This window comes from Abramis brama (genome assembly GCF_963993115.1).
Source record: "Abramis brama genome assembly, chromosome: 10".
Classification (NCBI taxonomy): domain Eukaryota; kingdom Metazoa; phylum Chordata; class Actinopteri; order Cypriniformes; family Leuciscidae; genus Abramis; species Abramis brama.
The window spans coordinates 41331608-41403696 of NC_139972.1; the positions used below are offsets into that span (position 1 = coordinate 41331608).

At 47.3% G+C, this 72089-nt stretch overlaps 1 protein-coding gene across 2 annotated transcripts; it reads left to right on the plus strand.

Annotated features, from left to right (window-relative positions):
* Nucleotides 1-2106: 2106 nt before the first annotated feature.
* On the plus strand, nt 2107-53524 carry LOC311091078 (uncharacterized protein). Of its 2 annotated transcripts, XM_084126817.1 has the most exons (10): nt 2107-2292; nt 3655-3837; nt 25569-25760; nt 31612-31794; nt 35109-35291; nt 37353-37535; nt 39585-39755; nt 41873-42043; nt 46575-46702; nt 53328-53524. In XM_084126817.1, the coding sequence occupies exons 1-9, from the start codon at nt 2133-2135 to the stop codon at nt 46667-46669; spliced, it is 1521 nt and encodes a 506-aa protein (XP_083982943.1). In that variant the 5' UTR covers nt 2107-2132; the 3' UTR covers nt 46670-46702; nt 53328-53524. The 2 variants fall into 2 exon arrangements, with proteins under 2 accessions (XP_083982943.1, XP_083982944.1); XM_084126818.1 differs by lacking the exon at nt 25569-25760.
* Nucleotides 53525-72089: the final 18565 nt, after the last annotated feature.

Consider the following 72089-nt stretch of genomic DNA (forward strand, 5'->3'; position numbering starts at 1 on the left):
AGGTCATCTGATAGGGAAAAAAAAACATTGTGTAAGTGGTTGAAATATGCATTTAAATAGACCACCCTAAAATGAAAGTGGTTTTATATTCAAAAATGAACTATAAACTATTACTTACTCCATCTGAAACCATATTTTCTAGGTTTTTAATATGGAAATTATTGTCATTGCCCCACCCATACCGTACATTAGGGCTGGGCGGTATGACAGTATACCATAGCATGGTATATAATCTCTATCGTTAGAAATCAGAGTAATTATAAAAATGTCCTGCCTCTTCCAAGCTTTATAATGGCAGTGAATGGCCGCTCAATTAATTGATAGTTAACAGAAATACAGCAATTCATTGTTTGTTCATGTTAGTTCACAGTGCATACTAAAGTTAACAAGTACCATTTTTTTATTTGAATGTGTTAGTAAATGTTGAAATTAACATTAACACATATTAATATATGCTGTAGAAGTGCAGTTCATTATTAGTTCATGTTAACAAGGTATTTTAATCAGGTATTGTATCGAAAGTCATAATTTTGGTATTGTGACGACACTAATAGCCTAACGTTACAACTTTAATTTTAAAGAGGGAAAAGTCATGAGAAAAAGTCTTGGTTGAATATCATTTCAGAGTTAAATAAAAAGATACATACAATAATGCACACGCATTAATGTGTTTATTCTTGGCATTTATATATTATGATTAGTTGAATGATTGTGAACACAAATTAGGATTTAGGTTTTTTGATAAACAGTAACACCGACATTGGACCGCGTCGCCTTAATTCACAAATAGGCTACTGTATGACAAACTATACTATTTTATATGTGTACGACAGTGTGCTGTTGATTTATAAACAAAAACATCTTAATTTAAAACGGCAAACCAGCGAACTGCTATAGCCTAAGTTAACAGTTAAGTTACATTAAACTTTATTGTAAGTTATAGCAGTAAACTGAGGAAAATATTAGCTAGTTCAACCCCTTCCTCGATGAAACGAATAACTAAACGCATAATAACATGCAATATTGACACATGATGCTGCATATTTCAATTATATGACTTTAAAATGCCAAAACATCACTTACCTGAATGTACACAGTCGTGAGGGAAGCAGAGTAAATGGCGTCAGCTGCCCGCGTCGCAGTCAAACTCGCGCCGTAGTCTCTCTCCACCAATAGGAGGGAAGATGCAGAGCAACCTGAGGTGTGGAACGGCGGATGTTTGCCGCACTTGATTTCAGGAATCCTGTGTTTTTCCACGTATAAGCCAAATGTTTACCACAAATCGGTGTTTCTCACTGTGTGCCATAGCTCAACCACATATGGTCCTCATGTGTTCGTTGTTATCTGGGCCATATACCTCAAAATCAGTTGTGAACCAAGAGAGCATTTCCCGCAGATTTTAAAGTTATGGCAAAACAAATATGGCTACAATTTGGCCCATATCTGTTCAGCCATGTCACATCTCGGGCCATATGTGCCAGATAATACCCACATGTGGCCCAAATGTAATTGCTATCTGGGCGCCCTCTGCGCCAGTGGACGCGCGTCGTTATGAATGTAATGTTTCGACCTATTTTTTTTTTACAGTCTATGCTATGGTTTCGACTTTATTCTGGAAATATTTCGAATTTATTCTGGAAATATTTCGACTTTATTCTCGAAATATTTCGACTTTAATCTCGAAATATTTCGACTTTAATCTCAAAATGTTTCGACTTTAATCTCACAATATTTCGACTTTAATTCACAATATTTCGACTTTATTCTCAAAATATTTCGACTTTAATCTCGAAATACTAGATTTTTTTTACTATTTTTTTTTTTACGTTGCGTTTCAGTGCTTCCGTAATATAGCGCAATTGTGAGAAAAAAAGTCAGAATTGTGAGATAAAAAGTCGCAATTATTATTATTTATTTATTATTCAGTGGCGGAAACCAGCGGCTTCCAGGGAGAGTGACCACTGATCATCTTCTCTATCTGACTTTAGCGCCATGGCAACGCACTGACGTGACGTCATATGTAAACAAGCTATTGTGCAGGCCAGCAGCGATTATCAGACTAACGGAGGAAAGTGTTACAAACGCAGTCTACAGCTTTAAAAACAGCCAGAGATCAGTGTCGATTTGATATCATGTCTGCAAACTTCCCACTGGAGCTGGAGAGCATGTCCGAGGACGCTCGGCCGGACGGTGGCGCTGTTGTGTTCGAGTGGCACCGTGGCGCTTTGATTAGGAGAAAGCCGGAACGCAGCGCGCCTGTCCCGAGAGTCGCTTGGGAGGCCAAGACAAAAGGTAACTACTGAGTTAATATACACCACAACTGACACACAATTAATCCAGTGCGCTTTTTACTATCTGTTAACTACAGTTTTTGCAGTAAAACCATAGTAAGTTAACTAACACAGGGTTTCTCAAACTCGGTCCTGGGGGGCCACTGTCCTGCACAGTTCAGCTCCAACCCTGATCAAACACACCTAACGTTAGCTGTGAGTTTCTAGTGATCCAGAAGACATTGATTAGCTTGCTCAGGTGTGTTTGATCATGGTTGGACAGTGGCCCTCCAGGACCGAGTTTGAGAAACCCTGAACTAACATGAACCATGGTTTTACTACAGCAATTAACGTTATGGTTTATCTATGATTGTTGTAGTAAAACCGTAACTACAAATTTAACCATGGTTTCAAAATGTATGGTTAAGTTACTATAGTTATGAATACCTTAGATTCCTTTTACTTTGGGTTTTACTGCAATATAACTATAGTTGAACCATGGTTTGAACAGAAAATAACATGGATACAGTTTTACCATATTAAAACCATAGATCTAGTCTGTTTTCACAATACATATCATTTCAAAGCTAATCTGCCAGGAATAACTGTGACTCAAACTGTGACACAACAAAGAAATGTCCATATGGAAATAGCTCTAAGATAATACAAGTCAAGACTTTAAAGTCATGTTCAGTTAAATAGACAAAATGATGCTGTCCTTCAACATTTTTTAGATTAGTTAGTTATTACTACCATTTCAGCCTGATGTTTCTGGTGTTAGTCTTCATTTTTCCTTTTACTTCTGTTGGCTCCTCAAATATGCAGTAAAAAATAAAATAAAAAATTAAACACACAAAAAAAACCATATTAATGTAGTGAAGTCTGATATTTGAGAAACATCACTAACTTGGTCATTTAAAAAAACAAAACATTTTTACTGAACTGTACTGTAAATGCGTCTTATGGTGTGACATAACAAAAAACTAAGAACATTTTCAATAAATACGAGACACGCTTTGTTGTCATCCTTTCAAAACTGCTGAAAATCACACCATTTTAAGATGAGTGATGATTATATCTCCCTTATTGCAATACTCAACTGTTCTTTAAGATATTTTGAGATAAAAATCTTCAGGTCCTTCCGAGATGAAACTTCTTGTAGCTGATTTGCATAATATTTGATCAATTTGGTTATGCACCACGAGTCCGAGTCAATTTACTCTTCATGTTCAGTAAAGTGTGTTTTAGTATTATTTTAAGTGATGTATCATCATATGCAACTAGCCAATTACTCTAGTGTTCTTGGAACATGAACTAGTGAATCATTGAGCTGTAATCTGTGCTAATAAAACAGATGTTTCTAATCAATATTTGTTGTTTGCAGAAAAAAAGGCAAAAGGGACGAACATCTTCAGGAGAGGATTGAAGGCTGGGAAACGTTCCATCCAAACCCTCAAAACCAAAGTGTGTCCTCTTGTGGCTGAGCAGGAATCACAGGTTCATCCAGGCACATCCGGTGTAGAGCCGCCAGCCGGCACAGATGCGCTCGAGTCCGAGCCGACAGATGGTGAGTATACAGTTATTACTCTACTCCTGCAGTAAATATGCAGTAAAACAAGTAATAAAACTCGGTGAGTGTTTTAGTGCAATTTTCTCACCTCATGGGATCACAACACTAAGAGATAGTAAATCTTTTCCTGGATTTTTTTTGTGCGTTCCCGAGATTAGACCTTCCTTAACATAATGCCGAAAACCCGAAGTCTCTAGGTGGTCTGGTTGAGGAGTAGATAGAAGTGCAAGATTGGTGCGCACAGACGCACAGAACAGAAATCATGAGTTAACAAGCGCAATTTCCGGGGGAAAATTGCGCTAAAAAAATAAAAATTAAACACACATAAGTCTGATATTTGAGAAGCATGTAGTGTGTCTCAAGCTCATAACTGGAGTCACTAATCATTTAGATTTTGGTTACTGCTCTTAGTAGTATTGTAAATTAAGAAAGACATTTCCCATGCCCCGGAAATGTACATTTCTTAGAGTTAATAAACAATTGATCTTGAGTGTTCATGGGACAAATAGGTTCATTGATTGTAATATTAATTTACGACAGTAAATTAATTATATTAACTAATCCAAATATTCATAATCAATTATAACCAGTTATTATTGATTATTAATATTTCATATAGAGCTAATTTGCTACAAGCATCACTAACTTCGTCAATTCTTTCTGTTTTTTTAAAAGACATTTTTACTGAACTGTACTGTAAATGTGTCTTATGGTGTGACATAACAAAAAACTAAGAAAAATAATACTCCTAATAATATACAAATAGCATGAGAGAGATTTATCTTCATTGTTAGACACTTATTTTCATATATAGTGTTTATGTAGTGTAGGAACGGATTATGACATGGTTGTGCCCTGGGCATGGATGTGTCTAAAGGGTTCCTGTCATAGTTTTAACAAATATGCCTTGTATAATTTGTAAAACATTTTTTTAAATTAAAACATGATAACATTTTTATTATAATTGACCCTTCGCTAAGCCACGCCCGAAAACCGCCACAGGCCAATCGTGGCTTAGCAACCGTAACTAGGTGCGGGAGGTCTGGCAAGCTTTCGAGCGAGAGGGAAACATGCCGAAGCGTTGTGCGTATGGATTGTGCAAATCTGATACCCGGTATCCTAAAAGTTTGGACGGGGTGGTGGATTTTGTTCCCTTCCCGAAACCTAAAACCCAAGGGGAGAAATGCCGGGCGTCATCTTCATTTATATAGCGCTTTTAACAATGTAGATTGTTCCAAAGCAGCTTTACATTGATAACAGGAAATTTAAAGTAAAGTGTTTTGGCTTTATAGCAGCTCTAGAATAAAGTTATTGTCCAGCTCGTGGATCAAGCAGTGTGATTAAAGGCAAGACGGAGGCTCACTGACATAACTTAACGGTACTTAAAAATATATTTCAGCATTTTGTTAATCGACGGCCAAACTAGTAACGTTACCCCAATCCGATCGCGACTCTCCCGGTGTTAGTTCTAGTAAAAGTAAAAGGAGGGAACATCAGGGGGCTTGCCGGAGATCTCCAAGGGAAAGTTTGGTATGCAAACTTAATCAGTTCATAACAGTAGTCACTAATGTGACCCACGACGTGTGAGCAGTAACGTTAGCCTGGCGCACTACAAATATAAGCGGGAGAATGTTATCATTGCAAAGTGGTCAGGCTAATGTCTTGTGTTTATTCCACGATACTTATGGATAAGCTGTTTGATTTATAAATATTAGAATATTTTCACATTTCACATTTCACTGTGCATGAACAGCTGTTCCTCAATTTGTGTGTTTCCCATTTGAATGGTCAGCGTATGAGGCGCTGCTGCTTGCGCTGAGACCTAACGTTATAGACTTTAGCTTCAATTTTGATGAATTATTCTCTAATCGTTTGCATATTATGTCGTGGATATAGCCCTCGAATGCATACTGCAGTCTTGCTCTCTCAAATTTTCACCTGTCCGCTAAAAATGACTAATTATCTCCTTAGGAATGTCTGAAACCAGTGCATACATACTGTAATAGACGTGCCAGGCGCAAAAGCTTGACAGGTGTAGCAACAGTAACTAAGGAGGGCGGGGCTTAGCGAAGGGTCAATTATAACAAAATATATTAAAATATCTTCCACTTAAAACAATAATACAACATGTTAAAAATTATAACGAATAGGCCGTAACGTTTGCCAGCTCTGGGAGAGACTGCGACATCAAACATATACTATCATACTGTATAATACAAGGTTTAAAACATTTAAATAGACACATCAAGTTGTGTGAATGTGTGTGATTCAGTAGCTTATAGTTGATAGATTCAGGAAAGGTGCAGTATGTAGTATTTTCGAGTATTTTATTTGATAGGCTGTTATTGACAACGCTCTGATTTCTGAGACGCATAAGGTCGCGCGATTGATTTGCGATCACGCTGTGCTCATTTCAGTCACAGAGTTCACACTCGTTCACATCACACACTCATTATTGCGTAGTTTTTTAGAGGTTTATGTATGATTTTGTGCTCAATCCTGTCTCTGCTACCCTGCTACACTAGGAGTGTTTGCTGAATATCTTCCCTATTATTGGGTAAAACTGGTTTTGAAGCCATTATCTGCGCCTTTGGCGAGTTAGGTATTGGACTTTGGCACATAGTGGTTCTGACAGGTCTTGCCGCAGCTTGTCTGACCCCTGTGCTGCTTCCCAAACTTTTTTCCAGGAGACCCCTATTTTAACATTCAAAATCCTTAACACCAACACACTCACAGACACGCATTTCGTTTACTGACAGGGATTACAAAATCAGTAAAGTTTTTAATAGATGCAACAACGGCACAAACAATAAAATAATAGCATTAACAACAGCCAGGTGTTACTTACATAATGTTTTACTAGCTACTACATGTTCAATTGAAGTATGTTTTATAAAATGCTAAACCTAATATGCCAGCCTTTAAACCATTCTTAAGAAACAGGATGAGTCAAATTGATTATAAGATTTTTATCAGCTCAATTAATAATTCTAGAATGTAAGTGTAAATCCACTGTCTGTCAACCCAATCGAATAATTCTACAATACAAGATTCACTACCAGATTTGTTTAATAGATATTTTGCCTCTGTTGGAAAGAAACAATTTCTCAACAATTTGGTCCACCAGGGGGTGCTAATTATAAAACATTCTTGATGAATAATTATCCCAGTTCTTGCTACTTTAGACCTACCTGTAAAATGGAAGTTACTAACATTATTAATAAAATTAAATGCTCTTACACAGCTGGTGCTGATGGAATCTGTAGTATGATCCTCAAAGCCATAGTGAATGAAATAGCTGAGCCATTCGCCTATATAGTTAATTTATCATTACAGCATGGCATAGTTCCTAAACAAACTAAGGTGGCAAAGATAATACCAGTATACAAATCTGGGGACAAAAGTGATTTTCAAAACTATAGGCCCATATCAATTCTACCAACGTTGTCTAAAGTATTAGAAAGGGTGGTCTATTCACGACTTGTAGATTACTTAAATAAAAATAACATACTAGAATCTTCACAATATGGCTTTAGGAAGAATAGCAGCACAAGTATGGCCATTTTAGATCTTGTAGAGAAAATAAATGACGCTTTTGAAATAAAAGAAGCCGGTATTGGGGTCTTTCTCGACCTTTCAAAAGCATTCGACACGATTGATTTTCAAATTTTACTTGGAAAACTGTCGCACTACGGGGTCAGGGGTGTGGCTCTCCAGTGGTTCAGTGACTATGTTTATGGAAGACGGCAATATGTGACCTTAAATGGTATTGACTCCGGATTGGAAAATATAGTATTTGGGGTTCCCCAGGGATCTATTCTGGGGCCTCTTTTGTTCATTGTTTATATTAACGATTTTGTACATTGTTCCTGTGATGTTCATAAAATACTCTTTGCTGATGACACAAATCTGTCCCACAAATAATTGAATCATCTTGAAAAACTCTTAAATGACAGACCAACAGAAATAGATACCTGGTTTAAATGTAACAAACTATCGCTAAACATTAGTAAAACCTTTTATATTGTTTTTCGATCAAGTAGTCATAAGTACAGTGATTGTGACATTAACTTAAACATAGATGGTAGAGCTATTCAAATAACATTTCTTGGAAGACATATAGATAAATTCATAAACTTTTTAAACAGTGCTGAACACAAAGGAAGATATTTGGAAGAATGTTTGTAATCAACAGATCTCGGTCCCCATTGACTTCCATAGTAAGAAAAAAATATACTATGGTAGTCAATGGGGACCGAGATCTGTTTGGTCACAAACATTCTTCCAAATATCTTCCTTTGTGTTCAGCAGAACAAAGAAACTCATACAGGTTTGGAACAACTTGAGGGTGAGTAAATGATGACAGAATTTTCATTTTTGGGTGAACTATCCCTTTAACAAGTGCTAGGTTTAGTGCATGTTACAGTGGTCCACAATTATGGAATGAGCTGGATACTAATTTAAAACAATCTGCTTCATTATCTATATTTAAAAAGAAACTAAAGCAACAACTACTGGAGAGATATAAACCCGAGGGATTTGCGGCTGAGAGTTAAACCCCTTTCTCTTGGTACAAGGATCATTTCAAATTGAGGTACAAAGGTATCGTGACTGTCAATTTGTGTCTGCTTAAGGTAACTGTATTCTAAATACCCACAATTTAAAGAATGGTTGTCCTGGCATCTGAAGTTGGACCGCTCACATAATCCTTGCCAGGTGGGTGGGGTGGTGCTGGTGGTGGGATGGACCCCTATTTATAAGCTATTGCTTCTTGGGAGTCCATTTTTTCACAATAGATCAGTTGTTGGGTAGGTTACTTCGAACCGTGGTGTGTACTATAGTAGTAGTCCTTGGCTGCTGAAAAAGTATTATATTTTGTAACTTGTCACTTTTGTAATATGCTACTCCCAACATGTAGCAACAAATGCAATGTGTGAAATTGTGGAAATAAACTAAACTAAACTCAGTAGGTGGCGCTTATGCAACTGCAGAAATAAATCTGTTTCCCTGGCAACCTCTGTAAACAAAGCAGCGCTGCGCTTATAAACACTACACGTTACCCAGAGGGAAGATGAAGAGAACATGCCATCAAAACTTTTCTCAAGGCAGTCAGTTCCCTTCAGAGAAACATTCACAGAATTTCCCTCAGCACTCGGTTGTAATGGTTGTAAAACCTCCCATTTGCGTAATTCTTTTAAAAAACAAAACGAAACCTACGCTGCGTGCTATGTGAGACTGTTGCTTACTTTGCTTAATACTGGACAGTATTTGCTGTGAGTTTTTCAAATCCTTGCATTCAAATACAGTTTTAATGATGATTCAAATATTAAACTGTAACACTAATTGCATCATGGTTTATCATCAAACTGGTAACACTCTCAAACAAGAGTGAGCTTGGAAACCCCTTGTAAATCTTTAGCAACCCCAAGTGGGGGTCGTGAACCCCAGGTTGGAAAAAACACTGCCCGTGCATTGATCAGTCCCTGCTTGTTGGACATTTTCAATAAATACGAGACAAGCTTTGTTGTCATCCTTTCAAAACTGCTGAAAATCACACCATTTTAAGATGCGTGATGATTATATCTCCCTTATTGCAATACTCAACTGTTCTTTAAGATATTTTGAGATAAAAACACATTCTTCTTTATGCCAGGTCCTGCCGAGATGGAGCAAACGCCGGACACAAATCCTGTGGATCATGAGACGATGATGTGCCTGCCAGGACAGGTCTGTGAAGATCTGTGTGTGCCAGGTCCATCCAAGATGAAGGAAACACAGCATGCAGATCCTGTCGATCCTGAGCGGCCGCCTGTGCCAGATCCCTCCAGTTGTGATCTGGATGACAGTGAGTCTTTATTACCTTTGTTTCATGATATTTCAAGCTACAAGAAAGAAACTTCTTGTAGCTGATTTGCATAATATTTGATAAATTTGGTTAAGCACCACGAGTCCGAGTCAATTTACTCTTCATGTTCAGTAAAGTGTGTTTTAGTATTATTTTAAGTGATGTATCATTTTCTTTAAACAACTATTAAAGATCATTCTCTGGTTTCTCCGGCTCTCTGCACTGGCGTCTGCACAAACTCGCTAGATCGGAAATCCAACATGGCGGCCATATGCAACTAGGGCTGCAACTAACGATTATTTTAATAATCGATTAATCTGTTGATTATTTTTTTGATTAATCGATGAACCGGATACAAAAAAAACAACAACATTAATTTCCAACCCTTTATTCAAAAACAGAACTGACAGTGCAAATTCACAGTGCAAAGTGCACAAACAGGTTGCTCCTTGAACATTCCTGAGCTGTTAAAGTAATAAAAAAACACAAAAAACATACACATGCTTTACATCTGCCAAATATATAGGCTTTTTTAAAATAAAGTGCACAAAAAGATGTATATTTTGTGTAAAGGGACCTGAACTGTCAGAACAATAAATAATTTATAAAAAATTAAGAAAAATACAAATCAGAAAACTTGAACGTCAGAACTTGTTCTCTACACTACACTCACAGACACACACACTCACAAAATCTCACTCACAGACGCACACACTCACAAACTCTCACTCACAGACGCACACACTCACAAACTCTCACTCACAGACGCACACACTCACAAAATCTCACTCACAGACGCACACACTCACAAACTCTCACTCACAGACGCACACACTCTCAAACTCTCACTCACAGACGCACACACTCACAAAATCTCACTCACAGACGCACACACTCACAAACTCTCACTCACAGACGCACACACTCTCAAACTCTCACTCACAGACGCACACACTCACAAAATCTCACTCACAGACGCACACACTCACAAAATCTCACTCACAGACGCACACACTCACAAAATCTCACTCACAGACGCACACACTCACAAAATCTCACTCACAGACGCACACACTCACAAAATCTCACTCACAGACGCACACACTCACAAACTCTCACTCACAGACGCACACACTCACAAACTCTCACTCACAGACGCACACACTCACAAACTCTCACTCACAGACGCACACACTCACAAACTCTCACTCACAGACGCACACACTCTCAAACTCTCACTCACAGACGCACACACTCTCAAACTCTCACTCACAGACGCACACACTCACAAACTCTCACTCACAGACGCACACACTCACAAACTCTCACTCACAGACGCACACACTCACAAACTCACACACTCACAGACGCACACACTCACAAACTCACACACTCACAAAATCTCTCACAGACACACACGCTCACAAACTCTCACAAACTCTCACTCACAGACGCACACACTCACAAAATCTCACTCACAGACGCACACACTCACAAACTCTCACTCACAGACGCACACACTCACAAACTCTCACTCACAACCTCTCACTCACAGACGCACACACTCACAAACTCTCACTCACAGACGCACACACTCACAAACTCTCACTCACAGACGCACACACTCACAGACGCACACACTCTCAAACTCTCACTCACAGACGCACACACTCACAAACTCTCACTCACAGACGCACACAAACTCTCACTCACAGACGCACACACTCACAGACGCACACACTCTCAAACTCTCACTCACAGACGCACACACTCACAAACTCTCACTCACAGACGCACACACTCACAAACGCACACACTCACAAACTCACACACTCACAAACTCTCACAAACTCTCACTCACAGACGCTCACACTCAGAAACTCACACTCACAAACTCTCACTCACAGACACACACTCACAAACTCTCACTCACAGACACACACACTCACAAACTCTCACTCACAAACTCTCACTCACAGACGCACACACTCACAAACTCACACACTCACAAACTCTCACTCACAGACACACACACTCACAAACTCTCACTCACAGATGCACACACTCACAAACTTTCACTCACAGACGCACACACTCACAAACTTTCACTCACAGACGTACACACTCACAAACTCTCACTCACAGAAGCACACACTCACAAACTCACACACTCACAAACTCTCACTCACAGAAGCACACACTCACAAACTCACACACTCACAAACTCTCACTCACAGACACACACACTCACAAACTCTCACTCACAAACTCACACACTCACAAACTCACTCACAGACGCACACACTCACAAACTCTCACTCACAGACACACACACTCACAAACTCTCACTCACAAACTCTCACTCACAAACTCTCACGCACAGACGCACACACTCACAAACTCTCACTCACCGATACACACACTCACAAACTCACACACTCACAAACTCTCACTCACAGACGCACACACTCACAAACTCACACACTCACAAACTCTCACTCACAAACTCACACACTCACAAACTCACACACTCACAAACTCTCACTCACAGACGCACACACTCACAAACTCTCACTCACAGATGCTCACACTCACAAACTCACACACTCACAAACTCTCACTCACAGACACACACACTCACAAACTCTCACTCACAAACTCTCACTCACAGACGCACACACGCACACACTCACAAACTCTCACTCACCGATACACACACTCACAAACTTTTTGTTTTATTTTTTTGTTAAAGATGTTATAATCTTTAACAAAATGTTTGACGTTATTTGACAAGCACATGCACACAAAAAACAAGTCTTGCACAGTCTGATAATAGGTAATAATAAAAGCAATAATAATAATTATAACAGAAGATACTATCTCTTGTCTATCCTGATATTAATTATAAATACAATGTATATAAAATATAAATACAATGTAAAATAAAATAAAAACAATAAAAACAAATACAGTGGATTGACCACCTGGTATGGTGTGTAAGGTATTTTGCAGCTCATTCTTTCCGAGCATATTGTAAAGTTTTGTAAAGTCAAGTCATTTAGAGTAAAGAATGAAAAATTCAGTGCTGCAAATTGTGGAAAAAATATTCCCCTTGTAGTGGTACTTGGGTCCGACAAGTAAGTGTTTTCATCTTCTGTCTATCTGATTCAAATCACAGTCTGCTAATTCAGTGGTAAGAATTTAATTGTTGGTTTTATTTATATTGTTGTCCATTTATCGAACTTCCATGCGTCTTATATAGTAATTATATATTACTATGTACCAATTTACTAATGATCGGACACACTCGGTCTCTTTTGCGCACTGTCGAGCGCGGACTCTCGGACACACTTGGTCTCTCTCTCGCGCACTGTCGAGCGCGGACTCTCGGACACACTCGGTCTCTCTTGCGCACTGTCGAGCGCGGACTCTTGGACACACTCGGTCTCTCTCGAGCACTGTCGAGCGCCGACTCTTGGACACACTCGGTCTCTCTCGAGCACTGTCGAGCGCGGACTCTCGGACACACTCGGTCTCTCTCGCGCACTGTCGAGCACGCTCTCGGACACACTTGGTCTCTCTCGAGCACTGTCGAGCGCGGACTCTTGGACACACTCGGTCTCTCTCGCGCACTGTCGAGCGCGGACTCTTGGACACACTCGGTCTCTCTTGAGCACTGTCGAGCGCGGACTCTTGGACACACTCGGTCTCTCTCGCGCACTGTCGAGTGCGGACTCTCGGACACACTTGGTCTCTCTCGAGCACTCTTGAGCGCAGACTCTCGGACCCACTTGGTCTCTCTCGCGAACTATGGAGCGCGGACTCTCGGACACACTCGGTCTCTCTCGTGCACTGTCGAGCGCGGACTCTCGGACACACTCGGTCCCTCTCGAGCACTGTCGAGCGCGGACTCTCGGACACACTCGGTCTCTCTCGTGCACTGTCGAGCGCGCTCTCGGACACACTCGGTCTCTCTCTCGCACTGTCACTCGCGGACTCTTGGACACACTCGGTCTCTCTCGCGCACTGAGCGCGGACTCTCGGACACACTCGGTCTCTCTCGCGCACTGTCGAGCGCGGACTCTCGGACACACTCGGTCTCTCTCGAGCACTGTTGAGCGCGGACTCTTGGACACACTCGGTCTCTCTTGCGCACTGTTGAGCGCGGACTCTTGGACACACTCGGTCTCTCTCGTGCACTGTTGAGCGCGGACTCTCGGACACTCGGTCTCTCTCGCGCACTGTCGAGCGCGGACTCTTGGACACACTCGGTCTCTCTTGAGCACTGTCGAGCGCGGACTCTTGGACACACTCGGTCTCTCTCGAGCACTGTCGAGCGCGGACTCATGGACACACTCGGTCTCTCTCGAGCACTGTCACTCGCGGACTCTCGGACACACTCGGTCTCTCTCGCGCACTGAGCGCGGACTCTCGGACACACTCGGTCTCTCTCGCGCACTGTTGAGCGCGGACTCTCGGACACACTCGGTCTTTCTCGAGCACTGTCGAGCGCGGACTCTTGGACACACTCGGTCTCTCTTGCGCACTGTTGAGCGCGGACTCTTGGACACACTCGGTCTCTCTCGAGCACTGTCGAGCGTGGACTCTTGGACACACTCGGTCTCTCTCGTGCACTGTCGAGCGCGGACTCTTGGACGCACTCGGTCTCTCTTGCGCACTGTCGAGCGCGGACTCTCGGACACACTCGGTCTCTCTCTCGCACTGTCACTCGCGGACTCTTGGACACACTTGGTCTCTCTCGAGCACTGTTGAGCGCAGACGCTCGGACACACTCGGTCTCTCTCGTGCACTGTTGAGCGCGGACTCTCGGACACACTCGGTCTCTCTCGAGCACTGTCGAGCGCGGACTCTTGGACACACTCGGTCTCTCTCGAGCACTGTCGAGCGCAGACTCTCGGACACACTCGGTCTCTCTCGCGCACTGTCGAGCACGCTCTCGGACACACTTGGTCTCTCTCTCGAGCACTGTCGAGCGCGGACTCTTGGACACACTCGGTCTCTCTCGCGCACTGTTGAGCGCGGACTCTCGGACACACTCGGTCTCTCTCGCGCACTGTCGAGCGCGGACTCTTGGACACACTCGGTCTCTCTTGAGCACTGTCGAGCGCGGACTCTTGGACACACTCGGTCTCTCGAGCACTGTCGAGCGCGGACTCTTGGACACACTCGGTCTCTCTCTCGCACTGTTGAGCGCGGACTCTTGGACACACTCGGTCTCTCTCGAGCACTGTCGAGCGTGGACTCTTGGACGCACTCGGTCTCTCTCGTGCACTGTCGAGCGCGGACTCTTGGACGCACTCGGTCTCTCTCGCGCACTGTCGAGCGCGGACTCTCGGACACACTCGGTCTCTCTCGTGCACTGTTGAGCGCGGACTCTCGGACACACTCGGTCTCTCTCGTGCACTGTCGAGCGCGGACTCTTGGACACACTCGGTCTCTCTCGCGCACTGTCAAGCGCGGACTCTCGGACACACTCGGTCTCTCTCGAGCACTGTCGAGTGCGGACTCTCGGACACACTCGGTCTCTCTCGCGCACTGTCGATCTCGGACAGACTCTCGGACACACTCGGTCTCTCTCGAGCACTGTCGAGCGTGCTCTCGGACACACTCGGTCTCTCTCGAGCACTGTCGAGCGCGGACTCTCGGACACACTCGGTCTCTCTCGCGCACTGTCAAGTGCGGACTCTCGGACACACTCGGTCTCTCTCGAGCACTGTCGAGCGTGCTCTCGGACACACTCGGTCTCTCTCGCGAACTGTCGAGCGCGGACTCTCGGACACACTCGGTCTCTCTCGAGAACTGTCGAGCACGGACTCTCGGACACACTCGGTCTCTCTCGAACACTGTCGAGTGCGGACTCTCGGACACACTTGGTCTCTCTCGAGCACTGTTGAGCGCAGACTCTCGGACCCACTCGGTCTCTCTCGCGAACTGTCGAGCGCGGACTCTCGGACACACTCGGTCTCTCTCGCGCACTGTCAAGCGCGGACTCTCGGACACACTCGGTCTCTCTCGAGCACTGTCGAGTGCGGACTCTCGGACACACTTGGTCTCTCTCGAGCACTCTTGAGCGCGGACTCTCGGACACACTCGGTCTCTCTCGCGAACTGTCGAGCGCGGACTCTCGGACACACTCGTTCTCTCTCGTGCACTGTCGAGCGCGGACTCTTGGACACACTCGGTCTCTCTCGCGAACTGTCGAGCGCGGACTCTCGGACACACTCGGTCTCTCTCGAGCACTGTTGAGCGCACTCTCGGAGCACGCTCTCGGACACACTCGGTCTCTCTCGCACACTGTTGAGCACGCTCTCGGACACACTCGGTCTCTCTCGCGCGCTCTCGGACACACTCGGTCTCTCTCGCGCACTGTCGAGCGCGGACTCTCGGACACACTCGGTCTCTCTCGAGCACTGTCGAGCACGGACTCTCGGACACACTCGGTCTCTCTCGAACACTGTCGAGTGCGGACTCTCGGACACACTTGGTCTCTCTCGAGCACTCTTGAGCGCAGACTCTCGGACCCACTCGGTCTCTCTCGCGAACTGTCGAGCGCGGACTCTCGGACACACTCGGTCTCTCTCGTGCACTGTCGAGCGCGGACTCTTGGACACACTCGGTCTCTCTCGCGAACTGTCGAGCGCGGACTCTCGGACACACTCGGTCTCTCTCGAGCACTGTTGAGCGCACTCTCGGACACACTCGGTCTCTCTCGCGCACTGTCGAGTGCGGACTCTCGGACACACTTGGTCTCTCTCGAGCACTCTTGAGCGCGGACTCTCGGACACACTCGGTCTCTCTCGCGAACTGTCGAGCGCGGACTCTCGGACACACTCGGTCTCTCTCGTGCACTGTCGAGTGCGGACTCTTGGACACACTCGGTCTCTCTCGCGAACTGTCGAGCGCGGACTCTTGGACACACTCGGTCTCTCTCGTGCACTGTCGAGCGCGGACTCTTGGACACACTCGGTCTCTCTTGCGCACTGTCGAGCGCGGACTCTCGGACACACTCGGTCTCTCTCTCGCACTGTCACTCGCGGACTCTTGGACACACTTGGTCTCTCTCGAGCACTGTTGAGCGCAGACTCTCGGACACACTCGGTCTCTCTCGTGCACTGTTGAGCGCGGACTCTCGGACACACTCGGTCTCTCTCGTGCACTGTTGAGCGCGGACTCTCGGACACACTCGGTCTCTCTCGAGCACTGTCGAGCGCGGACTCTTGGACACACTCGGTCTCTCTCGAGCACTGTCGAGCGCGGACTCTCGGACACACTCGGTCTCTCTCGCGCACTGTCGAGCACGCTCTCGGACACACTTGGTCTCTCTCTCGAGCACTGTCGAGCGCGGACTCTTGGACACACTCGGTCTCTCTCGCGCACTGTTGAGCGCGGACTCTCGGACACACTCGGTCTCTCTCGCGCACTGTCGAGCGCGGACTCTTGGACACACTCGGTCTCTCTTGAGCACTGTCGAGCGCGGACTCTCGGACACACTCGGTCTCTCTTGAGCACTGTCACTCGTGGACTCTTGGACACACTCGGTCTCTCTCGCGCACTGAGCACGGACTCTCGGACACACTCGGTCTCTCTCGCGCACTGTCGAGCGCGGACTCTCGGACACACTCGGTCTCTCTCGTGCACTGTTGAGCGCGGACTCTCGGACACACTCGGTCTCTCTCGCGCACTGTCGAGCGCGGACTCTTGGACACACTCGGTCTCTCTCGAGCACTGTCGAGCGCGGACTCTCGGACACACTCGGTCTCTCTCGCGCACTGTCGAGCACGCTCTCGGACACACTTGGTCTCTCTCTCGAGCACTGTCGAGCGCGGACTCTTGGACACACTCGGTCTCTCTCGAGCACTGTCGAGCGCGGACTCTTGGACACACTCGGTCTCTCTCGCGCACTGTTGAGTGCGGACTCTCGGACACACTCGGTCTCTCTCGCGCACTGTCGAGCGCGGACTCTTGGACACACTCGGTCTCTCTTGAGCACTGTCGAGCGCGGACTCTCGGACACACTCGGTCTCTCTCTCGCACTGTCACTCGCGGACTCTTGGACACACTTGGTCTCTCTCGAGCACTGTTGAGCGCGGACTCTCGGACACACTCGGTCTCTCTCGTGCACTGTCGAGCGCGGACTCTCGGACACACTCGGTCTCTCTCGAGCACTGTCGAGCGCGGACTCTCGGACACACTCGGTCTCTCTCGAGCACTGTTGAGCGCGGACTCTCGGACACACTCGGTCTCTCTCGCGCACTGTTGAGCGCGGACTCTCGGACACACTCGGTCTCTCTCGCGCACTGTCGAGCGCGGACTCTCGGACACACTCGGTCTCTCTCGAGCACTGTCGAGCGCGGACTCTCGGACACACTCGGTCTCTCTCGCGCACTGTCGAGCACGCTCTCGGACACACTTGGTCTCTCTCTCGAGCACTGTCGAGCGCGGACTCTTGGACACACTCGGTCTCTCTCGCGCACTGTTGAGCGCGGACTCTCGGACACACTCGGTCTCTCTCTCGCACTGTCACTCGCGGACTCTTGGACACACTCGGTCTCTCTCGTGCACTGTCGAGCGCGGACTCTTGGACACACTCGGTCTCTCTTGCGTACTGTCGAGCGCGGACTCTCGGACACACTCGGTCTCTCTCTCGCACTGTCACTCGCGGACTCTTGGACACACTTGGTCTCTCTCGAGCACTGTTGAGCGCAGACTCTCGGACACACTCAGTCTCTCTCTCGCACTGTCACTCGCGGACTCTTGGACACACTCGGTCTCTCTCGTGCACTGTCGAGCGCGGACTCTTGGACACACTCGGTCTCTCTTGCGCACTGTCGAGCGCGGACTCTCGGACACACTCGGTCTCTCTCTCGCACTGTCACTCGCGGACTCTTGGACACACTTGGTCTCTCTCGAGCACTGTTGAGCGCAGAGTCTCGGACACACTCGGTCTCTCTCGTGCACTGTTGAGCGCGGACTCTCGGACACACTCGGTCTCTCTCGAGCACTGTCGAGCGCGGACTCTCGGACACACTCGGTCTCTCTCGAGCACTGTCGAGCGCGGACTCTCGGACACACTCGGTCTCTCTCGCGCACTGTTGAGCGCGGACTCTCGGACACACTCGGTCTCTCTCGAGCACTGTCGAGCGTGCTCTCGGACACACTCGGTCTCTCTCGCGCACTGTTGAGCGCTGACTCTCGGACACACTCGGTCTCTCTCGCGTACTGTCGATCTCGGACACACTCGGTCTCTCTCTCGCACTGTCACTCGCGGACTCTTGGACACACTTGGTCTCTCTCGAGCACTGTTGAGCGCGGACTCTCGGAAACACTCGGTCTCTCTCGTGCACTGTTGAGCGCGGACTCTCGGACACACTCGGTCTCTCTCGAGCACTGTCGAGCGCGGACTCTCGGACACACTCGGTCTCTCTCGCGCACTGTTGAGCGCACTCTCGGAGCACGCTCTCGGACACACTCGGTCTCTCTCGCACACTGTTGAGCACGCTCTCGGACACACTCGGTCTCTCTCGCGCGCTCTCGGACACACTCGGTCTCTCTCGCGCACTGTCGAGCGCGGACTCTCGGACACACTCGGTCTCTCTCGAGCACTGTCGAGCACGGACTCTCGGACACACTCGGTCTCTCTCGAGCACTGTTGAGCGCACTCTCGGACACACTCGGTCTCTCTCGCGCACTGTCGAGTGCGGACTCTCGGACACACTTGGTCTCTCTCGAGCACTCTTGAGCGCGGACTCTCGGACACACTCGGTCTCTCTCGCGAACTGTCGAGCGCGGACTCTCGGACACACTCGGTCTCTCTCGTGCACTGTCGAGCGCGGACTCTTGGACACACTCGGTCTCTCTCGCGAACTGTCGAGCGCGGACTCTCGGACACACTCGGTCTCTCTCGAGCACTGTTGAGCGCACTCTCGGACACACTCGGTCTCTCTCGCGCACTGTCGAGTGCGGACTCTCGGACACACTTGGTCTCTCTCGAGCACTCTTGAGCGCGGACTCTCGGACACACTCGGTCTCTCTCGCGAACTGTCGAGCGCGGACTCTTGGACACACTCGGTCTCTCTCGTGCACTGTCGAGTGCGGACTCTTGGACACACTCGGTCTCTCTCGCGAACTGTCGAGCGCGGACTCTTGGACACACTCGGTCTCTCTCGTGCACTGTCGAGCGCGGACTCTTGGACACACTCGGTCTCTCTTGCGCACTGTCGAGCGCGGACTCTCGGACACACTCGGTCTCTCTCTCGCACTGTCACTCGCGGACTCTTGGACACACTTGGTCTCTCTCGAGCACTGTTGAGCGCAGACTCTCGGACACACTCGGTCTCTCTCGTGCACTGTTGAGCGCGGACTCTCGGACACACTCGGTCTCTCTCGTGCACTGTTGAGCGCGGACTCTCGGACACACTCGGTCTCTCTCGAGCACTGTCGAGCGCGGACTCTTGGACACACTCGGTCTCTCTCGAGCACTGTCGAGCGCGGACTCTCGGACACACTCGGTCTCTCTCGCGCACTGTCGAGCACGCTCTCGGACACACTTGGTCTCTCTCTCGAGCACTGTCGAGCGCGGACTCTTGGACACACTCGGTCTCTCGCGCACTGTTGAGCGCGGACTCTCGGACACACTCGGTCTCTCTCGCGCACTGTCGAGTGCGGACTCTTGGACACACTCGGTCTCTCTTGAGCACTGTCGAGCGCGGACTCTCGGACACACTCGGTCTCTCTTGAGCACTGTCACTCGCGGACTCTTGGACACACTCGGTCTCTCTCGCGCACTGAGCACGGACTCTCGGACACACTCGGTCTCTCTCGCGCACTGTTGAGCGCGGACTCTCGGACACACTCGGTCTCTCTCGAGCACTGTCGAGCGCGGACTCTTGGACACACTCGGTCTCTCTTGCGCACTGTTGAGCGCGGACTCTTGGACACACTCGGTCTCTCTCGAGCACTGTCGAGCGCGGACTCTTGGACACACTCGGTCTCTCTCGTGCACTGTCGAGCGCGGACTCTTGGACACACTCGGTCTCTCTTGCGCACTGTCGAGCGCGGACTCTCGGACACACTCGGTCTCTCTCTCGCACTGTCACTCGCGGACTCTTGGACACACTCGGTCTCTCTCGAGCACTGTCGAGCGCGGACTCTCGGACACACTCGGTCTCTCTCGCGCACTGTCGAGCACGCTCTCGGACACACTTGGTCTCTCTCTCGAGCACTGTCGAGCGCGGACTCTTGGACACACTCGGTCTCTCTCGAGCACTGTCGAGCGCGGACTCTTGGACACACTCGGTCTCTCTCGTGCACTGTCGAGCGCGGACTCTTGGACACACTCGGTCTCTCTTGCGCACTGTCGAGCGCGGACTCTCGGACACACTCGGTCTCTCTCTCGCACTGTCACTCGCGGACTCTTGGACACACTTGGTCTCTCTCGAGCACTGTTGAGCGCAGACTCTCGGACACACTCGGTCTCTCTCGTGCACTGTTGAGCGCGGACTCTCGGACACACTCGGTCTCTCTCGTGCACTGTTGAGCGCGGACTCTCGGACACACTCGGTCTCTCTCGAGCACTGTCGAGCGCGGACTCTTGGACACACTCGGTCTCTCTCGAGCACTGTCGAGCGCGGACTCTCGGACACACTCGGTCTCTCGCGCACTGTCGAGCACGCTCTCGGACACACTTGGTCTCTCTCTCGAGCACTGTCGAGCGCGGACTCTTGGACACACTCGGTCTCTCTCGCGCACTGTTGAGCGCGGACTCTCGGACACACTCGGTCTCTCTCGCGCACTGTCGAGCGCGGACTCTTGGACACACTCGGTCTCTCTTGAGCACTGTCGAGCGCGGACTCTCGGACACACTCGGTCTCTCTCTCGCACTGTCACTCGCGGACTCTTGGACACACTCGGTCTCTCTCGCGCACTGAGCACGGACTCTCGGACACACTCGGTCTCTCTCGCGCACTGTTGAGCGCGGACTCTCGGACACACTCGGTCTCTCTCGAGCACTGTCGAGCGCGGACTCTTGGACACACTCGGTCTCTCTTGCGCACTGTCGAGCGCGGACTCTTGGACACACTCGGTCTCTCTCGAGCACTGTCGAGCGCGGACTCTCGGACACACTCGGTCTCTCTCTCGCACTGTCACTCGTGGACTCTTGGACACACTCGGTCTCTCTCGAGCACTGTCGAGCGCGGACTCTCGGACACACTCGGTCTCTCTCGCGCACTGTCGAGCACGCTCTCGGACACACTTGGTCTCTCTCTCGAGCACTGTCGAGCGCGGACTCTTGGACACACTCGGTCTCTCTCGAGCACTGTCGAGCGCGGACTCTTGGACACACTCTGTCTCTCTCGTGCACTGTCGAGCGCGGACTCTTGGACACACTCGGTCTCTCTTGCGCACTGTCGAGCGCGGACTCTCGGACACACTCGGTCTCTCTCTCGCACTGTCACTCGCGGACTCTTGGACACACTTGGTCTCTCTCGAGCACTGTTGAGCGCAGACTCTCGGACACACTCGGTCTCTCTCGTGCACTGTTGAGCGCGGACTCTCGGACACACTCGGTCTCTCTCGAGCACTGTCGAGCGCGGACTCTTGGACACACTCGGTCTCTCTCGAGCACTGTCGAGCGCGGACTCTCGGACACACTCGGTCTCTCGCGTACTGTCGAGCACGCTCTCGGACACACTTGGTCTCTCTCTCGAGCACTGTCGAGCGCGGACTCTTGGACACACTCGGTCTCTCTCGCGCACTGTTGAGCGCGGACTCTCGGACACACTCGGTCTCTCTCGCGCACTGTCGAGCACGGACTCTTGGACACACTCGGTCTCTCTTGAGCACTGTCGAGCGCGGACTCTCGGACACACTCGGTCTCTCTCTCGCACTGTCACTCGCGGACTCTTGGACACACTCGGTCTCTCTCGCGCACTGAGCACGGACTCTCGGACACACTCGGTCTCTCTCGCGCACTGTTGAGCGCGGACTCTCGGACACACTCGGTCTCTCTCGAGCACTGTCGAGCGCGGACTCTTGGACACACTCGGTCTCTCTTGCGCACTGTTGAGCGTGGACTCTTGGACACACTCGGTCTCTCTCGAGCACTGTCGAGCGCGGACTCTTGGACACACTCGGTCTCTCTCGTGCACTGTCGAGCGCGGACTCTTGGACACACTTGGTCTCTCTCGAGCACTGTTGAGCGCGGACTCTCGGACACACTCGGTCTCTCTCGTGCACTGTTGAGCGCGGACTCTCGGACACAATCGGTCTCTCTCGAGCACTGTCGAGCGCGGACTCTCGGACACACTCGGTCTCTCTCGCGCACTGTTGAGCGCGGACTCTCGGACACACTCGGTCTCTCTCGAGCACTGTCGAGCGTGCTCTCGGACACACTCGGTCTCTCTCGCGCACTGTTGAGCGCTGACTCTCGGACACACTCGGTCTCTCTCGCGCACTGTCGATCTCGGACAGACTCTCGGACACACTCGGTCTCTCTCGAGCACTGTCGAGCGTGCTCTCGGACACACTCGGTCTCTCTCGAGCACTGTCGAGCGCGGACGCTCGGACACACTCGGTCTCTCTCGAGCACTGTCGAGTGCGGACTCTCGGACACACTTGGTCTCTCTCGAGCACTCTTGAGCGCGGACTCTCGGACACACTCGGTCTCTCTCGCGAACTGTCGAGCGCGGACTCTCGGACACACTCGGTCTCTCTCGAGCACTGTCGAGCACGGACTCTCGGACACACTCGGTCTCTCTCGCGAACTGTCGAGCGCGGACTCTCGGACACACTCGGTCTCTCTCGCGCACTGTTGAGCGCACTCTCGGAGCACGCTCTCGGACACACTCGGTCTCTCTCGCACACTGTTGAGCACGCTCTCGGACACACTCGGTCTCTCTCGCGCGCTCTCGGACACACTCGGTCTCTCGCGCACTCTCGAGCGCGGACTCTCGGACACACTCGGTCTCTCTCGAGCACTGTCGAGCACGGACTCTCGGACACACTCGGTCTCTCTCGAGCACTGTCGAGTGCGGACTCTCGGACACACTTGGTCTCTCTCGAGCACTCTTGAGCGCGGACTCTCGGACACACTCGGTCTCTCTCGCGAACTGTCGAGCGCGGACTCTCGGACACACTCGGTCTCTCTCGTGCACTGTCGAGCGCGGACTCTTGGACACACTCGGTCTCTCTCGCGAACTGTCGAGCGCGGACTCTCGGACACACTCGGTCTCTCTCGAGCACTGTTGAGCGCACTCTCGGACACACTCGGTCTCTCTCGAGCACTGTCGAGCGCGGACTCTCGGACACACTCGGTCTCTCTCGAGCACTGTCGAGCGCGGACTCTCGGACACACTCGGTCTCTCTCGCGCACTGTCGAGCGCGGACTCTCGGACACACTCGGTCTCTCTCGAGCACTGTCGAGCGCGGACTCTCGGACACACTCGGTCTCTCTCGCGCACTGTCGAGCGCGGACTCTCGGACACACTCGGTCTCTCTCGAGCACTGTCGAGCGCGGACTCTCGGACACACTCGGTCTCTCTCGAGCACTGTTGAGCGCACTCTCGGAGCACGCTCTCGGACACACTCGGTCTCTCTCGCACACTGTTGAGCACGCTCTCGGACACACTCGGTCTCTCTCGCGCGCTCTCGGACACACTCGGTCTCTCTCGCGCACTGTCGCTCGCGCTCTCGGACACACTCGGTCTCTCTCGCGCACTGTCGAGCGCGCTCTCGGACACACTCAGTCTCTCTCGCGCACTGTCGCTCGCGCTCTCGGGCACACTAGGTCTCTCTCGCGCACTGTCGAGCACGCTCTCGGACACACTCGGTCTCTTTCGCGCACTGTCGAGCACGCTCTCGGACACACTCGGTCTCTCGCGCACTGTCGAGCGCGGACTCTCGGACACACTAGGTCTCTCTCGGACACACTAGGTCTCTCTCGCGCACTGTCGAGCGCGCTCTCGGACACACTCGGTCTCTCTCGCGCACTGTCGAGCACGGACTCTCGGACACATTTGGTCTCTCTCGCGCACTGTCGCTCGTGCTCTCAGACACACTCGGTCTCTCTCTCGCACTGTCGAGCGCGGACTCTCGGACACATTTGGTCTCTCTCGCGCACTGTCGCTCGTGCTCTCAGACACACTCGGTCTCTCTCTCGCACTGTTGAGCACGCTCTCGGACACTCGGTCTCTCTCGCACACTGTTGAGCACGCTCTCGGACACACTCGGTCTCTCTCGCGCACTGTCGAGCGCGGACTCTCGGACACATTTGGTCTCTCTCGCGCACTGTCGCTCGTGCTCTCAGACACACTCGGTCTCTCTCTCGCACTGTTGAGCACGCTCTCGGACACACTCGGTCTCTCTCGCACACTGTTGAGCACGCTCTCGGACACACTCGGTCTCTCTCGCGCGCTCTCGGACACACTCGGTCTCTCTCACGCACTGTCGCTCACGCTCTCGGACACACTCGGTCTCTCTCGCGCACTGTCGCTCGCGCTCTCGGACACACTCGGTCTCTCTCGCGCACTGTCGCTCGCGCTCTCGGGCACACTAGGTCTCTCTTGCGCACTGTCGAGCGCGCTCTCGGACACACTCGGTCTTTCTCGCGCACTGTCGCTCGCGCTCTCGGACACACTCGGTCTCTCTCGAGCACTGTCAAGCGCGCTCTCGGACACACTACGGCCCTGTTCACTGTAATAAATACGGCCCTGTAATAAATACGAGACAAGCTTTGTTGTCATCCTTTCAAAACTGCTGAAAATCACACCATTTTAAGATGAGTGATGATTATATCTCCCTTATTGCAATACTCAACTGTTCTTTAAGATATTTTGAGATAAAAACACATTCTTCTTTATGCCAGGTCCTTCCGAGATGGAGCAAACGCCGGACACAAATCCTGTGGATCATGAGACGATGATGTGCCTGCCAGGACAGGTCTGTGAAGATCTGTGTGTGCCAGGTCCATCCAAGATGAAGGAAACACAGCATGCAGATCCTGTCGATCCTGAGCGGCCGCCTGTGCCAGATCCCTCCAGTTGTGATCTGGATGACAGTGAGTCTTTATTACCTTTGTTTCATGATATTTCAAGCTACAAGAAAGAAACTTCTTGTAGCTGATTTGCATAATATTTGATAAATTTGGTTAAGCACCACGAGTCCGAGTCAATTTACTCTTCATGTTCAGTAAAGTGTGTTTTAGTATTATTTTAAGTGATGTATCATTTTCTTTAAACAACTATTAAAGATCATTCTCGTTTCTCCGGCTCTCTGCACTGGCGTCTGCACAAACTCGCTAGATCGGAAATCCAACATGGCGGCCATATGCAACTAGGGCTGCAACTAACGATTATTTTAATAATCGATTAATCTGTTGATTATTTTTTTGATTAATCGATGAACCGGATACAAAAAAAACAACAACATTAATTTCCAACCCTTTATTCAAAAACAGAACTGACAGTGCAAATTCACAGTGCAAAGTGCACAAACAGGTTGCTCCTTGAACATTCCTGAGCTGTTAAAGTAATAAAAAAACACAAAAAACATACACATGCTTTACATCTGCCAAATATATAGGCTTTTTTAAAATAAAGTGCACAAAAAGATGTATATTTTGATTAAAGGTCCTGAGCTGTCAGAACAATAAATAATTTATAAAAAATTAAGAAAAATACAAATCAGAAAACTTGAACGTCAGAACTTGTTCTCTACACTACACTCACAGACACACACACTCACAAAATCTCACTCACAGACACACACACTCACAAACTCTCACTCACAGACGCACACACTCACAAACTCTCACTCACAGACGCACACACTCACAGACGCACACACTCACAAACTCTCACTCACAGACGCACACACTCACAAACTCTCACTCACAGACGCACACACTCACAAACTCACACACTCACAAACTCTCACTCACAGACACACACACTCACAAACTCTCACAAACTCTCACTCACAGACGCACACTCACAAACTCTCACTCACAGATGCACACACTCAGACGCACACACTCACAAACTCTCACTCACAGACGCACACACTCACAAACTCTCACTCACAGACGCACACACTCACAAACTCACACACTCACAAACTCTCACTCACAGACACACACACTCACAAACTCTCACTCACAGACGCACACACTCACAAACTCACTCACAGACGCACACACTCACACACACTCACAAACTCTCACTCACAGACGCACACACTCACAAACTCTCACTCACAGACGCACACACTCACAAACTCTCACTCACAGACGCTCACACTCACAAACTCTCACTCACAGACGCTCACACTCACAAACTCTCACTCACAGACGCTCACACTCACAAACTCTCACTCACAGACGCTCACACTCACAAACTCACACACTCACAAACTCTCACTCACAGACGCACACACTCACAAACTCTCACTTACAGACGCACACACTCACAAACTCACACACTCACAAACTCTCACTCACAGACACACACACTCACAAACTCTCACTCACAAACTCTCACTCACAGACGCACACACTCACAAACTCTCACTCACCGATACACACACTCACAAACTTTGTTTTATTTTTTGGTTAAAGATGTTATAATCTTTAACAAAATGTTTGACGTTATTTGACAAGCACATGCACACAAAAAACAAGTCTTGCACAGTCTGATAATAGGTAATAATAAAAGCAATAATAATAATTATAACAGAAGATACTATCTCTTGTCTATCCTGATATTAATTATAAATACAATGTATATAAAATATAAATACAATATAAAATAAAATAAAAACAATAAAAACAAATACAGTGGATTGACCACCTGGTATGGTGTGTAAGGTATTTTGCAGCTCATCCTTTCCGAGCATATTGTAAAGTTTTGTAAAGTCAAGTCATTTAGAGTAAAGAATGAAAAATTCAGTGCTGCAAATTGTGGAAAAAATATTCCCCTTGTAGTGGTACTTGGGTCCGACAAGTAAGTGTTTTCATCTTCTGTCTATCTGATTCAAATCACAGTCTGCTAATTCAGTGGTAAGAATTTAATTGTTGGTTTTATTTATATTGTTGTCCATTTATCGAACTTCCATGCGTCTTATATAGTAATTATATATTACTATTAGGGGTGTGCAAAGCAGCCGGTATTTGTATCTGTATTTGTATTTGTTGAGGGGGGAAAAGTATTTGTATTTGTATTTGTATTCGAGTAAAATTCAAAATAGGTGTAAAAATCCAGTTTTTTTGCGTTACACTTCTAATTTACGTTATAGTGCAAGTATTCTTTAATTATATCCATTATAGTAATTATGGATATGCAATATTGGTTGATGTTTTTCCATAAATCCAGCAATGAACATGTAACAAGGAATGTCATTGAAAAGAAAATAACATAACAACCATTACCTATGTTAACGTTACTCTGTCAACAGCCTATTGTCTAAATTACCGAGCTAACAGAGCTACTAGTGTTGTCACGGTACCAAAATTTCAGTATTCGGTACCAATACCAGTGAAAATCCACGGTTCTCGGTACCAATTTCGGTATCAAAGCTTAATTTAGATTAAATTTAGATATATTAAAGTTTATATCACGGTTACAAAGATAGAAACTGTAGTATTATTTTATTATCTACATTAGATAAAATGACCTAACAATAAATAAGTTATATACTGTCGCAATTATTCTCCTTGGGGTTAATTTTTAAAATCGAAAGTTAACATTATTTATGTTAACATTATTTAATGCACAATGAATGAAGTGAACAAACATGACCAGTGTGTTTGTATTAAATAACATTCACAAACATTAATTGATGTTGTAAAAATATATTGTTCACTCAATGTGTTGTTGTAGATAACGCATTAAGTAATGTTAATGAATGGTATCTTATTGTAGTGTTACCAAACTATACAGGAGATAAAACGTGTTTTATTTGACTTGACTGTACTTTTATTTAATCCAAAACTGCATTCATATTTAATTTTAAAAGGGCTTTTTAAACCTGCTAAGAGTTATCCAGCCAAGAATAAGCCTAGAACTGCTTTTCTGACGGACTGATATTAATGACGGCTTTTTATTTCATTTCTCATCTCCATAAATATATCTAAAGCTAATGCAAGGGCTAGAAATCAATTAATTCTTTGCTGATACTTCCTCGTCATCATGGAGAGCGCAGTTCGCACCGCTTTCTCCTTTCCACAAGCTCTCTCGTGGCGTCTGTCGTTGCTATGCAACCGTCGACATACTGTAGACGTGCCTGGAAAAACACGCGCCTACATTTGAAATCTGCACGCGCAGAAAACGCGCTATGTGAACGGCCCCTTATGACAACGTGACATTAGCCTAATCCAAAATATTTCTTTTCTTATCAACAAGTGGATTTACAGCCACCACATCAGCAGCACCGCCGGTCGCCATGTCTCATGAGGAAACGCAGCTTTTTGATGTAAAGTTTTTCTTGTTCCCGAATACAAATATTTTTAAAGTATTTGTTGAAAATAAGTATTCGGAAATAACACATTATTTGTGCCTTTCCGAATACCGTATTCGGGTTCGGCTCCACCCCTAATTACTATGTACCAATTTACTAATGATCAGACACACTCGGTCTCTCTCGAGCACTGTCACTCGCGGACTCTCGGACACACTCGGTCTCTCTCGAGCACTGTCACTCGCGGACTCTCGGACACACTCGGTCTCTCTCGCGCACTGTCACTCGCGGACTCTCGGACACACTCGGTCTCTCTCGCGCACTGTTGAGCGCGGACTCTCGGACACACTCGGTCTCTCGAGAACTGTCGAGCGCGGACTCTCGGACACACTCGGTCTCTCTCGCGCACTGTCACTCGCGGACTCTTGGACACACTCGGTCTCTCTCGCGCACTGTTGAGCACGGACTCTCGGACACACTTGGTCTCTCTCCGCACTGTCGCTCGCAGACTCTCGGACACACTAGGTCTCTCTCGCGCACTGTTGAGCGCGCTACCGGACACACTAGGTCTCTCTCGCGCACTGTCGAGCGCGCTCTCGGACACACTCGGTCTCTCTCGCGCACTGTCGAGCATGCTCGGACACACTCGGTCTCTCTCGCGCACTGTCGAGCGCGCTCTCGGACACACTCGCTAAAACAATCTCTGTTTAAAACAATCTCTGTTACCTTAAATTATACGCTTATCTCTGTAAAGCTGCTTTGAAACAATCTACATTGTTAAAAGCGTTATATAAATGAAGATGACTTGACTTGACTTGACACTCGGTCTCTCTCGCGCAGTCGCTCGCGCTCTCGGACACACTCGGTCTCTCTCGCGCACTGTCGCTCGCGGACTCTTGGACACACTCGGTCTCTCTCGCGCACAGTCGCTCGCGGACTCTTGGACACACTCGGTCTCTCTCGCGCACTGTCGCTCGCGCTCTCGGACACACTCGGTCTCTCTCGCGCACTGTCGAGCGCGCTCTCGGACACACTCAGTCTCTCTCGCGCACTGTCGAGCGCGCTCTCGGACACACTCAGTCTCTCTCGCGCACTGTCGCTTGCGCTCTCGGACACACTTGGTCTCTCTCGCGCACTGTCGAGCGCGGACTCTCGGACACACTCGGTCTCTCTCGCACAGTGTCGCTCGCGGACTCTCGGACACACTCGGTCTCTCTCGCGCACTGTCACTCGCGGACTCTCGGACACACTCGGTCTCTCTCGCGCACTGTCACTCGCGGACTCTCGGACACACTCGGTCTCTCGAGAACTGTCGAGCGCGGACTCTCGGACACACTCGGTCTCTCTCGCGCACTGTCACTCGCGGACTCTTGGACACACTCGGTCTCTCTCGCGCACTGTTGAGCACGGACTCTCGGACACACTTGGTCTCTCTCCGCACTGTCGCTCGCAGACTCTCGGACACACTAGGTCTCTCTCGCGCACTGTTGAGCGCGCTACCGGACACACTAGGTCTCTCTCGCGCACTGTCGAGCGCGCTCTCGGACACACTCGGTCTCTCTCGCGCACTGTCGAGCATGCTCGGACACACTCGGTCTCTCTCGCGCACTGTCGAGCGCGCTCTCGGACACACTCGCTAAAACAATCTCTGTTTAAAACAATCTCTGTTACCTTAAATTATACGCTTATCTCTGTAAAGCTGCTTTGAAACAATCTACATTGTTAAAAGCGTTATATAAATGAAGATGACTTGACTTGACTTGACACTCGGTCTCTCTCGCGCAGTCGCTCGCGCTCTCGGACACACTCGGTCTCTCTCGCGCACTGTCGCTCGCGGACTCTTGGACACACTCGGTCTCTCTCGCGCACAGTCGCTCGCGGACTCTTGGACACACTCGGTCTCTCTCGCGCACTGTCGCTCGCGCTCTCGGACACACTCGGTCTCTCTCGCGCACTGTCGAGCGCGCTCTCGGACACACTCAGTCTTTCTCGCGCACTGTCGAGCGCGCTCTCGGACACACTCAGTCTCTCTCGCGCACTGTCGCTTGCGCTCTCGGACACACTTGGTCTCTCTCGCGCACTGTCGAGCGCGGACTCTCGGACACACTCGGTCTCTCTCGCGCAGTGTCGCTCGCTCGCGGAGTTCGCTTCGCTTTTGTCCAGTCCGGCGCCTCATAGCTCCGCTCCGCGCTTAACTCAACTTTTTTTATTTATACTGAAAAATCTCTGCGACTTATTGAGTGGCACAATAGTCGCGCGACACAATGAATCGATGATGAAATTCGGAATCGATTATTTTAATAATCGATTTTAATCGATTTAATTGACTCGTTGTTGCAGCCCTATATGCAACTAGCCCATTTCTCTAGTGTTCTTAGAACATGAACTATTGAATGATTGAGCTCTAATCTGTGCTAATAAAACACATGTTTCTAATCAATATTTGTTGTTTGCAGAAAAACTGGCAAAAATGAAGAACATCATCAGGAGAGAATTGAAGGCTGTGAAACATTCCATCCAAACCCTCAAAACCAAAGTGTGTCCTCTTGTGGCTGAGCAGGAATCACAGGTTCATCCAGGCACATCCAGTGTAGAGCCGCCAGCCGGCACAGATGCGCTCGAGTCCGAGCCGACAGATGGTGAGAATCCAGTTATTGTTACTGTACAGTTATTGTAAATGTGTCTTATGGTGTGACATAACAAAAACTAAGAACATTTTCAATAAATACGAGACAAGCTTTGTTGTCATCCTTTCAAAACTGCTGAAAATCACACCATTTTAAGATGAGTGATGATTATATCTCCCTTATTGCAATACTCAACTGTTCTTTAAGCTATTTTGAGATAAAAACAAAGTAACTTTGCAGCAGCAGATCAGAAGATTGAAGTCTTTTAAGATTCTTTAAATCAGTGGTTCTCAACCTTTTTTGGGCCAGCGCCCCCTATCCAATATCCAGGTCCCTGACCGCCCCCCACCCCCAAACTAATGAGCGAGCAGGAACGAGTGAGAGTTAACAGATTAAATAAGTACAAAATTGTAATTTATTGATATAATCGAACTACACTCCACAGTGATTACTCGGACACACTCGGTCTCTCTCGCGCACTGTTGCTCGCAGACTCTCGGACACACTCGGTCTCTCTCGCGCACTGTTGCTCGCAGACTCTCGGACACTCTCGGTCTCTCTCACGCACTGTCGCTCGCGCTCTCGGACACACTCGGTCTCTCTCTTGCACTGTCGCTCGCAGACTCTCGGACACACTCGGTCTCTCTCTTGCACTGTCGCTCGCAGACTCTCGGACACACTCGGTCTCTCTCGCGCACTGTCGAGCGCGCTCTCGGACACACTCGGTCTATCTCGCGCACTGTCGCTCGCGCTCTCGGACACACTCGGTCTCTCTCGCGCACTGTCGCTCGCGCTCTCGGACACACTCTGTCTCTCTTGCGCACTGTCGCTCGCGCTCTCGGACACACTCGGTCTCTCTCGCGCACTGTCGCTCGCGCTCTCGGACACACTCTGTCTCTCTTGCGCACTGTCGCTCGCGCTCTCGGACACACTCGGTCTCTCTCGCGCACTGTCAAGCGTGCTCTCGGACACACTCGGTCTCGCGCACTGTTGAGCGCAGACTCTCGGACACACTCGGTCTCTCTCTTGCACTGTCGCTCGCAGACTCTCGGACACACTCGGTCTCTCTCGCGCACTGTTGCTCGCGCTCTCGGACACACTCGGTCTCTCTCGCGCACTGTCGAGCGCGCTCTCGGACACACTCGGTCTATCTCGCGCACTGTCGAGCGCGTTCTCGGACACACTCGGTCTCTCTCGCGCACTGTCGCTCGCGCTCTCGGACACACTCTGTCTCTCTTGCGCACTGTCGCTCGCGCTCTCGGACACACTCGGTCTCTCTTGCGCACTGTCGCTCGCGCTCTCGGACACACTCTGGGCCCTATCTTGCACCCAGCGCAATTGACTTTGTACACTGACGCATGTATCATTCCTATTTTGCACCCGCGCAAAGCGCGCTTTTCCCTCCACAGAAGCACGTCGCTAAACTAGGGAATGAACTTGCGCTCCCTGGGCGGTTCAGCGCAAAAAAGGAGGCGTGTTCCGGCGCAAACGTTCCTTCATGCTATTTTGCAGGTTTAGAAAACAATTGCGCCACTAACCAGGAAAAAATAGTTTAAAGTCAGTGGCGCGTTGCGCATGTTATTCATATGCTATTTTAAGGGCGCATGCTTGGCCATAATCAATGTAGCGTGTGCACAACGCGCATACACTTTGATTCTCTCATCTACACAGAAGCAGCAGTTTTCATTTTTGCAAATCATACATTATTATGATAGATAGATAGATAGATAGATAGACAATTTATTATAAAAGCATACATCTAGCTTACACATTTACCCAAATTATCATACGCCTTTTTAACCGAAGTTAATTTGGGTGGGTTTCTCCATCCCCAACGTCCCTGACGAGAGCGTTGCTCTCCTTGGCTGTGAACCGCTCCTGGCGCGCGTCTGGCAAATCCGCCGTTATAATAGGAATCCGCTTTAGAACAAAGCGCGTCTGCTCTTAAAGGGAATGTGAGATGACGCTCTGATTGGTTTATTTCACGTTACGCCCAAACCACACCTATGAATAATGAAGCTACTTCAGACCAACCCATTTTAGATTTGTGCCTGGCGCAAGAGTCATTTATCCCGCTGGGAAAATAGCAACAGCGCCAAGACCCGCCCACAAAGTTACTTGCGCTTTGCGCTTTGACACTTGCGTTTCAGATCGTTAAAATAGGGCCCTTTGTCTCTCTTGCGCACTGTCGCTCGCGCTCTCGGACACACTCGGTCTCTCTCGCGCACTGTCAAGCGTGCTCTCGGACACACTCGGTCTCGCGCACTGTTGAGCGCAGACTCTCGGACACACTCGGTCTATCTCGTGCACTGTCGCTCGCGCTCTCGGACACACTCGGTCTCTCTCGCGCACTGTCGAGCGCGTTCTCGGACACACTCGGTCTCTCTCGCGCACTGTCGCTCGCGCTCTCGGACACACTCTGTCTCTCTTGCGCACTGTCGCTCGCGCTCTCGGACACACTCGGTCTCTCTCGTGCACTGTCGAGCGCAGACTCTCGGACACACTCGGTCTCTCTCGCGCACTGTCAAGCGTGCTCTCGGACACACTCGGTCTCGCGCACTGTTGAGCGCAGACTCTCGGACACACTCGGTCTCTCTCGCGCACTGTCGAGCGTGCTCTCGGACACACTCGGTCTCTCTCGCGCACTGTCGAGCGCAGACTCTCGGACACACTCGGTCTCTCTCGCGCACTGTCGAGCATGCTCTCGGACACACTCGGTCTCTCTCGCGCACTGTCGAGCGCAGACTCTCGGACACACTCGGTCTCTCTCGCGCACTGTCGAGCGTGCTCTCGGACACACTCGGTCTCTCTCGTGCACTGTCGAGCGCAGACTCTCGGACACACTCGGTCTCTCTCGTGCACTGTCGAGCGCAGACTCTCGGACACACTCGGTCTCTCTCGCGCACTGTCGCTCGTGCTCTCGGACACACTCGGTCTCTCTCGCGCATTGTCGCTCGCGCGCTCGGACACACTCGGTCTCTCTCGCGCAGTGTCGCTCGCTCGCGGAGTTCGCTTCGCTTTTGTCCAGTCCGGCGCCTCATAGCTCTGCTCCGCTCCGCGCTTAACTCAACTTTTTTTATTTCTACTCAAAAATCTCTGCGACTTATTGAGTGGCGCAATAGTCGCGCGACACAATGAATCGATGATGAAATTCTTAATCGATTCTTTTAATAATCGATTTTAACCGATTTAATCGATTCGTTGTTGCAGCCCTATATGCAACTAGCCCATTTCTCTAGTGTTCTTAGAACATGAACTAGTGAATCATTGAGCTGTAATCTGTGCTAATAAAACACATGTTTCTAATCAATATTTGTTGTTTGCAGAAAAACTGGCAAAAATTAGAGAATTCTTCATGAGAGAATTGAAGGCTGTGAAACATTCCATCCAAACCCTCAAAACCAAAGTGTGTCCTCTTGTGGCTGAGCAGGAATCACAGGTTCATCCAGGCACATCCAGTGTAGAGCCGCCAGCCGGCACAGATGCGCTCGAGTCCGAGCCGACAGATGGTGAGAATCCAGTTATTGTTACTGTACAGTTATTGTAAATGTGTCTTATGGTGTGACATAACAAAAACTAAGAACATTTTCAATAAATACGAGACAAGCTTTGTTGTCATCCTTTCAAAACTGCTGAAAATCACACCATTTTAAGATGAGTGATGATTATATCTCCCTTATTGCAATACTCAACTGTTCTTTAAGCTATTTTGAAATAAAAACAAAGTAACTTTGCAGCAGCAGATCAGAAGATTGAAGTCTTTTAAGATTCTTTAAATCAGTGGTTCTCAACCTTTTTTGGGCCAGCGCCCCCTATCCAATATCCAGGTCCCTGACCGCCCCCCACCCCCAAACTAATGAGCGAGCAGGAACGAGTGAGAGTTAACAGATTAAATAAGTACAAAATTGTCATTTATTGATATAATCGAACTACACTCCACAGTGATTACTCGGACACAGTCGGTCTCTCTCGCGCACTGTCGCTCGCGGACTCTCGGACACACTCGGTCTCTCTCGCGCACTGTCGAGCACGCTCTCGGACACACTCGGTCTCTCTCGCGCACTGTCGAGCACGCTCTCGGACACACTCGGTCTTTCTCGCACACTGTCGAGCGTGCTCTCAGACACAGTCAGTCTCTCTCGCGCACTGTCGCTCGCGGACTCTCGGACACACTCGGTCTCTCTCGCGCACTGTCGAGCACGCTCTCGGACACACTCGGTCTTTCTCGCGCACTGTCCAGCGCGGACTCTCGGACACACTCGGTCTCTCTCGCGCACTGTCGAGCGCGGACTCTCGGACACACTCGGTCTCTCTCGCGCACTCACGGACTCTCGGACACACTGTCTCTCTCGCGCACTGTCGAGCGCGGACTCTCGGACACACTCGGTCTCTCTCGCGCACTCACGGTCTCTCGGACACACTCTGTCTCTCTCGCGCACTGTCGAGCGCGGACTCTCGGACACACTGTCTCTCTCGCGCGCGCTCTCGGACACACTCGGTCTCTCTCGTGCACTGTCGAGAGCGCTTTCGGACACACTCGGTCTCTCTCGCGCACTGTTGACCGCAGACTCTCGGACACACTCGGTCTCTCTCGCGCACTGTTGCTCGCGCTCTCGGACACACTCGGTCTCTCTCGCGCACTGTTGCTCGCGCTCTCGGACACACTCTGTCTCTCTCGCGCACTGTCAAGCGTGCTCTCGGACACACTCGGTCTCTCTCGTGCACTGTCGAGCGCAGACTCTCGGACACACTCGGTCTCTCTCGCGCACTGTTGCTCGCGCTCTCGGACACACTCTGTCTCTCTCGCGCACTGTCAAGCGTGCTCTCGGACACACTCGGTCTCTCTCGTGCACTGTCGAGCGCGGACTCTCGGACACACTCGGTCTCTCTCGTGCACTGTCGAGCGCAGACTCTCGGACACACTCGGTCTCTCTCGCGCACTGTCGAGCGTGCTCTCGGACACACTCGGTCTCTCTCGTGCACTGTCGAGCGCAGACTCTCGGACACACTCGGTCTCTCTCGCGCACTGTTGAGCGTGCTCTCGGACACACTCGGTCTCTCTCGCGCACTGTCGAGCGCAGACTCTCGGACACACTCGGTCTCTCTCGCGCACTGTCGAGCGTGCTCTCGGACACACTCGGTCTCTCTCGTGCACTGTCGAGCGCAGACTCTCGGACACACTCGGTCTCTCTCGCGCATTGTCGCTCGCGCGCTCGGACACACTCGGTCTCTCTCGCGCAGTGTCGCTCGCTCGCGGAGTTCGCTTCGCTTTTGTCCAGTCCGGCGCCTCATAGCTCTGCTCCGCTCCGCGCTTAACTCAACTTTTTTTATTTCTACTCAAAAATCTCTGCGACTTATTGAGTGGCGCAATAGTCGCAATGAATCGATGATGAAATTCTTAATCGATTCTTTTAATAATCGATTTTAACCGATTTAATCGATTTGTTGTTGCAGCCCTATATGCAACTAGCCCATTTCTCTAGTGTTCTTAGAACATGAACTAGTGAATCATTGAGCTGTAATCTGTGCTAATAAAACACATGTTTCTAATCAATATTTGTTGTTTGCAGAAAAACTGGCAAAAATTAGAGAATTCTTCATGAGAGAATTGAAGGCTGTGAAACATTCCATCCAAACCCTCAAAACCAAAGTGTGTCCTCTTGTGGCTGAGCAGGAATCACAGGTTCATCCAGGCACATCCAGTGTAGAGCCGCCAGCCGGCACAGATGCGCTCGAGTCCGAGCCGACAGATGGTGAGAATCCAGTTATTGCTACTGTACAGTTATTGTAAATGTGTCTTATGGTGTGACATAACAAAAACTAAGAACATTTTCAATAAATACGAGACAAGCTTTGTTGTCATCCTTTCAAAACTGCTGAAAATCACACCATTTTAAGATAAGTGATGATTATATCTCCCTTATTGCAATACTCAACTGTTCTTTAAGCTATTTTGAGATAAAAACAAAGTAACTTTGCAGCAGCAGATCAGAAGATTGAAGTCTTTTAAGATTCTTTAAATCAGTGGTTCTCAACCTTTTTTGGGCCAGCGAGAGGCCTTTTTTGGGCCTATCCAATATCCAGGTCCCTGATCGCCCCCCACCCCCAAACTAATGAGCGAGCAGGAACGAGTGAGAGTTAACAGATTAAATAAGTACAAAATTGTCATTTATTGATATAATCGAACTACACTCCACAGTGATTACTCGGACACACTCGGTCTCTCTCGCGCACTGTCGAGCACGCTCTTGGACACACTTGGTTTTTCTCGCGCACTGTCGCTCGCGCTCTCGGACACACTCGGTCTCTCTCGCGCACTGTCGAGCGCAGACTCTCGGACACACTCGGTCTCTCTCGCACACTGTCGAGCGCGGACTCTCGGACACACTCTGTCTCTCTCGCGCACTGTCGAGCACGCTCTCGGACACACTCGGTCTCTCTCGCGCACTGTCGCTCGCAGACTCTCGGACACACTCGGTCTCTCTCGCGCACTGTCGAGCACGCTCTCGGACACACTCTGTCTTTCCTGCGCACTGTCGAGCGCGCTCTCGGACACACTCTGTCTCTCTCGCGCACTGTCGCTCGCAGACTCTCGGACACACTCGGTCTCTCTCGCACACTGTCGAGCGCGGACTCTCGGACACACTCTGTCTCTCTCGCGCACTGTCGAGCACGCTCTCGGACACACTCGGTCTCTCTCGCGCACTGTCGCTCGCAGACTCTCGGACACACTCGGTCTCTCTCGCGCACTGTCGAGCACGCTCTCGGACACACTCTGTCTTTCCTGCGCACTGTCGAGCGCGCTCTCGGACACACTCTGTCTCTCTCGCGCACTGTCGCTTGCGGACTCTCGGACACACTGTCTCTCTCGCGCACTGTCGAGTGCGGACTCTCGGACACACTCGGTCTCTCTCGCGCACTCACGGACTCTCGGACACACTCTGTCTCTCTCGCGCACTGTCGAGCGCGGACTCTCGGACACACTGTCTCTCTCGCGCACTGTTGAGCGCGCTCTCGGACACACTCTGTCTCTCTCGCGCACTGTCGCTTGCGGACTCTCGGACACACTGTCTCTCTCGCGCACTGTCGAGCGCGGACTCTCGGACACACTCGGTCTCTCTCGCGCACTCACGGACTCTCGGACACACTCGGTCTCTCTCGCGCACTGTCGAGCGCGCTCTCGGACACACTCGGTCTCTCTCGCGCACTGTCGCTCGCGGACTCTCGGACACACTCTGTCTCTCTCGCGCACTGTCGAGCGCGCTCTCTGACACACTCGGTCTATCTCGCGCACTGTCGCTCGCGGACTCTCGGACACACTCGGTCTCTCTCGCGCACTGTCGAGCGGACTCTCGGACACACTCGGTCTCTCTCGCACACTGTCGAGCGCGCTCCCGGACACACTCGGTCTCTCTCGCGCACTGTCGAGCGCGCTCCCGGACACACTCGGTCTCTCTCGCGCAGTGTCGCTCGCTCGCGCAGTGTCGCTTCGCTTTTGTCCAGTCCGGCGCCTCATAGCTCTGCTCCGCTCCGCGCTCAACTCAACTTTTTTTTATTTATACTCTAAAATCTCTGCAACTTACTGACTGACGCAATAGTCGCGCGACACAACGAATCGATGATGAAATTCGGAATCGGTTCTTTTAATAATCGATTTTAATCGATTTAATCGATTCGTTGTTGCAGCCCTATATGCAACTAGCCCATTTCTCTAGTGTTCTTGGAACATGAACTAGTGAATCATTGAGCTGTAATCTGTGCTAATAAAACAGATTTTTCTAATCAATATTTGTTGTTTGCAGAAAAACTGGCAAAAGTGAAGAACATCATCAGGAGAGAATTGAAGGCTGTGAAACATTCCATCCAAACCCTCAAAACCAAAGTGTGTCCTCTTGTGGCTGAGCAGGAATCACAGGTTCATCCAGGCACATCCAGTGTAGAGCCGCCAGCCGGCACAGATGCGCCGACAAATGGTGATTACCACCCTGATTCATGGCCATTTCAGCCTGATGTTTCTGGTGTTAGTCTTCATTTTTCCTTCTCTACTCCTGTTGGCTCCTCAGATATGCAGTAAAATATGTTTTTGTTTGTTTATTTTGTTAAACACCATTTTAAAAAAAACATATGTTTATGTAGTGAAGTCTGATGTTTGAGAATTCTTTCTGAGGTTTTTTTGTTACATTTTTACTGAACTCTACCGTAAATGTGTTTTATGGTGTGACATAACAACAATTATGAAAAAAATCTCTTAATGTTCAAATAGCATGAGAGAGATTTATCTTCATTGTTAGACACTTATTGTCCAAAAAGTCTTCTTATGCTGAAGCATTAGGAGTTCCTTTCACTGGAACTAAGGGGCCAAGCCCAACCCCTGAAAAACAACCCCACACCATAACCCCCCCTCCACAACCCCACACCATAACCCAACAATAACACAACAATAAACAAATGTTGAGTGCTGATCAAGAGTTTTGTGCAAGCAATTTAAGGTTGCGACTCTTGTTCCAAATATAGCAGGCTTCATTCAGTGATTGAAACAAATATTATTAACATTAATTGAAGTTTTACAGTATAACCGACATTGAACGCTCCGAGCGAGCTGTGTTGTGGTAAACATGGAACTTTTCCTTGACATGAAACGGTAAATAATCAAACCAGTGGACACACTCGTTCTCTCTCGCATACTGTCGAGCACGCTCTCGGACACACTCGGTCTCTCTCGCGCACTGTCGCTCGCGGACTCTCGGACACACTCGGTCTCTCTCGCGCACTGTCGAGCGCAGACTCTCGGACACACTCGGTCTCTCTCGCGCACTGTCGAGCGGACTCTCGGACACACTCGGTCTCTCTCGCGCACTGTCGAGCACGCTCTCGGACACACTCGTTCTCTCTCGCGCACTGTCGCTCACGGACTCTTGGACACACTCGGTCTCTCTCGTGCACTGTCGAGCGCGTTCTCTGACACACTCTTGTCTCTCTTGCGCACTGTCGAGCGTGCTCTCGGACACACTCGGTCTCTCTCGCGCACTGTCGAGCGTGCTCTCGGACACACTCGGTCTCTCTCGCGCACTGTCGAGCGCAGACTCTCGGACACACTCGGTCTCTCTCGCGCACTGTCGAGCGGACTCTCGGACACACTCGGTCTCTCTCGCGCACTGTCGAGCACGCTCTCGGACACACTCGTTCTCTCTCGCGCACTGTCGCTCACGGACTCTTGGACACACTCGGTCTCTCGTGCACTGTCGAGCGCGTTCTCTGACACACTCTTGTCTCTCTTGCGCACTGTCGAGCGTGCTCTCGGACACACTCGGTCTCTCTCGCGCACTGTCGAGCGTGCTCTCGGACACACTCGGTCTCTCTCGCGCACTGTCGAGCGTGCTCTCGGACACACTCGGTCTCTCTCGCGCACTGTCGAGCGTGCTCTCGGACACACTCGGTCTCTCTCGCGCACTGTCGAGCGTGCTCTCGGACACACTCGGTCTCTCTCGCGCACTGTCGAGCGCGCTCTCGGACACACTCTTTCTCTCTCGCGCACTGTCGCTCACGGACTCTCGGACACACTTGGTCTCTCTCGCGCACTGTCGCTCACGGACTCTCGGACACACTCTTTCTCTCTCGCGCACTGTCGCTCACGGACTCTCGGACACACTCTTTCTCTCTCGCGCACTGTCGCTCACGGACTCTCGGACACACTCTGTCTCTCTCACGCACTGTCGAGCGCGCTCTCGGACACACTCTGTCTCTCTCACGCAGTGTCGCTCGCTCGCGGAGTTCGTTTCGCTTTTGTCCAGTCCGGCGCCTCATAGCTCTGCTCCGCTCCGCGCTCAACTCAACTTTTTTTTATTTATACTCTAAAATCTCTGCAACTTATTGAGTGGCGCAATAGTCGCGCGACACAACGAATCGATGATGAAATTCGGAATCGGTTCTTTAAATAATCGATTTTAATCGATTTAATCGATTCGTTGTTGCAGCCCTATATGCAACTAGCCCATTTCTCTAGTGTTCTTGGAACATGAACTAGTGAATCATTGAGCTGCAATCTGTGCTAATAAAACACATGTTTCTAATCAATATTTGTTGTTTGCAGAAAAACTGGCAAAAATGAAGAACATCATCAGGAGAGAATTGAAGGCTGTGAAACATTCCATCCAAACCCTCAAAACCAAAGTGTGTCCTCTTGTGGCTGAGCAGGAATCACAGGTTCATCCAGGCACATCCAGTGTAGAGCCGCCAGCCGGCACAGATGCGCCGACAAATGGTGAGTCTCCAGTTATTACCACCCTGATTCATGGCCATTTCAGCCTGATGTTTCTGGTGTTAGTCTTCATTTTTCCTTCTCTACTCCTGTTGGCTCCTCAGATATGCAGTAAAATATGTTTTTGTTCGTTTATTTTGTTAAACACCATTTTAAAAAAAACATATGTTTATGTAGTGAAGTCTGATGTTTGAGAATTCTTTCTGGGGTTTTTTTGTTACATTTTTACTGAACTCTACCGTAAATGTGTTTTATGGTGTGACATAACAAAAATTATGAAAAAAATCTCTTAATGTTCAAATAGCATGAGAGAGATTTATCTTCATTGTTAGACACTTATTGTCCAAAATGTCTTCTTATGCTGAAGCATTAGGAGTTCCTTTCACTGGAACTAAGGGGCCAAGCCCAACCCCTGAAAAACAACCCCACACCATAACCCCCCCTTCACAACCCCACACCATAACCCAACAATAACACAACAATAAACAAATGTTGAGTGCTGATCAAGAGTTTTGTGCAAGCAATTTAAGGTTGCGACTCTTGTTCCAAATATAGCAGACTTCATTCAGTGATTGAAACAAATATTAGGCTATTAACATTAATTGAAGTTTTACAGTATAACCGACATTGAACGCTCCGAGCGAGTTGTGTTGTGGTAAACATGGAACTTTTCCTTGACATGAAACGGTAAATAATCAAACCAGTGGAAGCTTGCAGTGCATGAAACTGCTGTATCTAACCTACCTTATTCATGCAATATCTATTCAGTCAGTACAGTAGCCTACACTTTAGTAATGTTTCTGTTTAACGTTAAATAAAATGACCTGTCCCTGATCCCTCAGGTAGCGCGCCCACTCGCAAAGCAGACAGCCGCGCCTCTGCTACCGCGGGCGTGTTTTTCCACATTCGAATATTAATTTTCACCTTCGAAATTCTGTTTTTTAAAACGATTCAAATATATATTTGAATTTAGAATATTCGTTGACAGCCCCAGCACTGTCACTCGCGGACTCTCGGACACACTCTGTCTCTCTCGCGCACTGCCACTCGCGGACTCTCGGACACACTCTGTCTCTCTCGCGCACTGCCACTCGCGGACTCTCGGACACACTCTGTCTCTCTCGCGCACTGCCACTCGCGTTCTCTGACACTTGTCTCTCTCGCGCACTGTCGAGCACGCTCTCGGACACACTCGTTCTCTCTCGCGCACTGTCGCTCGCGGACTCACGGATACACTCTGTCTCTCTCGCGCACTGTCGAGCGTGCTCTCGGACACACTTGGTCTCTCTCGCGCACTGTCGAGCGTGCTCTCGGACACACTTGGGGCCCTATCTTGCACCCAGCGCAATTGACTTTGTACACCGACGCATGTATCATTCCTATTTTGCACCCGCGCAAAGCGCGTTTTTCCCTCCACAGAAGCACGTCGCTAAACTAGTGAATGAACTTGCGCTCATTGGGCGGTTCAGCGCAAAAGAGGAGGCGTGTTCCGGCGCAAACGTTCCTTCATGCTATTTTGCAGGTTTAGAAAACAATTGCGCCACTAACCAGGAAAAAATAGTTTAAAGTCAGTGGCGCGTTGCGCATGTTATTCATATGCTATTTTAAGGGCGCATGCTTGGCCATAATCAATGAAGCGTGTGCACAACGCGCATACACTTTGATTCATTTTTGCTAATCATACATTATTACGATAGATAGATAGATAGATAGATAGATAGACAATTTATTATAAAAGCATACATCTAGCTTACACATTTACCCAAATTATCATACGCCTTTTTAACCGAAGTTAATTTGGGTGGGTTTCTCCATCCCCAACCTCCCTGACGAGAGCGTTGCTCTCCTCGGCTGTGAACCGCTCCTGGCGCGCGCCTGGCAAATCCGCCGTTATAATAGGAATCCGCTTTAGAACAAACGCGCCTGCTCTTAAAGGGAATGTGAGATGACGCTCTGATTGGTTTATTTCACGTTACGCCCAAACCACACCTATGAATAATGAAGCTACTTCAGACCAACCCATTTTAGATTTGCGCCTGGCGCAAGAGTCATTTATCCCGCCGGGAAACTAGCAACAGCGCCAAGACCCGCCCACAAAGTCACTTGCGCTTTGCGCTTTGACACTTGCGTTTCAGATCGTTAAAATAGGGCCCTTGGTCTCTCTCGGACACACTGTCTCTCGCGCACTGTCGAGCACGCTCTCGGAAACACTCGTTTTCTCTCGCGCACTGCCACTCGCGGACTCTCGGACACACTTGGTCTCTCTCGCGCACTGTCGCTCACGGACTCTCGGACACACTGTCTCTCGCGCACTGTCGAGCACGCTCTCGGACACACTCGTTCTCTCTCGCGCACTGCCACTCGCGGACTCTCGGACACACTGTCTCTCTCGCACACTGTCGCTCGCGCTCTCGGACACACTCTGTCTCTCTCGCACACTGTCGAGCACGCTCTCGGACACACTCGTTCTCTCTCGCTCACTGTCGCTCGCGGACTCACGGATACACTCTGTCTCTCTCGCGCACTGTCGAGCGTGCTCTCGGACACACTTGGTCTCTCTCGCGCACTGTCGCTCACGGACTCTCGGACACACTGTCTCTCGCGCACTGTCGAGCACGCTCTCGGACACACTCGTTCTCTCTCGCGCACTGCCACTCACGGACTCTCGGACACACTCTGTCTCTCTCGCGCACTGTCGCTCGCGGACTCTCGGACACACTCTGTCTCTCTCGCGTACTGTCGAGCGCGTTCTCTGACACACTCTTGTCTCTCTCGCGCACTGTCGAGCACGCTCTCGGACACACTCGTTCTCTCTCGCGCACTGTCGCTCGCGGACTCACGGATACACTCTGTCTCTCTCGCGCACTGTCGAGCGTGCTCTCGGACACACTTGGTCTCTCTCGCGCACTGTCGCTCGCGGACTCACGGATACACTCTGTCTCTCTCGCGCACTGTCGAGCGTGCTCTCGGACACACTTGGTCTCTCTCGCGCACTGTCGCTCACGGACTCTCGGACACACTGTCTCTCGCGCACTGTCGAGCACGCTCTCGGACACACTCGTTCTCTCTCGCGCACTGCCACTCGCGGACTCTCGGACACACTTGGTCTCTCTCGCGCACTGTCGCTCACGGACTCTCGGACACACTCGTTCTCTCTCGCGCACTGCCACTCGCGGACTCTCGGACACACTTGGTCTCTCTCGCGCACTGTCGCTCACGGACTCTCGGACACACTCGGTCTCTCTCGCGCACTGTCGAGCACGCTCTCGGACACACTCGTTCTCTCTCGCGCACTGCCACTCGCGGACTCTCGGACACACTTGGTCTCTCTCGCGCACTGTCGCTCACGGACTCTCGGACACACTGTCTCTCGCGCACTGTCGAGCACGCTCTCGGACACACTCGTTCTCTCTCGCGCACTGCCACTCGCGGACTCTCGGACACACTATGTCTCTCTCGCGCACTGCCACTCGCGGACTCTCGGACACACTGTCTCTCTCGCACACTGTCGCTCGCGCTCTCGGACACACTCTGTCTCTCTCGCGCACTGTCGCTCGCGGACTCACGGATACACTCTGTCTCTCTCGCGCACTGTCGAGCGTGCTCTCGGACACACTCTGTCTCTCTCGCGCACTGTCGCTCGCAGACTCACGGATACACTCTGTCTCTCTCGCGCACTGTCGAGCACGCTCTCGGACACACTCGTTCTCTCGCGCACTGTCGCTCGCGGACTCACGGATACACTCTGTCTCTCTCGCGCACTGTCGAGCGTGCTCTCGGACACACTTGGTCTCTCTCGCGCACTGTCGAGCGTGCTCTCGGACACACTTGGTCTCTCTCGCGCACTGTCGCTCACGGACTCTCGGACACACTGTCTCTCGCGCACTGTCGAGCACGCTCTCGGACACACTCGTTCTCTCTCGCGCACTGCCACTCGCGGACTCTCGGACACACTCTGTCTCTCTCGTGCACTGTCCCTCACGCTCTCAGACACACTCGGTCTCTCTCGCACACTGTCGAGCGCGCTCTCGGACACACTCGGTCTCTCTCGCGCACTGTCCCTCGTTCTCTCGGACACACTCTGTCTCTCTCGCGCACTGTCCCTCGCACTCTCGGACACACTCGGTCTTTCTTGCGCACTGTCGAGCGCGCTCTCGGACACACTCTGTCTCTCTCGCACACTGTCGCTTGCGGACTCTCGGACACACTCTGTCTCTCTCGCGCACTGTCCAGTCCGGCGCCTCATAGCTCTGCTCCGCTCCGCGCTCAACTCAACTTTTTTTTTTTTTTATACTCAAAAATCTCTGCGACTTACTGAGTGGCGCAATAGTCGCGCGACACAACGAATCGATGATGAAATTCGGAATCGGTTCTTTTAATAATCGATTTTAATCGATTTAATCGATTCGTTGTTGCAGCCCTATATGCAACTAGCCCATTTCTCTAGTGTTCTTGGAACATGAACTAGTGAATCATTGAGCTGTAATCTGTGCTAATAAAACAGATTTTTCTAATCAATATTTGTTGTTTGCAGAAAAACTGGCAAAAGTGAAGAAAATCATCAGGAGAGAATTGAAGGCTGTGAAACATTCCATCCAAACCCTCAAAACCAAAGTGTGTCCAGTGTAGAGCCGCCAGCCGGCACAGATGCGCCGACAGATGGTGAGTCTCCAGTTATTACCACCCTGATTCATGGCCATTTCAGCCTGATGTTTCTGGTGTTAGTCTTCATTTTTCCTTCTCTACTCCTGTTGGCTCTTCAGATATGCAGTAAAATATGTTTTTGTTTGTTTATTTTGTTAAACACCATTTTAAAAAAAAACATATGTTTATGTAGTGAAGTCTGATGTTTGAGAATTCTTTGGGGGGTTTTTTGTTACATTTTTACTGAACTCTACCGTAAATGTGTTTTATGGTGTGACATAACAAAAATTATGATAAAAATCTCTTAATATTCAAATAGCATGAGACAGATTTATCTTCATTGTTAGACACTTATTGTCCAAAATGTCTTCTTATGCTGAAGCATTAGGAGTTCCTTTCACTGGAACTGTAAAAGAAAACACATTTTTACTCAAATTAATCAAAATGGATTTATCTCGTTTTGGAACCAAACTATAATATTCAGAAGTAAACAGTGTAGCTGACTGAGTGTTTATGTCAGAATGTTTTTTTTTAAACCACAACCTTCTAAAAATGATAAATTTAACAATATCTTTTGCATTTCTCATCCAAACAATGTCAAACTTGGCATTTTTATTTGTGCATGGTAAAAAGCACGAAATGAACTCCGAGATGATGCTATGCTTGAGCAAACAGTTTGTGAATAGGCTACTACAAATGATGCCCGTGAAAGAGACTGTGAACGCATTGAATAGTATAGTTGGTGAATAGCATAGTCTACTATTACACAGTAGCGATAATGAATCGCACAAATGAATAAGCGCGTCGATTCAGGGAGCAGTGCAAAGTGCCCGTGCAAAATCAGTTTTTGTGAGCTGATCGCCGTCAAAAAAGTTCATGAGATATTTCTTAGTGATGGCTGATTTCAACAGTTTCAATATGATAGCATTTTGGGGAAAAAAGTGTCATGAATTTATTGCATTTTTGGGGGATAGTAATCCGTTTTTATAATAGATCTTTGAAAATCCAAATCTGGATTTGAATTTTTTATGATATTATAACCTAAAGATGCTATGTGAAAGTTTGAAACAAAAAATAGTGGTTTTCATCTTGCCACTTTCTTGGTAAAGAAAACACATTTTTACTCAAATTAATCAAAATGGATTTATCACGTTCTGGAACCAAACTATAATATTCAGAAGTAAACAGTGTAGCTGACTGGGGGCCCTATCTTGCACCCAGTGCAATTGACTTTGTACACCGACGCATGTATCATTCCTATTTTGCACCCGCGCAAAGCGGACTTTTCCCTCCACAGACACACGTCGGTTAACTAAGAAATACACTTGCGCTCCCCAGGGTGGTTCAGCGCAAAGAGGAGGCGTGTTCCGGCGCAAACGTTCCCTCATGCTATTTTACAGGTTTAGAAAACAATTCCCCCACTGACCGATAAAACCTAGTTTAAAGTCAGTGGCGCGTTGCGCATGTTATTCATATGCTATTTTAAGGGCGCATGCTTGGCCATAATCAATGTAGCGTGTGCACAACGCGCATACACTTTGATTCTCTCATCTACACACAGACGCAGCAGTTATCATTTTTGCAAATCATACATTATTACGATAGATAGATAGATAGATAGATAGATAGATAGATAGATAGATAGATAGATAGAGTGAGGAAAATAAGTATTTGAACACCCTGCTATTTTGCAAGTTCTCCCACTTAGAAATCATGGAGGGGTCTGAAATTGTCATCGTAGGTGCATGTCCACTGTGAGAGACATAATCTAAAAAAAAAATCCAGAAATCACAATGTATGATTTTTTAACTATTTATTTGTATGATACAGCTGCAAATAAGTATTTGAACACCTGTCTATCAGCTAGAATTCTGGCCCTCAAAGACCTGTTAGTCTGCCTTTAAAATGTCCACCTCCACTCCATTTATTATCCTAAATTAGATGCACCTGTTTGAGGTCGTTAGCTGCATAAAGACACCTGTCCACCCAATACAATCAGTAAGAATCCAACTACTAACATGGCCAAGACCATGATTAAAAGATTTTTTAACTATTTATTTGTATGATACAGCTGCAAATAAGTATTTGAACACCTGAGAAAATCAATGTTAATATTTGGTACAGTAGCCTTTGTTTGCAATTACAGAGGTCAAACGTTTCCTGTAGTTTTTCACCAGGTTTGCACACACTGCAGGAGGGATTTTGGCCTACTCCTCCACACAGATCTTCTCTAGATCAGTCAGGTTTCTGGGCTGTCGCTGAGAAACACAGAGTTTGAGCTCCCTCCAAAGATTCTCTATTGGGTTTAGGTCTGGAAACTGGCTAGGCCACGCCAGAACCTTGATATGCTTCTTACAGAGCCACTCCTTGGTTATCCTGGCTGTGTGCTTTGGGTCATTGTCATGTTGGAAGACCCAGCCTCGACCCATCTTCAATGCTCTAACTGAGGGAAGGAGGTTGTTCCCCAAAATCTCGCAATACATGGCCCCGGTCATCCTCTCCTTAATACAGTGCAGTCGCCCTGTCCCATGTGCAGAAAAACACCCCCAAAGCATGATGCTACCACCCCCATGCTTCACAGTAGGGATGGTGTTCTTGGGATGGTACTCATCATTCTTCTTCCTCCAAACACGTTTAGTGGAATTATGACCAAAAAGTTCTATTTTGGTCTCATCTGACCACATGACTTCCTCCCATGACTCCTCTGGATCATCCAAATGGTCATTGGCAAACTTAAGACGGGCCTTGACATGTGCTGGTTTAAGCAGGGGAACCTTCCGTGCCATGCATGATTTCAAACCATGACGTCTTAGTGTATTACCAACAGTAACCTTGGAAACGGTGGTCCCAGCTCTTTTCAGGTCATTGACCAGCTCCTCCCGTGTAGTTCTGGGCTGATTTCTCACCTTTCTTAGGATCATTGAGACCCCACGAGGTGAGATCTTGCATGGAGCCCCAGTCCGAGGGAGATTGACAGTCATGTTTAGCTTCTTCCATTTTCTAATGATTGCTCCAACAGTGGACCTTTTTTCACCAAGCTGCTTGGTAATTTCCCCGTAGCCCTTTCCAGCCTTGTGGAGGTGTACAATTTTGTCTCTAGTGTCTTTGGACAGCTCTTTGGTCTTGGCCATGTTAGTAGTTGGATTCTTACTGATTGTATTGGGTGGACAGGTGTCTTTATGCAGCTAACGACCTCAAACAGGTGCATCTAATTTAGGATAATAAATGGAGTGGAGGTGGACATTTTAAAGGCAGACTAACAGGTCTTTGAGGGCCAGAATTCTAGCTGATAGACAGGTGTTCAAATACTTATTTGCAGCTGTATCATACAAATAAATAGTTAAAAAATCATATATTGTGATTTCTGGATTTTTTTTTTTAGATTATGTCTCTCACAGTGGACATGCACCTACGATGACAATTTCAGACCCCTCCATGATTTCCAAGTGGGAGAACTTGCAAAATAGCAGGGTGTTCAAATACTTATTTTCCTCACTGTTTGATATATTGATCTCTCCTGCCATTGAAGCTAGATCTCTGTCTGTCAAGAAGAGATGCTTAAATGAGAACACTAGTGTACTATTTATGAAGGCTATATCCTTAACACCAAGCATATCTGCTGACTCTGTTGATTTTCTCCTTGATTCTTTTAACTCAAAAGTTAAAAGTGTAATTGATGATATTGCTCCTGTGAAAGTCAGGAAGAAGAGTGGCAGACTAAAAGCACCTTGGAGAAACTCAACAGCAGTGCAAAATATGTGAAGACAATGCAGAAAAGCAGAGCGCATGTGGCAGAAGACAAAACTTGTAGTTCATTATAACATCTACAAAGACAGCATCCATGCTTTCAATATGGAACTAGGCAAAGCTAGACAGACTTTCTTCTCAAATATTATAAACAGCAATTTAAACAACACACGCACTCTTTTTGCTACTGTAGAGAGACTGACAAACCCCCCAAGCCAGATTCCCAGTGAAATGCTCTCAGACAGCAAGTGCAGTGAGTTTGCTTCTTTCTTCTCTGAGAAAATCAATAATATCAGAAAGGTGATCAGCACATCCTTGAGTTGCGCTGGGGTCAGACAGATCAGATCACCAGAGAAAGTAGTTATTATGTCTGATTTCAAAGAAATTGATGGCAAAATTTTGGAAGAAACCGTACAACACCTGAAAACATCAACCTGCGCTTTTGACACACTTCCCACATCTTTTTTCAAAAGTGTGTTAAACAGTTTAGAAGCAGATCTCCTAGAAGTGGTAAATGCCTCACTTCTCTCTGGGAGTTTTCCAAACTCCCTGAAAACTGCAGTTGTCAAGCCCCTCCTGAAAAAGAGCAATCTGGATAAGACCATATTAAGCAACTATAGACCGATCTCAAATCTTCCTTTCATAGGCAAGATCATTGAAAAAGTTGTCTTCAATCAGCTGAACAAATTCTTAAGCTCGAATGTTCAATTAAAGTATGTTTTATAAAATTATAAACCTAATATGCCAGCCTTTAAACCATTTTTAAGAAACAGGATTAGTCAAATTGATTATAAGATTTTTATCAGCTCAATTAATAATTTTAGAATGGAAATGTAAATCCACTGTCTGTCAGTAGGTGGCGCTTATGCAACTGCAGAAATAAATCTGTTTCCCTGGCAACCTCTGTAAACAAAGCAGCGCTGCGCTTATAAACACTACACATTACCCAGAGGGAAGATGAAGAGAACATGCCATCAAAACTTTTCTCAAGGCAGTCAGTTCCCTTCAGAGAAACATTCATAGAATTTCCCTCAGCACTTGGTTGTAATGGTTGTAAAACCTCTCATTTGCGTACCGTATTTTCCGGACTATAAGTCGCTCCGGAGTATAAGTTGCATCAGTCAAAAAATGCGTCATGAAGAGGAAAAAAACATATATAAGTCACACTGGACTATAAGTCGCATTTATTTAGAAATTTATTTCACACAAAAAAACAATGTTACGGACGTGACAGTTCTCCGTTACGGACGTGAGCGCTCTGAAAGCGGCACTAAAAGACTGCTTTAAAACTTTCATTAGAGATCTCAAACAGAAAGCACAAAGCCTGTCTTTAAATTTAATTTAGTTTTGTATTAATTGTATCTTAATTTTAATCAATGTTTCATCAACCAATTGCCTGGATTTAATAAATAAGAAGTAAGTAATATAGTAGAAATTAGATAATCGCGACACGGAGGCGCCGGCGCGTGAGCTGGAGCTCGTCTCATAAATGAACCGAAACTCAGCGTATAAGGTAGCCTACTTGCCTCACAGACCTGAGACATAAATAGAAATTTATACTTTTAAACAGAACAATTCAAAACGAAAGAAAAAAGACTGCTCTCTGCCTATGTAATCCGTATGAAGTGTGCATTTCTCTCTGGCGCGTTCACCACTGCGAAGATGGCGAGTCAGCATCTTCAACATCTTTGCAGCCAACACTGACACAGAAAACACTTGTTTATTAGTAAACAATTAAAATGTCTCCTTGCTATATTTGACATATTCATAATCACTACTTTTGCCGGTTCTTTGTGACAGCTTTTAGGTGCTTTATTGGCAGCGCCACCCTTACGTCACCACTGCATCAGCACCGAAAACATGGAGATTTTTTTCTTTTGGGGGCATTTTGTTTGTGTTCAGTCTTTCTCAGTTGTCCTTAGGTTAATGTTTCAGTTAACAGTTTTTCAGTTGTTTTCAGTTAATTTTTTTCAGGGGTATAGGCTACAGGAGCAGCATCTGTACTCTCACGGCTGTAGACGGTAATGTTTTATCTTGCTTCATGTCAGTCATTATGAATTCATTTTGATGTAAGTCGCACCTGACTATAAGTCGCAGGACCCGCCAAACTATGAAAAAAAGTGTGACTTATAGTCCGGAAAATACGGTAATTCTTTTAAAAAACAAAACGAAACCTACGCTGCATGCTATGTGAGACTGTTGCTTACTTTGCTTAATACTGGACAGTATTTGCTGTGAGTTTTTCAAATCCTTGCATTCAAATACAGTTTTAATGATGATTCAAATATTAAACTGTAACACTAATTGCATCATGGTTTATCGTCAAACTGGTAACACTCTCAAACAAGAGTGAGCTTGGAAACCCCTTGTAAATCTTTAGCAACCCCAAGTAGGGGTTGTGAACCCCAGGTTGGAAAAAACACTGTGCCCGCCCGGCATGCCCGTGCATTGATCAGTCCCTGCTTGTTGGACATTTTCAATAAATACGAGACAAGCTTTGTTGTCATCCTTTCAAAACTGCTGAAAATCACACCATTTTAAGATGCGTGATGATTATATCTCCCTTATTGCAAAACTCAACTGTTCTTTAAGATATTTTGAGATAAAAACACATCTTCTTTTATCATTTAAATGTCATTTACTCATGGAATAGTAATCTTAGTATTATTTTAAGTGATGTATCATTTTCTTTAAACAACTGTTAAAGATCATTCTCTGGTTTCTCCGGCTCTCTGCACTGGCGTCTGCACAAACTCGCTAGATCGGAAATCCAACATGGCGGCCATATGCAACTAGCCAATTTCTCTAGTGTTCTTGGAACATGAACTAGTGAATCATTGAGCTGTAATCTGTGCTAATAAAACAGATGTTTCTAATCAATATTTGTTGTTTGCAGAAAAACAGGCAAAAGGGAGGAACATCTTCAGGAGAGGATTGAAGGCTGTGAAACATTCCATCCAAACCCTCAAAACGTCTTGGTTATGTATGTAACCCTCGTTCCCTGAAGGAGGGAATGGAGACGTAGTCGACTGATCGGGATCACGCTTAGGGAGCCTGTCATCATTGGCGTGCAAGCTTTGCATGCACGCTCCGCCCTGCAGCGCGGGTATAAATACGGAAGTGGATGCACGCACCACTTGTCTTTCTCTTCGGAGCCGATCGGTCTTCATGACGGTGTCTCTGAAGAGTGTTGATCCATTCAACGAGTGAGTGTGTCGGTGCTTCTTCTGGAAGTCTCTCCCGGTGCTGGTGGTTCTACAGCGTGAGTGCAGCAGTGGTCGCAAGCCTTCTGAGCTCTCAACTGCTGTCAGCAGCACTCCTGTTTGTGTTTGGGGATCTCTTATTCCGGTATGGAGATGGATTCGGTCCAACACATCTCCCGAGAAGAGCACGTTTTGGTCAGTGTCGTTGAGAAGTGAGAAAGGGTCCCACTGAAACCTTCCAGAGGCTCGTGGGGCGTATGGCAGACGCAGCCGCAATAGAACGGCTTCCTCCATATGAAGACCGCTTCAGGACTGGCTTCATGGCCGAGTCCCGAGGTGGCCGTGGCCGAGCGGCACGCTCCGTGTGACAATCACCCTGGCCTGCCGCCAAACCCTCAGCCCGTGATCAGACCTTTCGTTCCTCCGGGCCAGTCGCCCCTAGAACAAGTGTCCACCAACACCGGCTGAGGGGCCAAGTACAACGGGCATGCAGTAACGGGGGTCTGGGCGGGCCTCCGACTGCATTGGCATCAACTACCTCGAGTTCCTAGCATTACACCTTGCTTTGAGATGCCGCAAAATGCCGCCGCTCAGCAAGCATGTACAGGCAACATTGCAACCGTTGCGCTGCGCTGCCCTTGCATGTCGCAACTCGCCCGCCACCTCCTCCTATGAAGTCAGAGGCTTCTGAGGTCGCTTCATCCACTTTAAGTTCCGGTCTGTTAAATCGTGCCACCGACGAGGCTTAAAGTGGATGAAGCGACCTCAGAAGCTTCTTACTCCATAGGAGGAGGTGGCGGGCGAGTTGCGACATGTGAGGGAAGCGTGGCGCAATGGTCGCAATGTTGTTAGCGGTTGTTAATGTTGTTAAGTTAATAACTATTGATCGTTGCGACCGAAGTGAATCAATTAAACTAACTTTAGCTGGACAATAACTGTATTCTAGAGCTGCTATAAAGCCAAAACAATCTCTGTTACTTTAATTTCCTATTATCAGTGTAATGCCGAAACAATCTACATTGTTAAAAGCGTTATATAAATGAAGATGAGATGACTGAGCAGCGGCATTTTGCGGCGTCTCAAAGCAGTTGATGCCAATGCAGTCGGAGGCCCGCCCAGACCCCCGTTACTGCATGCCCGTTGTACTTGGCCCCTCAGCCCGTGTTGGTGGACACTTGTTCTAGGGGCGGCTAGCCCGGAGAAACAAAAGGTCTGATCACGGGCTGAGGGTTTGGCGGCAGGCCAGGGTGATTGTCACACGGAGCGTGCCGCTCGGCCACGGCCACCTTGGGACTCGGCCATGAAGCCAGTGCTGAAGCGGTCTTCATGTGGAGGAAGCCGTTCTATTGCGGCTGCGTCTGCCATACGCCCCAGGAGCCTCTGGAAGGTTTCAGTGGGACCCTTTCTCACTTCTTAACGGCACTGACCAAAACGTGCTCTTCTCAGGAGATGTGTTGGACCGAATCCATCTCCATACCGGAATAAGAGATCCCCAAACACAAACAGGAGTGCTGTTAACAGCAGTTAAGAGCTCTGAAGGCTTGCGACCACTGCTGCACTCACGCTGTAGAACCACCAGCACTGGGAGAGACTTCCAGAAGAAGCACCGACACACTCACTCGTTGAATGGATCAACACTCTTCAGAGACACCGTCATGAAGACCGATCGGCTCCGAAGAGAAAGACAAGTGGTGCGTGCATCCACTTCCGTATTTATACCCGCGCTGCAGGGCGGAGCGTGGATGCAAAGGTCGCACGCCACTGTGTGCATTGGCTCGTTTTATCAATATTTGAAGATGACAGACTCCCTAAGCGTGATCCCGAACTGATCTGAGCAGGAATCACAGGTTCACAAATGCGCTCGAGTCCGAGCCGACAGATGGTGAGTCTCCAGTTATTACCACCCTGATTCATGGCCATTTCAGCCTGGGACCGGTTTCACAAAGCTATTTTAGACCGGCCTATAGTGTTAGACAAGTCTAAAATTTGCTCATAGACTAGTCTAATGCAAGTTAGACTGTTTCACAAAAATAGAGACTGACCTAATTTACACCAAAAAAATTAGACACCTTACCCCCAGGCTAACTTAGGTCTAAGACTCTATGTTACCTTGGCAACCAGCAGTAACAATCAGTTACATTACAAACAGCCAAAAGAAAAGGGAAAATGGCTCATAATTTAAACATTTCTTCTTGTTACTACATTCTCTGCTAAATTTCCCAAGTAAAATGTCCTTGTAACTGTTATACTCCTCCAACAAACACATATTTTCCGCTGGGGTACACTGCACTGAACGGTTGAATGTGCTTACTCGATCCGCCATGTTTTTTGTTTTGAAAAGTGTCTTATTTTACCCAGAATGCATTGCAGTGTAGTCCTACTTAAGATAGCCAGAGTCTTAAGTGCTTTGTGCAACGGTCTGATTTAGATGTCTATCTGAAGTCTGACTATCTACTATATCTAAGCCATAGTCAAAGTCTATCTTTGTGAAACCGGCCCCTGATGTTTCTGGTGTTAGTCTTCATTTTTCCTTCTCTACTCCTGTTGGCTCCTCAAATATGCAGTAAAAAAAATGTTTTTAAACACCATTTAAAAAAACAAAACCAAAAACATCAAGCGTAGCGTTAGTTCTGGCAGGTCACGTTAGTCAAGCTCGCATCAGCTGACCCACATCTACCTATAGGAATACGACGCCCTATCACCATATACATATATAAGCTCCTTCAGTATTATCAGCAGCTATCGCGTTTCTCAGGAGCTAATTACCCTTCTCCATCCCCAGCTCCTCCTCTCGCCCAGTCAGGATTTGACATTCTGATTCCCCTTGAATCAGAATAATTATCGAATAATGTTGTACTTTAAAATCTTGAATTAAATATATTTGCAAATTTTCATGTTGGTTCTGTTCTGTTTACCCCAAGGGGGATTATTGCTGCTCTCCCTGCTCTTATCCATGCTAGGCTGCATGGATGCGCAGGGAGTTCTCGCCCAGAACGGAACCATACCGCCAATCCAAACTGTATGCTAATTGTCAATCATATTTGACGGTAGTGGTCCTGACAGAAATATATTTATGTAGTGAAGTCTGATGTTTGAGAAACATTACTAACTTTCTGAATTCAATTCAATCAGCACGCCCATAGACGCACAAATGGGTCCAAATACATTTGCTATTTAAACAACGTGGCGCAGGACGTGAAAATGATAACTGCGTCGGGCTGAAACTAGCAAAAAACACTCGCTCCGCGCCTGGCGCTGTGTTGCGCCGGGTGTATGATAGGGCCCTTGAGCTTAAGCTAATCTTAGACTAAAATTCATGTTTAAGCTGTTTTAACTGAAAGCATATCTTAAAATATTTCAGTGCCATTTTTTTGTCTCCAGATACACACCAGTAATGTTTTTGTTTTTTGTTTTCTTCTAAAGCACGTTTAAAAAAAGCTACTTAAATGTCCTAATTGAACTAAGGCCTAATCCTGGCTTAAACTAAGCCCTGTCTGTGAAACCGGGCCAATGATTACAATATACGGAAAATATCTGGCAGTTTTGTATATGTCCATCTATAGTTGTCTCTAGGCATCACGGTATCAACGAACAGGGAACTCCATTGATTTCATTTGTTTGCCTTATGCATCAGATCAAGACGCATTTAATTCTCTGCATTTGCATATTCAATTATTTGTACTTATATATTTTGGAGCAAGTAACCCCACTCCTACCCTAATTCCATTTACTCATGGAATAGTAATATAGATCTTAGTATTATTTTAAGTGATGTATAATTTTCTTTAAACAACTATTAAAGGTCATTCTCTGGTTTCTCCGGCTCTCTGCACTGGCGTCTGCACAAACTCGCTAGATCGGAAATCCAACATGGCGGCCATATGCAACTAGCCAATTTCTCTAGTGTTCTTGGAACATGAACTAGTGAATCATTGAGCTGTAATCTGTGCTAATAAAACAGATGTTTCTAATCAATATTTGTTGTTTGCAGAAAAACAGGCAAAAGGGAGGAACATCTTCAGGAGAGGATTGAAGGCTGTGAAACATTCCATCCAAACCCTCAAAACGTCTTGGTTATGTATGTAACCCTCGTTCCCTGAAGGAGGGAATGGAGACGTAGTCGACTGATCGGGATCACGCTTAGGGAGCCTGTCATCATTGGCGTGCAAGCTTTGCATGCACGCTCCGCCCTGCAGCGCGGGTATAAATACGGAAGTGGATGCACGCACCACTTGTCTTTCTCTTCGGAGCCGATCGGTCTTCATGACGGTGTCTCTGAAGAGTGTTGATCCATTCAACGAGTGAGTGTGTCGGTGCTTCTTCTGGAAGTCTCTCCCAGTGCTGGTGGTTCTACAGCGTGAGTGCAGCGGTGGTCGCAAGCCTTCTGAGCTCTCAACTGCTGTCAGCAGCACTCCTGTTTGTGTTTGGGGATCTCTTATTCCGATATGGAGATGGATTCGGTCCAACACATCTCCCGAGAAGAGCACGTTTTGGTCAGTGTCGTTGAGAAGTGAGAAAGGGTCCCACTGAAACCTTCCAGAGGCTCGTGGGGCGTATGGCAGACGCAGCCGCAATAGAACGGCTTCCTCCACATGAAGACCGCTTCAGGACTGGCTTCATGGCCGAGTCCCGAGGTGGCCGTGGCCGAGCGGCACGCTCCGTGTGACAATCACCCTGGCCTGCCGCCAAACCCTCAGCCCGTGATCAGACCTTTCGTTTCTCCGGGCCAATCGTCCCTAGAACAAGTGTCCACCAACACCGGCTGAGGGGCCAAGTACAACGGGCATGCAGTAACGGGGGTCTGGGCGGGCCTCCGACTGCATTGGCATCAACTGCCTCGAGTTGCTAGCATTACACCTTGCTTTGAGATGCCGCAAAATGCCGCCGCTCAGCAAGCATGTACAGGCAACATTGCAACCATTGCGCTGCGCTGCCCTTGCATGTCGCAACTCGCCCGCCACCTCCTCCTATGAAGTCAGAGGCTTCTGAGGTCGCTTCATCCACTTTAAGTTCCGGTCTGTTAAATCGTGCCACCGACGAGGCTTAAAGTGGATGAAGCGACCTCAGAAGCTTCTTACTCCATAGGAGGAGGTGGCGGACGAGTTGCGACATGTGAGGGAAGCGTGGCGCAATGGTCGCAATGTTGTTAGCGGTTGTTAATGTTGTTAAGTTAATAACTATTGATCGTTGCGACCGAAGTGAATCAATTAAACTAACTTTAGCTGGACAATAACTGTATTCTAGAACTGCTATAAAGCCAAAACAATCTCTGTTACTTTAATTTCCTATTATCAGTGTAATGCCGAAACAATCTACATTGTTAAAAGCGTTATATAAATGAAGATGACTTGACTGAGCAGCGGCATTTTGCGGCGTCTCAAAGCAGTTGATGCCAATGCAGTCGGAGGCCCGTCCAGACCCCCGTTACTGCATGCCCGTTGTACTTGGCCCCTCAGCTGGTGTTGGTGGACACTTGTTCTAGGGGCGGCTGGCCCAGAGAAACAAAAGGTCTGATCACGGGCTGAGGGTTTGGCGGCAGGCCAGGGTGATTGTCACACGGAGCGTGCCGCTCGGCCACGGCCACCTCGGGACTCGGCCATGAAGCCAGTCCTGAAGCGGTCTTCATGTGGAGGAAGCCGTTCTACTGCGGCTGCGTCTGCCATACGCCCCAGGAGCCTCTGGAAGGTTTCAGTGGGACCCTTTCTCACTTCTTAACAGCACTGACCAGAACGTGCTCTTCTCGGGAGATGTGTTGGACCGAATCCATCTCCATACCGGAATAAGAGATCCCCAAACACAAACAGGAGTGCTGTTAACAGCAGTTAAGAGCTCTGAAGGCTTGCGACCACCGCTGCACTCACGCTGTAGAACCACCAGCACTGGGAGAGACTTCCAGAAGAAGCACCGACACACTCACTCGTTGAATGGATCAACACTCTTCAGAGACACCGTCATGAAGACCGATCGGCTCCGAAGAGAAAGACAAGTGGTGCGTGCATCCACTTCCGTATTTATACCCGCGCTGTAAGGCGGAGCGTGGATGCAAAGGTCGCACGCCACTGTGTGCATTGGCTCGTTTTATCAATACTCGAAGATGACAGACTCCCTAAGCGTGATCCCGAACCAAAGTGGCTGAGCAGGAATCACAGGTTCACAAATGCGCTCGAGTCCGAGCCGACAGATGGTGAGTCTCCAGTTATTACCACCCTGATTCATGGCCATTTCAGCCTGGGACCGGTTTCACAAAGCTATTTTAGACCGGCCTATAGTGTTAGACAAGTCTAAAATTTGCTCATAGACTAGTCTAATGCAAGTTAGACTGTTTCACAAAAATAGAGACTGACTTAATTTACACCAAAAAAATTAGACACCTTACCCCCAGGCTAACTTAGGTCTAAGACTTTTTGTTACCTTGGCAACCAGCAGTAACAATCAGTTACATTACAAACAGCCAAAAGAAAAGGGAAAATGGCTCATAATTTAAACATTTCTTCTTGTTACTACATTCTCTGCTAAATTTCCCAAGTAAAATGTCCTTGTAACTGTTATACTCCTCCAACAAACACATATTTTCCGCTGGGGTACACTGCACTGAACGGTTGAATGTGCTTACTCGATCCGCCATGTTTTTTGTTTTGAAAAGTGTCTTATTTTACCCAGAATGCATTGCAGTGTAGTCCTACTTAAGATAGCCAGAGTCTTAAGTGCTTTGTGCAACGGTCTGATTTAGATGTCTATCTGAAGTCTGACTATCTACTATATCTAAGCCATAGTCAAAGTCTATCTTTGTGAAACCGGCCCCTGATGTTTCTGGTGTTAGTCTTCATTTTTCCTTCTCTACTCCTGTTGGCTCCTCAAATATGCAGTAAAAAAAATGTTTTTAAACACCATTTAAAAAAACAAAACCAAAAACATCAAGCGTAGCGTTAGTTCTGGCAGGTCACGTTAGTCAAGCTCGCATCAGCTGACCCACATCTACCTATAGGAATACGACGCCCTATCACCATATACATATATAAGCTCTTTCAGTATTATCAGCAGCTATCGCGTTTCTCAGGAGCTAATTACCCTCCTCCATCCCCAGCTCCTCCTCTCGCCCAGTCAGGATTTGACATTCTGATTCCCCTTGAATCAGAATAATTATCGAATAATGTTGTACTTTAAAATCTTGAATTAAATATATTTGCAAATTTTCATGTTGGTTCTGTTCTGTTTACCCCAAGGGGGATTATTGCTGCTCTCCCTGCTCTTATCCATGCTAGGCTGCATGGATGCGCAGGGAGTTCTCGCCCAGAACGGAACCATACCGCCAATCCAAACTGTATGCTAATTGTCAATCATATTTGACGGTAGTGGTCCTGACAGAAATATATTTATGTACAGTAGTGAAGTCTGATGTTTGAGAAACATCACTAACTTTCTGAATTCAATTCAATCAGCACGCCCATAGACGCACAAATGGGTCCAAATGCATTTGCTATTTAAACAACGTGGCGCAGGATGTGAAAATGATAACTGCGTCGGGCTGAAACTAGCAAAAAACACTCGCTCCGCGCCTGGCGCTGTGTTGCGCCGGGTGTATGATAGGGCCCTTGAGCTTAAGCTAATCTTAGACTAAAATTCATGTTTAAGCTGTTTTAACTGAAAGCATATCTTAAAATATTTCAGTGCCATTTTTTTGTCTCCAGATACACACGAGTAATGTTTTTGTTTTTTGTTTTCTTATAAAGCACGTTTAAAAAAAGCTACTTAAATGTCCTAATTGAACTAAGGCCTAATCCTGGCTTAAACTAAGCCCTGTCTGTGAAACCGGGCCAATGATTACAATATACGGAAAATATCTGGCAGTTTTGTATATGTCCATCTATAGTTGTCTCTAGGCATCAGGGTTTCAACGAACAGGGAACTCCATTGATTTCATTTGTTTGCCTTATGCATCAGATCAAGACGCATTTAATTCTCTGCATTTGCATATTAAATTATTTGTACTTATATATTTTGGAGCAAGTAACAAGTTATTTTAAGTGATGTATCATTTTCTTTAAACAACTATTAAAGATCATTCTCTGGTTTCTCCGGCTCTCTGCACTGGCGTCTGCACAAACTCGCTAGATCGGAAATCCAACATGGCGGCCATATGCACCTAGCCAATTTCTCTAGTGTTCTTGGAACATGAACTAGTGAATCATTGAGCTGTAATCTGTGCTAATAAAACAGATGTTTCTAATCAATATTTGTTGTTTGCAGAAAAACAGGCAAAAGGGAGGAACATCTTCAGGAGAGGATTGAAGGCTGTGAAACATTCCATCCAAACCCTCAAAACGTCTTGGTTACGTATGTAACCCTCGTTCCCTGAAGGAGGGAATGGAGACGTAGTCGACTGATCGGGATCACGCTTAGGGAGCCTGTCATCATTGGCGTGCAAGCTTTGCATGCACGCTCCGCCCTGCAGCGCGGGTATAAATACGGAAGTGGATGCACGCACCACTTGTCTTTCTCTTCGGAGCCGATCGGTCTTCATGACGGTGTCTCTGAAGAGTGTTGATCCATTCAACGAGTGAGTGTGTCGGTGCTTCTTCTGGAAGTCTCTCCCAGTGCTGGTGGTTCTACAGCGTGAGTGCAGCAGTGGTCGCAAGCCTTCAGAGCTCTTAACTGCTGTTAACAGCACTCCTGTTTGTGTTTGGGGATCTCTTATTCCGATATGGAGATGGATTCGGTCCAACACATCTCCCGAGAAGAGCACGTTTTGGTCAGTGTCGTTGAGAAGTGAGAAAGGGTCCCACTGAAACCTTCCAGAGGCTCGTGGGGCGTATGGCAGACGCAGCCGCAATAGAACGGCTTCCTCCACATGAAGACCGCTTCAGGACTGGCTTCATGGCCGAGTCCCGAGGTGGCCGTGGCCGAGCGGCACGCTCCGTGTGACAATCACCCTGGCCTGCCGCCAAACCCTCAGCCCGTGATCAGACCTTTCGTTTCTCCGGGCCAATCGTCCCTAGAACAAGTGTCCACCAACACCGGCTGAGGGGCCACGTACAACGGGCATGCAGTAACGGGGGTCTGGGCGGGCCTCCGACTGCATTGGCATCAACTGCCTCGAGTTGCTAGCATTACACCTTGCTTTGAGATGCCGCAAAATGCCGCCGCTCAGCAAGCATGTACAGGCAACATTGCAACCGTTGCGCTGCGCTGCCCTTGCATGTCGCAACTCGCCCTCCACCTCCTCTTATGAAGTCAGAGGCTTCTGAGGTCGCTTCATCCACTTTAAGTTCCGGTCTGTTAAATCGTGCCACCGACGAGGCTTAAAGTGGATGAAGCGACCTCAGAAGCTTCTTACTCCATAGGAGGAGGTGGCGGACGAGTTGCGACGTGAGGGAAGCGTGGCGCAATGGTCGCAATGTTGTTAGCGGTTGTTAATGTTGTTAAGTTAATAACTATTGATCGTTGCGACCGAAGTGAATCAATTAAACTAACTTTAGCTGGACAATAACTGTATTCTAGAGCTGCTATAAAGCTAAAACAATCTCTGTTACTTTAATTTCCTATTATCAATGTAAAGCCGCTTTGAAACAATCTACATTGTTAAAAGCGTTATATAAATGAAGATGACTTGACTGAGCAGCGGCATTTTGCGGCGTCTCAAAGCAGTTGATGCCAATGCAGTCGGAGGCCCGCCCAGACCCCCGTTACTGCATGCCCGTTGTACTTGGCCCCTCAACCGGTGTTGGTGGACACTTGTTCTAGGGGCGGCTGGCCCGGAGAAACGAAAGGTCTGATCACGGGCTGAGGGTTTGGCGGCAGGCCAGGGTGATTGTCACACGGAGCGTGCCGCTCGGCCACGGCCACCTCGGGACTCGGCCATGAAGCCAGTGCTGAAGCGGTCTTCATGTGGAGGAAGCCGTTCTACTGCGGCTGCGTCTGCCATACGCCCCAGGAGCCTCTGAAAGGTTTCAGTGGGACCCTTTCTCACTTCTTAACGGCACTGACCAAAACGTGCTCTTCTCAGGAGATGTGTTGGACCGAATCCATCTCCATACCGGAATAAGAGATCCCCAAACACAAACAGGAGTGCTGTTAACAGCAGTTAAGAGCTCTGAAGGCTTGCGACCACCGCTGCACTCACGCTGTAGAACCACCAGCACTGGGAGAGACTTCCAGAAGAAGCACCGACACACTCACTCGTTGAATGAATCAACACTCTTCAGAGACACCGTCATGAAGACCGATCGGCTCCGAAGAGAAAGACAAGTGGTGCGTGCATCCACTTCCGTATTTATACCCGTGCTGCAGGGTGGAGCGTGGATGCAAAGGTCGCACGCCACTGTGTGCATTGGCTCGTTTTATCAATATTTGAAGATGACAGACTCCCTAAGCGTGATCCCGAACTGATCTGAGCAGGAATCACAGGTTCACAAATGCGCTCGAGTCCGAGCCGACAGATGGTGAGTCTCCAGTTATTACCACCCTGATTCATGGCCATTTCAGCCTGGGACCGGTTTCACAAAGCTATTTTAGACCGGCCTATAGTGTTAGACAAGTCTAAAATTTGCTCATAGACTAGTCTAATGCAAGTTAGACTGTTTCACAAAAATAGAGACTGACTTAATTTACACCAAAAAAATTAGACACCTTACCCCCAGGCTAACTTAGGTCTAAGACTTTTTGTTACCTTGGCAACCAGCAGTAACAATCAGTTACATTACAAACAGCCAAAAGAAAAGGGAAAATGGCTCATAATTTAAACATTTCTTCTTGTTACTACATTCTCTGCTAAATTTCCCAAGTAAAATGTCCTTGTAACTGTTATACTCCTCCAACAAACACATATTTTCCGCTGGGGTACACTGCACTGAACGGTTGAATGTGCTTACTCGATCCGCCATGTTTTTTGTTTTGAAAAGTGTCTTATTTTACCCAGAATGCATTGCAGTGTAGTCCTACTTAAGATAGTCAGAGTCTTAAGTGCTTTGTGCAACGGTCTGATTTAGATGTCTATCTGAAGTCTGACTATCTACTATATCTAAGCCATAGTCAAAGTCTATCTTTGTGAAACCGGCCCCTGATGTTTCTGGTGTTAGTCTTCATTTTTCCTTCTCTACTCCTGTTGGCTCCTCAAATATGCAGTAAAAAAAATGTTTTTAAACACCATTTAAAAAAAACAAAAACAAAAAAAACATCAAGCTTAGCGTTAGTTCTGGCAGGTCACGTTAGTCAAGCTCGCATCAGCTGATCCACATCTACCTATAGGAATACGACGCCTATCACCATATACATATATAAGCTCCTTCAGTATTATCAGCAGCTATCGCGTTTCTCAGGAGCTAATTACCCTCCTCCATCCCCAGCTCCTCCTCTCGCCCAGTCAGGATTTGACATTCTGATTCCCCTTGAATCAGAATAATTATCGAATAATGTTGTACTTTAAAATCTTGAATTAAATATATTTGCAAATTTTCATGTTGGTTCTGTTCTGTTTACCCCAAGGGGGATTATTGCTGCTCTCCCTGCTCTTATCCATGCTAGGCTGCATGGATGCGCAGGGAGTTCTCGCCCAGAACGGAACCATACCGCCAATCCAAACTGTATGCTAATTGTCAATCATATTTGACGGTAGTGGTCCTGACAGAAATATATTTATGTAGTGAAGTCTGATGTTTGAGAAACATTACTAACTTTCTGAATTCAATTCAATCAGCACGCCCATAGACGCACAAATGGGTCCAAATGCATTTGCTATTTAAACAACGTGGCGCAGGACGTGAAAATGATAACTGCGTCGGGCTGAAACTAGCAAAAAACACTCGCTCCGCGCCTGGCGCTGTGTTGCGCCGGGTGTATGATAGGGCCCTTGAGCTTAAGCTAATCTTAGACTAAAATTCATGTTTAAGCTGTTTTAACTGAAAGCATATCTTAAAATATTTCAGTGCCATTTTTTGTCTCCAGATACACACTAGTAATGTTTTTGTTTGTTTTTTCTTCTAAAGCACGTTTAAAAAAAGCTACTTAAATGTCCTAATTGAACTAAGGCCTAATCCTGGTTTAAACTAAGCCCTGTCTGTGAAACCGGGCCAATGATTACAATATATGGAAAATATCTGGCAGTTTTGTATATGTCCATCTATAGTTGTCTCTAGGCATCAGGGTATCAACGAACAGGGAACTCCATTGATTTCATTTGTTTGCCTTATGCATCAGATCAAGACGCATTTAATTCTCTGCATTTGCATATTAAATTATTTGTACTTATATATTTTGGAGCAAGTAACAAGTTATTTTAAGTGATGTATCATTTTCTTTAAACAACTGTTAAAGATCATTCTCTGGTTTCTCCGGCTCTCTGCACTGGCGTCTGCACAAACTCGCTAGATCGGAAATCCAACATGGCGGCCATATGCAACTAGCCAATTTCTCTAGTGTTCTTGGAACATGAACTAGTGAATCATTGAGCTGTAATCTGTGCTAATAAAACAGATGTTTCTAATCAATATTTGTTGTTTGCAGAAAAGCAGGCAAAAGGGAGGAACATCTTCAGGAGAGGATTGAAGGCTGGGAAACATTCCATCCAAACCCTCAAAACGTCTTGGTTACGTATGTACGTACGTTACGGTTACGTATCCCTGAAGGAGGGAATGGAGACGTAGTCGACTGATCGGGATCACGCTTAGGGAGCCTGTCATCATTGGCGTGCAAGCTTTGCATCCACGCTCCGCCCTGCAGCGCGGGTATAAATACGGAAGTGGATGCGCGCACCACTTGTCTTTCTCTTCGGAGCCGATCGGTCTTCATGACGGTGTCTCTGAAGTGTGTTGATTCATTCAACGAGTGAGTGTGTCGGTGCTTCTTCTGGAAGTCTCTCCCGGTGCTGGTGGTTCTACAGCGTGAGTGCAGCGGTGGTCGCAAGCCTTCTGAGCTGTCAGCAGCACTCCTGTTTGTGGATCTCTTTTTCCGGTATGGAGATGGATTCGGTCCGTGCCACGGACGAGGCTTAAAGTGGATGAAGCGACCTCAGAAGCTTCTTACTCCATAGGAGGAGGTGGCGGGCTAGTTGCTACATGTGAGGGAAGCGTAGCGCAATGGTCGCAATGTTGTCTGTACAGACCAGTACATGCTGAGATCGATTGCTCCTGTCTGCCTCGTTGCTTCTGCTGCTGTTGCTTTGGTTTGCGTCTGTAAGCTTTGTATATCTTTCTGTTTTGAATCATTATTTACTATCATTCCTTGTTGTTTATACTGCTAAATATAACTTACTCAACATCACACATTAACCTGACATCGCTAGCTTCAATCTAAATCGTTATTGCTAGCACAACACGCTAGTAATTCGCTAGCCTGTTAGCATGCCATCCGTGCACTCTTTATTTTTTTATTTTTTTTATTCTGTCTAAGTGGTGTCCGCAAAATAATATAGAATTCATAGACAATTGAATACATTTTTGGGGCAAACCTGACCTGTTGAAAAGAGATGGTATTCATCCCTCCTGGGATGGTGCTGCTCTTCTCTCTAGTAATATGGCACATAGTCTTAGAGCTCAAACATGACAATCTGGGGCTCAGGTCAGGAAGCAGACAGACTGGCTAAACCGACCATCTGCTAGCTGTCTCACGTCACCAAGGTCAGATAAATCCCATCACATAGAGTCTCTTTCACCTAGATATCATCATATAGAGACTGTGTCTGTTCCCCGAATTAGGACATACAAAAAACTTCCAAACCCATTTAAGGGTAAAAATTTAATTGATGTTCAACAAATAAAAAACAGATATAATACAAATGAGCAAATGATAAAGCTTTGGTTGCTGAATATTAGATCCCTTACTTCAAAATCACTTATTGTTAATGATATGATTACAGACTATAACCTAGATGTGCTGTGTTTGACAGAAACCTGGCTAAAACCAAATGATTACATTACTTTAAATGAGACCACCCCACAAGATTACTGTTATAAACATGAACCTCGTCTGAAAGGCAAAGGAGGAGGTGTTGCTGTAATTTATAGTAATATTTCCAAAACCACTAAGAAATCAAGTTTTAAATATACTTCTTTTGAAGTGTTGGTGCTTAATATAGCAATATATAGTGTAAATGATAAATCACGTTTGAGATTTGTGCTGGCTACTGTATACAGGCCACCAGGGCACCATACACTATCAAAGAATTTGCTGACTTTAAATCAGAGTTAGTAAAGTCATAATTGTTGGTGATTTTAATATACATGTAGATAACGAAAAAGATGCATTGGGATTGGCATTTAGAGACATTCTTAACTCTATTGCAGTTAGACAACATGTATCAGGACCTACTCATTGTCGTAATCATACTCTAGATCTAATATTATCACACAGAATCAGTGTTGATGCCGTTGAAATTCTGCAGCAGAGCGATGACATCTCAGATCATTATCTAGTCTCGTGTAAACTTCATTTAGCCAAGGCTACAAAGCCGACTCCATGTTACAAATATGTTAGACCTATCACTTCTGCCACTAAAGATTGCTTTATTAATAAACTTCCTGATCAGTTTCATCATCTCAGCATCCCAGATAGCTTAGAAAAACTCGATATTGTGACAGTCAGAAACTTTTAACTCTCTCTTTTCCAGCATTTTAGACACAGTTGCTCCGTTGCGCTTAAAGAAGATTAAAGAAAATAGTCCAGCGCCATGGTACAACGAGCACACTCAGGCACTTAAGAGAGTCACTTATAAGATTGATAACATCAGGGACAAAATTATTACTATACAACCATCTACTACAGTATCGCATCAGGCAGTGCATTGTAGTCTCCCTAAGGAAAAATTTTATTCATTCATTGCTATAGAAGAGGAAGAATACGTTAAACTCATTAAATCATCTAAATCAACAACATGTATTTGACCCTATACCGACTAAGCTACTGAAAGAGATGCTTCCAGAGGTCATAGATCCTCTTCTTAATATCATTAATTCATCTTTGTCATTAGGATACGTACCAAAAACTTTAAAGCTGGCTATGATTAAACCGCTTGTTAAAAAAACGCTTTGATCGTACAGAATTAGTCAATTACAGGCTGATTTCGAATCTACCTTTTCTGTCAAAGATAATAGAAAAGGCGGTATCCTCACAACTATGTTCCTTTTTAGAAAGAAATGATATCTGCAAGGATTTCCAGTCAGGATTTAGACCGTACCATAGTACTGAGACTGCTCTCATTAGAGTTACAAATGATTTGCTCTTATCATCCGATCGTGGTTGTATCTCTCTATTAGTGTTACTCGATCTCAGTGCTGCATTTGACACTATTGACCACAACATTCTTTTAAATAGACTCGAAAATTATGTTGGCATTAGTAGAATTGCATTAGCATGGTTTAAATCATACTTATCTGACCATTATCAGTTTGTAGCAGTAAATTAATAGAGGTCTCATCGATCACAAGTTCAGTATGGCGTACCACAAGGCTCAGTACTAAGACCGTTGCTTTTCACTCTGTACATGCTACCCTTGGGAGATATCATTAGGAAGCATGGAATTAGTTTTCACTGTTATGCTGATGATACTCAGCTCTACATTCACAAAATTAACGGAATGCATAGGTAATATAAAAAATTGGATGACTAGTAATTTCCTACTACTTTTAATTCTGAAAAAACAGAGATTCTAATTATTGGACAAAAAACTTCCTCACGTAATAATCTAGAATACTGTCTAACACTTGATGGCTGCTCTGTCAAGTCTTCGTCGTCGGTTAGGAACCTGGGTGTGCTCTTTGATACCAATCTTTCATTTGAAAGTCACGTGTCTAGTATCTGTAAAACCGCATTTTTCCATCTTAAAAATATGTCTAAATTATGTCATATGCTCTCATTGACAAATGCGGAACAATTAGTCTATGCGTTCATGACATCAAGGCTAGATTATTGTAATGCTATTATGGGTGGTTGCCCTGCATGCTTAATAAACAAACTACAGCTGGTCCAAAACGCAGCAGCTCGAGTTCTTACCAGAACCAGGAAGTATGACCATATTAGCCCGGTTCTGTCAACACTGCATTGGCTCCCTATTAAACATCATATACATTTTAAAATATTGCTGATTACTTGCAAAGCAAGGCAAGTTTATTTATATAGCACATTTCATACACAATGGCAATTCAAAGTGCTTTACATAGAAGAAATTAAAATAATAAAAAGAAATAAAAATAATTAAAACAGTTTAGAAAATAAAATAAAATACAGTACAAACAGTCGGACGAACAGTGGCACAGTGCTCATTCAGTAAATGCATAGCTAAACAGATGTGTTTTGAGTCTGGATTTGAATGTGACTACTGTAGGAGCACATCTGATCTCCTCTGGAAGCTGGTTCCAGCATAATAGCTAAAAGCCAACTCACCATGCTTAGAGTGAACCCTTTGTATTTCTAGCTGATATGATCCTAATGATCTGAGTGATCTGTTGATCTGTTAGGTTTATATTCAGTGAGCATATCTGCAATGTATTGAGGTCCTAGGCCATTGAGTGATTTATATACCAGTAATAATACTTTAAAATCAATCCTAAATCTAACTGGGAGCCAGTGTAAAGACCTGAGGACTGGTGTGATATGTTCATATTTTCTGGTTCTGCTCAGAATCCTGGCGGCAGCGTTCTGTATGAGCTGACACTGTCTTATGGTATTTTTGGGAAGGCCAGTGAGGAGTCCATTACAATAATCCACCCTGCTGGTGATGAAAGCATGCACAAGTTTCTCTAAGTCTTGTCTGGAAACAAAGCATCTAATTCTTGCAATATTTTTCAGATGATAGTATGCTGATTTAGTTATTGCTTTGACATGACTACTGAAACTAAGGTCTGACTCTAGTGTCACACCAAGATTCCTGACTTGATTTTTAGTTGTTTGACCCCTAGAGTGAAGGTATGCGTTCACCTTGAGAACTTCATCTTTGTTTCCAAACGCAATGACTTCAGTTTTGTCTTTGTTTAACTGAAGAAAGTTTTGGCACATCCAACTGTTGACTTCATCGATGCATTGGCACAGGGAGTCAGTGGGGCTGTAATCGTTAGGCGATAGGGCTAAGTAGATCTGTGTGTCGTCTGCATAGCTGTGGTAAGCAATTTGGTTCTTTCTCATTATTTGGCTCATTGGGAGCATATACAGGTTGAACAGGAGTGGCGCAAGAATTGAGCCTTGAGGGACTCCGCACTCAGACTTATGGTCTCCTATACTCACATAATAACCTCTCCCATCGAAGTATGACCTGAACCATTTTAGGACTATCCCAGAAAGCCCCACCGAGTTTTCCAGCCTGTCAAGAAGTATGTTATGATCGACAGTGTCAAATGCAGCACTGAGGTCGAGTAGTACCAGCACTGATCAAGTGAATATCGTTTATTATCTTTATGAGCGCTGTCTCTGTGCGGTGATGCGGTCGGAAACCAGATTGAAAATTGTCAAAGTATCCATTCGAACTTAAGAATTTGTTCAGCTGATTGAAGACAACTTTTTCAATGATCTTGCCTATGAAAGGAAGATTTGAGATCAGTCTATAGTTGCTTAATATGGTCTTATCCAGATTGCTCTTTTTCAGGAGGGGCTTGACAACTGCAGTTTTTAGGGAGTTTGGAAAACTCCCAGAGAGAAGTGAGGCATTTACTAGAAGATCTGCTTCTAAACTGTTTAACACACTTTTGAAAAAAGATGTGGGAAGTGTGTCAAGAGCGCAGGTTGATGTTTTAAGGTGCTGTACGGTTTCTTCCAAAATTTTGCCATTAATTTCTTTGAAATCAGACATAGTAACTACAGTGAGGAAAATAAGTATTTGAACACCCTTCTATTTTGCAAGTTCTCCCACTTGGAAATCATGGAGGGGTCTGAAATTGTCATCGTAGGTGCATGTCCACTGTGAGAGACATAATCTAAAAAAAAAAATCCAGAAATCACAATGTATGATTTTTTAACTATTAATTTGTATGATACAGCTGCAAATAAGTATTTGAACACCTGAGAAAATTAATGTTAATATTTGGTACAGTAGCCTTTGTTTGCAATTACAGAGGTCAAACGTTTCCTGTAGTTTTTCACCAGGTTTGCACACACTGCAGGAGGGATTTTGGCCCACTCCTCCACACAGATCTTCTCTAGATCAGTCAGGTTTCTGGGCTGTCGCTGAGAAACACAGAGTTTGAGCTCCCTCCAAAGATTCTCTATTGGGTTTAGGTCTGGAGACTGGCTAGGCCACGCCAGAACCTTGATATGCTTCTTACAGAGACACTCCTTGGTTATCCTGGCTGTGTGCTTTGGGTCATTGGCCATGTTAGTAGTTGGATTCTTACTGATTGTATGGGGTGGACAGGTGTCTTTATGCAGCTAACGACCTCAAACAGGTGCATCTAATTTAGGATAATAAATGGAGTGGAGGTGGACATTTTAAAGGCGGACTAACAGGTATTTGAGGGTCAGAATTCTAGCTGATAGAC

What these genes read in the sequence shown, in the direction of transcription:
- LOC311091078 (XM_084126817.1), top strand. Translation starts at nt 2,133, where the DNA reads ATGTCTGCAAACTTCCCACTGGAGCTGGAGAGCATGTCCGAGGACGCT. An exon ending in TTGGGAGGCCAAGACAAAAG is followed by an intron (nt 2,293 to 3,654) that starts GTAACTACTGAG and finishes TGTTGTTTGCAG; the next exon opens with AAAAAAAGGCAAAAGGGACG. An exon ending in CACAGATGCGCCGACAAATG is followed by an intron (nt 39,756 to 41,872) that starts GTGATTACCACC and finishes TGTTGTTTGCAG; the next exon opens with AAAAACTGGCAAAAATGAAG.